The sequence below is a fragment of the Carcharodon carcharias genome, chromosome 8 (assembly GCF_017639515.1).
Source record: "Carcharodon carcharias isolate sCarCar2 chromosome 8, sCarCar2.pri, whole genome shotgun sequence".
In the NCBI taxonomy this organism is placed as follows: domain Eukaryota; kingdom Metazoa; phylum Chordata; class Chondrichthyes; order Lamniformes; family Lamnidae; genus Carcharodon; species Carcharodon carcharias.
Genome location: NC_054474.1, coordinates 159,543,137 through 159,600,195, shown reverse-complemented (window position 1 = coordinate 159,600,195; position 57,059 = coordinate 159,543,137). Strand labels below are relative to the sequence as shown.

Sequence of the window (57,059 nt, the reverse complement as noted above, 5' to 3'; positions counted from 1 at the left end):
AACCTATTAGTGGGAACACTTTTAAGTAAAATTCTATGTTGCAATCATGGGATATTTTTCCTGTATGTAATTTTTTAAAACATTCTTTCACTCTTGCTTATAAGAGTAGTTAAGTAAAATACTTTTCCATACTGGAAAATGGGACAACTAATTCAGCCTCCAGCAGTCTCTCATGAAAAGTGACTGAAGGTTATGAGTATTTAGTTTCCTGAATATTTTAATACATATTCATATTTTTTATGCTTGTTAAAAGCATATGAAGGATTTTAATGCTAGGAAATTAAAAATATTTCAGCTTTTGTCACCAATCTCATCATCAAACACTCCTTAGTTATAATATGGACCAGATGGAGAGGTAAGTTCCAACTAGTTTGATGTAACAACAGATCCTAATCCTTAATTAATTAGTGAGACATTCACCGTACTAGTTTTTCTAATGGTTTCTTATGTTTGCCATTCTAGTGACACCTAGTGTAAATTCTGAGTAGTTTGTGTTATGGTCTCACCCATTAGAAACTTGACTGAGAATTGACTTTTTTTCACATTGTAATCTCTTTTTGTTGAGTATAATACTATTTTTCTGGACTGAAAGCTAGGTTCTAGAGAAGAAATTACACTATTTCTTGGCTGCCTGTGCCATTTAAAAAATTGGAATGCAAGGCAATTGAGCCTGTCCTGCCTAACACAATTGGTCAGTGCACTCCCCCATTTAAACCTTCTGTCTGTCTTTCTGCTGCCAGTGAGGACATGCTGATGACGTATACTCTATCACTCAGTATACTTTCTAGTTTTATTGTCACCTTCTCCCACATAAAAAGCTGACTGTGACAAAGGGGAGTGTTGTGATACATACCAGGTTATGCTCATATAGAATGAAAAAGCATAGGAGGCCATTTGGCCTATCCTGCCTATCTTTGAAAGAGTTATGAAATACATTCCACTGGCCCACTCTTTCCTCATAGCCTGGCAAATCAAGTGACTGCAGGATATTGGAGGTCAGTCCTAACTTCATGTTGCTAAAAATGAAGATAATCAAAATCATCCTGCTTGATGCCATTAGTATTTTGGTTTTGCTCTCTGTGGGTAATCATTATTTCACCTAAGTAAATTGGTGTTGACATATTGACTTAAGAAAGTGAAAGTCAGCTGCTCTGAAAAGATAGATCCGAGAACTATACATCATAAGAATTAGGAGTAGGTCGTATGATCCTGGATCTGCTCACCCATTCAATAGGATCCTGGCTGACCTACTTTCCACCCAATTCCTATATCCTTGGGAGTCTAAATATCTATCGATCTCTGCCTTGACTATCATAAGGATAAAGACCAGATCACAACATATTAAATATTTTTAATTACTTGCTAAGTGACATGAGTCTAGGCAATTTCAATCCAAATCCTACAGAATAGATGATGACACCATAAAATTACACATTATTCCTGAAGTGGTAATTTCACAAATAGGCAGTACACTGCTAAACTCAGTTATGCTCATTTTGGGTTAAGGAACTTAAATCTAGAAATACAATATTTGGGATAAGTGGCTGACATATCAGTCCATGCTTGTGTCAAGCATATGCAAGTTTGTTAAAATCCAATGGTAATCTCTGGGCTATTGTCACATGTCTTTGTTAAGTCCATATCCACAATATCTGTTGGCATTCCCCTATCATGCTAGTGATTTCCTCAAAATATTCAACTAGATTACTCAATCCATCCACTTGTTAAATGTAGGCTTGTTGCAATTTTTAAACACCACCACTTGGAAGTTCCTGCCAAGCCTCTCATCACCCTGACTTGAAAATATATTGCTGTTTCTTCACTGTCGCTGGGTCAAAATTCAGGAACTCCCTAACAGCACTATGGGTGTACATACACCACATGGACTGCAGCAGTTCAAGAAGGCAATGCACAACCACCTCAAGAGCAATTGGGGAATAGGCAATAACTGCTGGCTTAGCCAGCAATGCCCACACCCCATGAATGAATAAAAAAATGCACAGGAACTAGTGTTTTAACTGTAATTAAACACAGGAAGGAAACTATTGATTTACTCTAAATAATATGTAAATGCAAAATCTCTTTTCAGTCAATAGAAAAAGATAGGATTTACATTTGTACAGCTACTTTCACAATGTCATAATGTTCCAAAGTGCTTCTTGAGCAACAATGTACTTTTGAAGTGCTGTCATTGTAATGAAGAGAAATAATTCATTTTGTTCACTTATTGGTACCTCTTGTTAAAGAAATAAATACAGGTACTAATTATTTGCATAATTTCAGCATATAAAATTGCAACTTCTGAATGGTTTCGTGGGCTGTTACTTGCAACTCTGTAACCTGGTAGATTGCTAAAGGAATAGAAGATTTGTAACTGGTTCCTTTGTACAATTTGGACTGTTAAACTGTGACATCCTCCACAGACTTTGGAGCTTACCAATATTGTCTATACAACAACAATTCATATTTATATAGCATCTTTAACATAATTAAACAAATAAAGGCACTTTACGAAATATCGCATCAAGCCACGTAAGGAGATATTGGGTCCACTGACCAAAAAATCTCTCTCTTTGATCAGGTTTAAGTAGTGACTTAAAGGAGGAAAGCAGAGTAGAGAGATGTGGGTTGGGTAATCCAGAACTTAGGGCCTAGGCAACTGAAGGTACAGCCATCAATGGTGGAGCTTCAAACTTCTGTGCATTAAATTTCATATGCCATTTGTCTGCCCATTCTACCAGCCTGTTTCCTTTTGAAGTCTATACTATCCACAGTTCACAATACTCCCAAGTCTTGTGTCACCTTTTTGAATTTGTGCCTTGCATACTCAAGCCTAGGTCATTAATATAGAGCAAGAAAACTTCACCAAATATCCATTATTTGGTGGAAAAAAAACATGGCAGTTCTGGTGAACATTTATAAAACACTGGCTCAGTCTCAACTAGAGTATTGTGTCCAATTCTGAGCACCACCCTTTAGGAATAGTGTGAAGGCATTAGAGAGGACACAGGAAAAATTTATGACAATGGTTCCAGGGATGAGGGACATAGATAGATTAGAGAAGCTGTGGTTATTCACCTTAGAGAAGAGAAGACAGAGAGGAGATTTGATAGAGGTATTCAAAATCATGAGGGGTCTGGACAGAGTTGATAGGGAGAAACTGTTCCCATTGGCAGAAGGGTCAAGAAACAGGAGACCCCAACTTAAGGTGAATGGCAAAGAACTAAAGGTGACATGAGGAAAAACTTTTTCACACAGCACTTAGTGGAATATATTGCCTAAGAGGGAGCCATTTGTGGCTTTCAACAGGAAACTCAATGCGTGGCCTTTATTAATTTTTAAGAATTAATTCTCAGGATGTGGGCATTTATTGCCCATTCTTTGTGGCCCTGACAAGGTGGTGGTGAGCCTTCTTAAACTGCAATTCACATGCTGAATGAACTCCTACAATTTTGTTCGGTAAGGAGTCCTAGGATCTTGACCCAATGACTATAAACGGTAATATTAGTCCAAGTCAGGGTGCTATGTGACTTGGAGGTAAGGGTATTTGCAGTCCTTGTCCTTCAAGGTGGGTGTGGTTGTGTTTGGGAAATGATGTTGAAGAATTGATGAGTTGTCGCATTACATCTTGTAGCCAGTATTCTTACAACATCCCCTTGGCAAAAATTTGTGCTGTTAAATTTTTTGCTATAAGTTTTGGTTAAAAATCAATGAAAAAATGGTGCTTAGGATTTGTTCTGCATAGTCAAACCTTGTTACTGTTACTCGACTAATGAAAATGAATATGCATTTAAATACTTAAAATTCTTAGCAAGATTTCAATTTTTCTGCTTCACAGAAGATTGGAAAGAAAATTGCCATTGTTTTGCTAATGGAGGGGATGGATATGTAGGCTAGAGGCTGAACAATGACTAATTAGACCGATTTGTCCTGGATGGCATCAACTTTCTTAAGCCTTGTTGCAGTTGCAGCCATCCAGGCAAGTGAGAACATCTAGGTTAAAGTGCATAAGACAGAAGGTGCGGTGGTGGAGGGTTGCGTGGGGAGGGTGTAGTTCAGGGCCCCAGCTGCAAAGGCAGCTAATAGAGCCTCCAATACCTCCATTGTACAGGATTAACAAATTGCTGTCATTGAAACTCCAGGCTACAACACACAATACAGTTCTCCTGAGGATAGTTCTTGAAATTAGTCCTTCAGATTTTTATCAAATATTTTAGGAAGTAACCAAATAAATTTTATTCAAAATGACGACTGACACATTGGCATAGTGGTAATGTCCCTAGACTAGTTCAGCTAATGGTCTGGGAACATGGATTCAAATCCCACCATGGCAGCTGGTGAATTTTGAATTCAATTAATAAATCTAGAATAAAAAGCTAGTCTATGGAATGGTGGCCATGACAACTATTATTGATTGTTGTTTAAAAAAAAATCTATCTGGTTCACTAATGCCCCTTTAGGGAAGGAAATCTGCCATCCTTCCCAGCCTGCATGTGACACCAGATCCACACCAAAATGTGGTTGACTCTTAATTGCCTTCTGAAATGGAAAGTTCAAGGACAATTAGAGATGGGCAACAAATGCTGGCCTTGCCAGCGATGCCCATGTCCCATGAAAGAGAAAAGAATGTCATCTGACTAGCTAAATGCTACTGAAGAAGTCACTGCACATGGTCAAATCATAGGATCCAACTTCAGTTAAATGAGGCATTGCAAGTCTAAGGCCAAGACAGCCTGAGGCCTTCATGTAAAAACTTTAATATGAAAAAGCAATTTAGTTGATAAATGTAAGCATGTAATTGTGAAATATGGATGCCAACTGAACTGAAGAGTATTTTCAGCTTTTTTTTGCTTCAGATTTCCAACATTTTCAGTTTTATGCTTTATGCAAGGGAAAAAAGAACTTGCATTTAAAAAGTGCCCTTCATTACCTTAGGACATCTGAAAGTGTATTACAACTAATTAAGTATTTTTGAAGTGAAGTCAAGGCTGTAATGAAATGAGCTGGTCATTTAGACACCATGATTGTTGGCAATGATGCTGCCAGTGGACTCAAGAAAGGAACAGGACAGAAAATGCACCAAGAAGGGGTAATATTATCCTCAACAATAATAACAAAAAAAAGTTCAACATTTTACCTTCATCTCTCTTGTAAGGAACAAGACTAATTTTCTTGGCACTGTTCTCTGGGAAGCAGGAAAATTGAAATTTTATTTAGAATTTTTTAAAATGTTAAGTGCAATATTCATTTTCATTGGTTAAGTAACTGTAACAAGATTTGACCACACAGAACAAATCTTAAGCACCGTTTTGTTCGTTGATGTTTAACCAATACTTTCAAGCAAATGCTACTCCAAGATAAAATCTAACGGTAGACTTATGTTTTGGGGTGTTGTAAGAATATTGGCTAACGATACTCTTAGAAATTTTACCATATATTTCTCAAACTTTTCTGGGCATTTGGTATGAATGTATTCCTAATGTATTGTTTGTTACTTTTTTTAATTCCAGTTACATATTTACATGCTTTCCAGGCTTTCACCCATACATTTTGGATCTTTTTCTAAAAGAATAAATTTGTATTTTTTTAGGTTCAACCAGAACCACAAAACAAAATACTGACAATACAAACATATTAGTAACAAGTTCAAATTGTGCATCATTAGTGTCACAGGCATTGGTACAAATATCGCAGTAAAATTGAGAATGGAAGCTACCCTTGTATCACTTTTTTCAAACTAAACAATCAGCAAGAGGGCAATGGTAATAAATAATAAAAATGTTAGTGTTTTGTCCACTCTGAATGGGCCTAGTATTGTTCCCTTTTGATCCCTTCACATCAAGGAAGAAAATCATGGCTTGCTCATGTACTAATAAAAGGCAGGACATCTTCCCTGCAAAGTTGGGAGCCTCCTTTGCCTAGTCCTGCACTCCAAGGTTCTTCCACAACTTTTCTCAAATTTCATGTTACAATCCTACCATCCCTGCACTAACCTGCTTCCAGATTCATATTTCTGAAGATTGTGGGTGTACAATGAGTGTTCTCTTGATGGATTATAAGCCTCTTCAACACAATGCTGGCAGAATCATTGTGTGGAGAGTTTTAACATTACACAGTAATCCCAATAATATATCTTAGATTTGTGATCAATGGCAGTTCCCATGGCTCATAACCTGAGTCCGTCGCTGTGTTATGAATATGTAATTTCATGATTCCTATGTTTTAGAAATATAACTTTAGTTAGGAATTGAATTTTTAAATGTAAGATGAATGGAAATATCTGATTGAGAAACTGGTAAATAACATGAAGTAAGGGCAATTCAAACAGACTTGGGTAGTTACAGTTCAAAGAGGGACTTTTATTGTGTTGCTGGAATGGTAGTAAAAGGTATTCACATCTAGAATTATAATAGATACTTTGGATCTATCTGGAGGAGCCAGTTTATCTCAAGACATCTCGGAAAATGCTTTGAAGTTGGAGTGTAAACCAGGGAGAATTCAATTGTTCATGTAGATTGCCCAGATTGAAAAAGCTAAAAACAACTTGTAAATGCTGGGGTTTTTTTTATGGAATCAGTGAGCCTAGTAAGAGAATCATTGTCTCCATTAGAGATATAAATTATTCAGGTGGATCTCAGAATCAAAGGGTAGTTTTGAAGGTAAAAGAAAATTAGTTTAAATTTCTGTTTGGGATCCCAAGTATGCCACATTGCTATGGAGATAGGCTATGCAGGGAAATTTTTGTGAGTAGTGTTTATGTGTGTTTTTCTCATAGAAGCAACTGAATCAGTTTGGAAGGCTGTGAGAAGGCATTTGTGTATCTGCCAATAGCCAGAACAAGAAACATAGAGGCCATTAGGAATCAGAAATCCTGATCTGGAGTCACTAAGCAGGAATTGCAAGTGGTGCACATGATCGGAATGAAAGGTTCATGAGGAATTAAAATTGGCAGATCTGCCTGGTAAGACTAATGGAAGAGATTGCCAGTGGAATCCTCACAGAGAGATCTTTGGAGGCCCAAGTGCCAGACTGGGAAACTGAGGAGAATTAGTGAATTCCTAAGAACTGTGACACAACTTGGTTTGGGCTCAAATGTAAAATTTGTGTGTTTGGTAACTTTGATTGGATATTTTCATCTGCCAATCCACACGCAAATCTGTTTCCTAATGTATGGTCTAAGAGTCAACCAAAGTTGCAATATAGTGATAAATTCTTCAGTGCTACAATGAACTCACCAACTGTTTTGCTACTTTTCTGGTTTCTGGTTCCAAACTTGTAGCTTTCTGTTATCTCAAGTGGCTTAGGACTGAAATGTTCCTCCAACTTGATGATGATTGTTTTGAATGGCAAATCTTTTGCCTTAATGACAGTGAGGAGATTTATTAGTGTGCCATCCATTTCCTGGCCAATATCTGTTAGCAAAATTGTCATGTGCTCAAGACACCTTATTCTGAATCTGGACCCCTTCAGTTTCACCTTCAAGCTCTGAAAAACCTGACCATTCTTTCAACTGATGAACTGAATTCTTTGCAAGCTCTAACATATGTTCCTAGCCTTCCAATGTACCCCATGGGGGCAGCCATATTCTGGCATTTCAAATGCAATACAGTACTTTCACCGTGGCGGTCCATAATAATGATACAGATGCTAAGTCAGCCTAGGTAAAACAAACTCACCCAAGCCAGTCTAGTCAATAGTTGAATAAGATGATACTAGGACCATGTAGCAGCCGATTTGACTGATAGTGGTCACACAATATCTGGAACAGTGAGGCTCAGTGCAATCCAATTGAAATCTCCGCCTTCTGAGCAGGTAGGTCACCAATAGCTAGCTGAACTTGTTCATCACAGCCCTTTACTGCCAACATTTTTGTACTTTGTTTCCATTTTGTAGTCAAAATCCATTACATAATAGGTGGCACTTGCATAGAAAGACATACACCCAGATAGCCAGTTCACATGTTTAATAATGTCAATGTGCATCGTGCATGCTTATAATGTATGAATATACTACATTGTACAACTTGGAGGCATCCAAGGAGGAGTACAAGATTAATATTTTTGCAGTGCAGTCTCAGCTGCAAACTACTATAGAGAGCGTGGCCACTTTGAGAAACTTTGCAGCAAAGGTGCTTAGCTCAGGGATAGGTTATTTAAAGAATGCTATGGCTTCTCATTAAGTTGAGAAACGTAGACCTTAATCTACAAAAGCCTGTCTGGTCTGCATGTACTAGGCTGGGAAATCAGATTAAGGTAATCTAACCCATGATTTCAGCAGCCTCAATGCTGTCCAGTGATCTGTTCTTACAAAAATCCTTCACTAAGCAGAAGCAATGTCAGGAGCTGCTATGGATCATGTCAATGTCTCTCAGGGCAAGGTCACATCTGTAATTTAAAAGGTGCAGAAAATAAGTTAAACATTAAAATAGTTGAAGCTCCATAGAAGCAGCAAGATTCTGTTTTCCATCAAATGTTCCATTCTCATTAACTTGAAAAACATTAATTTGTAACTTGATTTTTCTTAGTCACAGTTTATGATCCATGTTGTTTCTTGTGTTTGGGACCTGTAGCAGTCCATTCCTTATTTCCACGCAAGTACAAAGACTTTCTTAGGACTGATTTAGTGATTAATATATTGTAATGTGGCAAAAATGAGAAAGACAAAAGGCAACAAAAATAAAACAAGATTGCAATATTGGGTAACACCAACAATCTTGTTAAACTCGTGGTTAAAATGGCTCTTAGCCCATATGTTAGTGCAATCTCATTTTACAGATACCGCAGGCTAATGTAACCAAAGTATGCTCTTGCCCATTGTCCATGTCAATTGGTTTACTGATCTGAAGCAAGACATGGTGGCTTACTATAAATATTGGTCACATTTTGGAAAAAACCAACAACAGGTATTGAAAGAGTGTGGGGGGCAAGAAGCATCTCTGTTACGCAAGAGGGACCAACAGTGAAAGATTGTTGAAATAGGTAAGTAATGGAGTGGTTACTACAAACAGTGCAGGCTATATTGTACAATTATATGTTTATCTCCAACTATTTAGCCCAACTAAACACTTTAGTTCGGCCTTTCACAGTAATCAGAAATATATAAATCAAGCACAATTGAAATAATGATCATTGTCATTAAATGTTTTGTGGAAAGCTATATGATACTGATAATATAAGATGAATTCTATTGAAAGTCTCTGCTATGCAGAATTACTTTCCCTTCCAGTGTGATATGTACTTTGCGTATTAAATTTATGTGTTCCATGTAAAAAAAAGCAAAAACTTTCTAACTTTAAGAAGACCCTAATATTTCTTCCTTCAATAGTAGCGGATCAACTGAAATTGAGCTAGAGGAATAATTACCTGTGAAAATATTCTGAATGTGGATATTTGGTGTCAGAATGAGGTGCTGGTGCTGCATCACTAGAGCCTCCAGGTCTTCTGTTGAGATGGGTTTCCAATAATTTGCAGAGCATTGTAAAGTGGTTATTTTCTTATGATTAAGGCTTATCCTAAATACTATTCTCATTGTTTTACTGTCCAACCTGCATTAGAACAGCGCACTCATTGTAGTGCCTGGATATACAAAAAAAAGGGTGAACAAGAATTAAAAGGATATCACCAATGGAGACAGTTTTGTGGGTGATACTACTGATTGTCTTAGGATCACAGGCACAAGCAGGTAAGTCCATGTTTAATTCCAACAGTTCTTATTGACAAGTGACACACAAATTAAAATGTAACCCTTTTTTCATGACTCAAGCTCATGCTGAGGTAATTATCCAAACTCTGGAGGTAGCAAAATGTTAACAAGAAAAACCGGGCAAGATGCTTGAAATTACCGAAATTTAATGAGCAATCTGGATGTTTTAATTAGAGCCAGAGTTGCCAGAAGGCATATTGTATATCACAGAAGAAAAAAAACAACTAAGTATACATGATTACATTCAGAGGTAATAAAAAAAATCATTAAACTCTGTAAATTCCCTACTGATGGGATGAACCATGTTAACAATAGCACATGAACACACCACCAGAAAGGATGGAATAGTGTAATAATTGTGAGTCTAGCTGATATGATTGTAACTGTTTTTTGTTTGACAGGCTCTCTGCATACATCGGGAAATGAAATTGTGAAGGAAAATAGCTCTGAGTTTAAAAACACTGATATTCGAGAAATTTATGATAGTGTTGAAGGCACTGACAGTCATAAAGGAGTAAATGCACAAAATCATCAGGAAAAATCAAAAGGGGTAACTGCATAATCTTTAAAAGGAATGTATTTCCTTTCTTGAAAATAGATTATTTAAATTATTTTGACTGAGCAGATTCATTTAACAAATATTAAAACTAATTAAAAATGAAGTAATACACCATTGTGATTTACAGTTATATGTGGTCAAAGAACTAATTATCAATCTGATCTTTTGGAGCAGAATAGGATGTGGGCTTGTTGGAGCTCTAACAAGCTGATCAGTTGGGTTTATGTCCATAGTATCTTGTAAGGAGAGTTCCCAATCTCATCCATCCAGCCATCGCTTTGATTTTGACTGTATATTGGTTTAACTTCATGCCTGCCATGCTCTGGTTTATACACTACAGTTCATCTTACTAAACAGTACAGGTATAATTCTTCATTGGGACTTTCCTTCTGCCCTGCCTCATGATAGCCAACACTATAAATGGATCCCGCTCAAGCCCTGCACGCCTCCCTTTCAAACTTGTTATCATTGCTCACTCCCCACCAAAAAAAAATTCCTGACCATCTTTTCTTGCTAACTGCTGCCTCCTTTCTAATCTTAAGCTCTTTGAACATGTGAGTATTTTCTGATTCTCCATTAGCTCTATGTTTGAATCACTCCAATCTGTTTTGTGCCCTTCACTGGCATGGTGAAGTGTTAGAAATTGGTATTTTCTATTGTGAAATATGCACAGAGTGTACTAGTTTTGCAATGGCTTTTGACAAATGGCCTTACTGTGTCCTTGGTGCATTATTCCTCTTCAGCCTCTCTGCAGTCTTCAACATGTTAACCATTTGTATTGTACGTGCTTAGTATAATGTTCAATAAAAAGTAGAGTTTAACCAACAGCCTTGCCTCCAGCATTATCTGTAAGTCCAGACCAGCGCCTACTACATCTAAGACCCATAACAATAATAACAGAGATTTCATCTCCGAGTGACCTAATCCTAAATTTAATAACATCCATCCCAACCTTTATCTCAGCCCATCTATCACTGAAAACCTCATACACACTTTTACCAACTCTTGACTCAATTTCTCCTTGTCAGCCTTCAGTTTCCACTCACCACAAACTCTGAGTCATCAAAACTTTTTTTGCTGGCACCCTATCCCCCAACAGATTTTGCTCATCCATTCCCCCTGACTTCACTGACCTACATTGGCCTCGGTTTCCTTGTAGATTAAATTTTAATGTGTGTTCCTCTGTTTTGGTTCTCAATGGTTTTTGCTTTCTGCTACCTCCGTAACTACCTTCAATACAGTAGCTCTCCTTCTACAGATCTCCCTTCCTCCAATTACGGCTTCTTGTTCATCCATTCTCCTTTCATTCCATTACAGGTGGCTTTTGTCTTCAGCCACCTTGATCTCACTCTCTGGCATTCCCTCACTAAATACTCTGCCTCTCTACCTCCCCTCCACCATTTTTAAAGCACTCCTTAAAGCTCAGCTCTTCAACTACAAGCATTTGTTCATCCCTCCTAATCTCCTCTTATCCATTTCCCTCAAATCTCCTTGAAGTGCCTTGGGATAATTTCTACATATAAGGCATATATACTTGAACATTTTCGTTGTTGGTAGTGGTGGTGTTCATCCAGTTACACAACACAAACAGTCTACCTACGATAATTGCTGATTTCCAAAACATGCCATATGGCTTTCTTAATTAAGATTATATTAGTATTCAGGGCACATCATAAACTGGGAATGTATATAAACAAGTCTGTTAGCTTTGATATCTGTTTAGGTTTCTGCTCAGTTCTCACTGGCAAGGTAAGTTGTTAGAAATTGGTATTTTCTAGTGTGAAATGAGCACAGAGTGAACAAATTTTGCAGTGTGCCACTGTTCTATGTGTATTGGCAATGGTCTCACTGTTAAAAGTCATGTAGCCTATTTGTTTTTAGATGTATGCAACTTCCCACACTTTACAAATAATTCTCAATCATCCTTGAATCCCTCCATGGCCTTATCCCTCTCTACCTCTGTAATCTCCTCCAGCCCTACAATCGTCCAAGTACTCTGCACTCTTCCAACATCGGCATCCATTTCTCCCTTTGCCCAACCATTGATGGCGATTTGCTCATCCATCTAGGTCCTATGCTCAGAACTTCCTGCAATAAATGGTAGGATACTAAGAAGTATAGAAGGTCAGAGGAACGTCAAAGTGCAGGTCTACAGATCCCTGAGGTAACAGGACAGGAGATAAGACAGTTAAGAAGGCAAACGGGATACTATTCCTTATTAGCCAAGACATAGAATATAAGAGCAGGGTGGTTGTGCTTGAGCTGTAAAGGTACTAGTTAGGCCACAGCTAGAGTTCTGTGTACAGTCTGGTCACCAGAATAGAGGAAACTCTCTGGATTTCCACCTCTTTCTTCCTTAAAATCTATCTCTTTAATCAAGCTTTTAGTCAAAAATCTCAATCATTGAATCATAGAAGTTTAAGGCAGAGGCCAAAAAAGAACTTTCCAGCTCTTAGTCCACAACGTTGTAGGTTAATGCACTTAAAGTACATATGCAAATCCCTCTTAAATGCATTGAGGATTTCTGCCTCCAGCACTTTTCAGGCAGTGAGTTCTGGATTACCCCACCCTCAGGGTGAAAACACTTCTCCCCAGTTCTCCTCTAATCCTTCTACCAATTACATTAAATGTATGCCTCCTGGTTATTGACCTCTCTGCCAAAGAAAGTAAGTCCTTCCCATCTACTCTTTCTAGGCCCCTCATAATTTTATCCATCTTAATTAAATTTCCCTTTGTTTCTTCTGTTCCAAAGTAAACAATTCCAGTCTATCCAATTTTTCTTCATTGCTAAAATTTTCCAGTCCTGGCAACATTTGCTTCTTTCCTGCATTGTGGTGACCAGACTGTACGTTAGTACTCTAGCTGTGGCCTAACTAGTACCTTTACAGCTCAAGCATAACCTCCCTGCTCTTATATTCTATGCCTTAGCTGATAAAGAATAGTATCCCATATGCCTCCTTAACTGCCTTACCTACCTGTACTGCTGCTTCAGGGATCTATAGCCTGCACTTCAAGGTCCCTTTGCTCCTCTATACTTCTCAGTATCCTAACATTTATTGTGTATTCCCTTGCCTTGTTTGTCCTCCCATATGCATTACCTCATACTTCTATAGATTGAAATTCTATTTGCCACCTTTCTGCCCACATGACTAGTCCATTGATATTTTCCTGTAGTCCATAGCGTTCTTCTTCACTATCAACCGCACAGCAAATTTTTATATTACCTGCAAATATATCCTTCATTGGCTTAGAGCCAATATTTACCTGATTATGCTTTTCTGAGTGCCTTTGAGTGTTTCTCTACATTAAATGTGCTATCTAAATGCAACTTGTTGAGGAGTCAAAGGGAAGGCGATTTTTGTACTTGCTTATCTATGGATTTTATTTGTTCCATTATGTACAGGTAATAGTACAGACTGAATATGGACCTGTGAAGGGATATGTTGATTTAATTGCTACCAAGACAGTTAATATTTTCAAAGGGATTCCCTTTGCTGCACCGCCACAGCGATTTCAGAAACCGAAACCACACAAAAAATGGACCGGTAGGACTAGATGCAAACACTAAATAATAAATGAAAAGCTTTATTTTGACCAGATAGAAAAGTCATACATTGATGTGTCTTTTAACACAAGTGCAAATATTTTTTCATGATGTGGAGGCACTTTGCAAATCCTTCAGGATTAGACAGCTACTAATTAACAGCAATTCTCTTTTTTACTTGATTAGTCTGCTCTGGAAAATTATGTCTGTACATTTACAGTTCAAGAACAATAAACATTTTCCTATTTTTCTGTATGCAATATAATTCCAATTATAATATAGTTTTAATTTTGTCTTACTTTAAAATGCTATCATAAGTTTTGTTTATAAATGGTAAATAGTTGGTGCATAATCTTGGTAACATAATCAAGCACATGGTTGTGGTAGAGCTCTTCCCTGCAGCAATGTTTTAATTATTACAAACACCATTGTCAATTACTTCTTCATCTTGTGATAACCTCGATAACCTCCTTAATATACAATCATAGCAATTACACAGAAGGGAGCCATTTGCCTACCTGTTTCTTCAACCCAATTCAGTTTCACTCCCCTACTCTTTCTCTGTATTGATCCAATATTTTTTCAGTTCTCTTTTAAACTATGCTGTTAAGATCCCTGCCTCAGTAGCCACTTGTGGCAAAAAAGTCTTAAGTTCTATTAGTCTCATTTGTGAAAAAAATCTTTCCATCTTCTCCATTACTCATTCACTGATAACCCTCGGTCCGTGTGTCTTGGTACTAGATTGTTAACAAGTGAAAACAATATGTAACTAGTTACCCTACAAAAACATTCAGAATTAAAAGAAAAACTATTATATTTCTCCTTAGTATTCTCTATTCTAGTGTCTCCTATAATGAGGAACCCAAAACTACACACAAGGAGGGTGAAATTGGGCTGTACAAATGGAAAAAGCAATTGGGCATGGGGTATAAGGGAGTACTTGATTTGCTATTAGTTCATTTCACTCTACTAGCATAAATCAGTTGCACCCTCACTATTTCAACAATGGCTTAACCAAAATGTTGTACTAATTCAAATTGGGAGGAGGTGGGGGAAAGAGGGTGGGGGATGGGGGGAGAGGTTGAATCCTGCATCAGCCTCCAGTCACAATCCAGTGTAAATGTACCTGATCTTACCAGGCATTCCTCACTAATGGGGTGGATGTGAATCCCATTTGGATGTCCAAGTCATCCTTGTGGCCAAGACCTCCAAAAATCATAAACACAATGCTTTTTAAAATAATATTACATGGCCCTCATTTCCATGGGTCTGCTGGAGGCAACCTCTTCCCCTTCCTGGAGAATGGTCCAAACCTTGCTTATACCCACCTTCAGTTTGTGTTTTTGACCTCTTTGGTATGGGGGCACACTGACCTGCTAAAGCCCCAACACCAGATGGCCCTTTAATACTCTAGGACCTTTTCTGGGGTCAGTAGTAGGGTTGTGGTAGGGTATTTCCCTGTACATTAACATGGATTCACTCCCTTCCCAAGGACTTTCAGAATCTCTATGGTTTCCCCAAAAAGATTCAATCAGACTAGTTGTGCATATTTTGCTGTGTATAAATTCAAGCTAACTGCTCCTGTGTAGCCCATGCTTTTTGAGGTGCTCACTAATCTAATACCGCATTTTAAAGACAGAGCGGGCCAATTTTTTGAACAGACAGCGCCAATGGGTAGCCTCACTGGCTTTTTTGTAAAGTTACAGGAAGGTAGTTTGGAAAATTACAGGAACTCCATTCATTTTAACAGTTAATTTCTGGATAATAAATGTTGAGGTCTGAAGTGACACAAATTTAACTTTCACACTTAATTGTAGCAATTTATACAATGGGCAGAATATTATTACAATCAGGTTGTGCATTAGGAGGCACCTTCTACACTCTGCTTTAAACTGACATGGTTATGCCCATGATACACTGTTAATTGTACACACTTAGATAATTATCAGATGGTCCCATCATTGGATAAATAAGGAAAAGGAAGGAGGTGATAAGGGAGAAGTCAGATTGAAAGGAGCCACAGAATTAAATAAAGTAGTAAAGTTGGGCAATAAATGCTGGTCTTGACAATGACACTCACATCCCATGAAAGAATAAAAAAAAAGTAAGACACAGATGATGAAGACAAAATGAATCAAAGAGGGACTTGAATGAAATATATGTGTCTGCAATTCTTCTTGCCTACATTTATTCAAAGCTCTGTTCTCTCTGCAGGTATCTTGGAAACTACAAAATATAGAGAAGCATGCTTACAAATAGACCTCGGAGATGTAATTGGGAATGAAGACTGCCTCTATCTAAACATTTGGTCCCCACTAAGGAGTAAGTTAATGTATACTTGTTGAATACAGCAATTTTCTTTAGGTATATAAGCTTGTGATGTTAAATTCTTTCTGTTTTTTGTTTTATTATGCATGCAGGTTATTTTCAAAGTTGTTGGATGTAAAAAAAAACCTCTGATAAAAACTCGTGAATTCAGAAACCACACCAATACAACTTCGAAGTGTATCTGTTCTAACAATGTAACTAACCTCAGGCACTCACAATGATAGAGGTCTTTGGAGGACCCAGTGTGAATGCTAGGATATGCTTCCTGGGGCTGACCTTGCCACAGAATTGGGTGTGCAAATGAGCCACTATTGCTGCACCAGAGGAGCTGTCTGGAAATTCTGGCAGAGAGCGCTGGGCTCCCACCCAGGTGAAATGGCCAACATTTACCCGCTGGCCCTCTTTATAAGGGGACCAAAAATAGTTTAAAAGATTTACCAATCTTCAGAGATCCACGCCCCAACCCATGCTTGGACCCCACTTTGGCTGGCTGGCATGCTGAGATGCCTGGACTCAGTTGGCTTACTGGCCTGTCACTCTTCAGCCAAGTCAGAAACAAGGAAGGTTTATGAGCCCCTCCAACTATGCTTCTCTTATGCTGCTATCCTTGGTGGGTGGGATTGCAGTGGATAGGCTGCAAGTTTATGGCCCCATGGATCTAATGAAAGCAGCCAGAAAGTATTAAAAAAAATCAACTTCCTTTACTTGCCGGCCGGGGTTTCTCACTTTTGCACTTGCCAGTCTTTGAATTTTGGACACTGTTATGAATGTAGTTGGCAGTGGTAATTGTGAGTTGTAAGCTCACAAGCAGAAAGTTGTGGCATCAACTCCAAAATGAAAGAAAGAACAAACAAAGGATTCATGAACAATGTTAGAGACCCTCTGAGAAGCATCTTTTCTTCCCACATTATCACAGAAACAGTTATACAGCTAACCAAACAGATTAATGTATGAAGAAGAGTCAACTCAAAACTTTAACTGTTGCCCTCTTCATGGATGCTGCCAGACTTGCTCAGTATTTCCAGCACTTTGTTTTTATTATAGATGAATGTACAACTCCACCTTCACTGCCAATATACTGCTGCCTGTCACTATGCCATAAGAAGGCATTGTTTTAAAACTATAGTGACTATAAATGCTACAATTTGAAAGAGATACTTCCATTTAAGTGTTTATTCAGGTAAGGCAGTAAGAAGACTGAAGAAAAATCTCTTTTCTAACACCCCGTTTTATTTTCTGTATACACATAAAGGGTAATTTTCCAATTATACATTTCTGACAAGAAGCACAATTTTCTAATGATTAATTTAATAACAGAATTCATACCTCCACTTCTTTTTTGTGTTTAAAAGGGTGGAAAAATAATTTAAATTCAAACAAATATTTTTTAAAACATCTATTCAGAAAATAAACTATTACCAGTGATGGTTTGGATCTACGGAGGTGCTTTCATTCGTGGATCATCTTCATTTTCAATCTACGATGGATCTCAAATCGCTGCCCAAGGCAAAGTTGTTGTTGTGTCATTTAACTACCGCCTGGGACCTCTGGGTTTCTTAAGTACAGGAGATGCAAATGCACCAGGTCAGTTTCACTGTTGTTACTGGAATTAATGAAATGAATGAATAATGAATGAATTAATTAATCCTTTAATGAGAACTACCATATGAACAAAATTGCAGCATGCCACTTATAAGGCTGCAGCAGCAGAGAACACAATATTAAATAAAGTCAAATTTTTCATATGTCCCTCATTGTAAAATGTTCCCAGACAGGATGTGCGTTTGGGCTCATATTTCTAGATATGGTGAATTTTAAACCTTGGGCATGCTATCAGACCAGCATCTTACTTATAGTGCCTTCAGTGTAGAGAAATAACCAACTAAGCTTCACAGATACCAAGTGAAAGGAGGAGAGATTAGGAAGACTGATGAAAACAGGGGGAAAAGTAGGTGAAGAGACAGGAGTTTGGAGAGGGAATTCTAGAGAATGTGATTTGGGTGTTTGAAAGCATGGTGGCCAATGGCATGAGGCAGAAACCAAATTAACAGAGAGTTCAGCGGAAGGATTTGTAAGGCTAAAGGCATCAGAGATAGGGAGGGGCAAGGCCAATGAAAGGATTTAAAGACAATGGACTAAACCATCCCAGATTTGCACAAAGTGGAGTAGCAGGTGGGAAAAAGGACGTTTTACCAGCCTGCTGCAATGGCAGCTTTTCACGCCATATTGTCCGATTCCCAGCGTGTCCCAGTCATTAATAATTTATTCACATGAAACACGCCAGATCGCTGGTAGGTTGGCCTCAGTTTCGCTTGCCCCACCGTCACCTCAGGCCTTCAGTAATCTGGGTGCCATATATAAAGGGCGCCCCTGCACAGAGGTAGCACTCCCTAAGGCATTGAAAGCTGCTGCAAAGTCATGGCTGCCAAAGGGAGGAAACATGCTGCCCTCAAATTTAGTGACACCTCCCTTGGCCTGCTGTGAAGCCCTTTACCTCCAGCTCTGGGTGAAGACCAGCAAGCAAGGTAACAAATCCAGCATGGGAGGCAGTGGCAGCGGTGGTTAGTGCCAATGCCCTGCAAAAGAGAACAGCCACCCAGTGCCAAAAGAGGATGAATGATCTCCTCTGTTCCGCCAGGGTAAGTCACTCTTCTCATCACGCTTAACTCACATACTCACAAACCCATCACACATCCACAGGGATCTCACTCACTGCCAGTTCAAGGGACTTCACCACTCATTCTCTCGCACAAACCTTCATCTGCCCTGTGAATCAGGTCCTCATCTCGTCCATGGCACCACTCACCACCCACACATGCCAGGCGTCCTTATCATCTGATCTGTCAGGCGTCCTGCTTACACTCTCTCTATCTGTATTCAAGCAGGACAAGCTGGCACACAACAAAAGGGAGAGGTCGCAGAAGGTCTACAACCCTGTCGGCCAATTGCTCTGCTGCTCCTAAAATGCATTAATTTGCAGTCTGCACCCGAGGGGTAAAAAGTTCTGGAGCATTTGGTGGCACTTTCATGTTTTTTCATTACTTGAATGGGCAGAAAAGCTTCAGAGGCCCGACTCCAAACATGTCAATGGAGCTTCAGCTGAATGGTCTCAGCTGTGGAAGAATGCTCACTTTTGACAAGCTTTTCCAAGTGGCCACTTCAATCACTCATTTCCCCATACGCCTCCGGCATGTGCTTGAGTATTTTCTTCAGTCTGTCTGCGCTGCCTTGTCCCCACCCACCCCGGTGTGTGCGTATTTCCTTCAGTACGTCTGGGTTGCCTTGACCCCACCCCTGACATGCGTTCGAGTATTTCCTTCAGTCTGTCTGTGCTGCCTTGCCAACCCCACCACTCCCGGTCTGACCTGCACTGGAGCCCTTGACCCGGCACCATACTGAAAACAAGCCAGGAGAAAGCAACTTGCCTGTGCTCCCTACAAATGTGTGGGACCTCTTCCTTGGTATCCTACAGGCAATGCTCATGAGCATTGCACAAGGTTGTGTGCACTCACCTCTGAGTTCCCCTTGAAGTTCAGGTTGCCAGGTGCCGGCCTTTTACAGGCAGTCGTGAAGCACACTGTTCTGAAGTCACGCTGACGTGGGCAGTAAATTTGATGTATGGGGATGATTCTGGCAAGCAGGACTTATAATTAGATGCAAATGTATTAAAACGATATTCCCGAAGCGGTAGGAAAAACGGCCTGCCAGTGATGGGTGGAGTGGACAATCACAAACTGGTTTCACGATGGTGTAAAACTGATTTTTGGCCTTCCCGCCATATTGTTACATCTTTGCTCACCATGACACCTGCTGCCAATGGACTAGAAATTAGATCATGTTGCACCAGATTCAGAGGTATAAAATAGGTATCTATGAGTATATTATGATGGGTGTTTGTGTTCTTCCTGGAACTTGCTGGAAATGCTTCAGCATATTGGATAGGGCTGTTCAGTCAACCTTTGCCTCAAACTGGATATGCAAATCAGAGGCCTACCACCAATTTCACACTTCTTTGCCAAACTGGTATGCAAATAATCACAGACTATGTCTGGTATACTGGCTGTGGTCATTGTCTTCAGGCACTCAGTAGCCAAATGAACAGTCTTTAAAAGAACTATTGGACGTCACCACTTGAATGGTAGGTTCAATTTTTTTTATTATCTTATTGTGGTGCCAGGAGAAACAGGAGTGCAACTCCTGGTTCCACATGAAAACTGCGGGTCACGTACCGTTGCCAACCACCATGCCCCCCCTGCGCTTTCCTCTGGTCCTGATTTTGCTATCCCCTCCTTGAACTGACTCTGTGACTGCGAATAGCAGTCACAGCTCGATCGCCAGTAGTATCCTAAAGAGTCCGGCAAGCCAGTTTGCTGTCGTTTGCCACTGGCTTCATTAGGTATGTGTAGTGGGCATTTCACCAGGAATATTCCCGATTCAGGCACAATCCTTTTTCCTGTCCAATGACTGGAACTTATAAATTAGCAGTAGACCAGAAAGCAATGTTGGCTGGGGTGGGTTTAGTGGGCAAGCGGGATTTTGGTGTGAATTAGGATATGTTGGATGAAGTAGAATTTCTGGAAGGCAGGGTTGGAAGAACAGCAAGGAGAGTATTGCTGTAACCAAATCTGGGGATGACAAATACACATATGGCATTTATCAACAGCTAATGGACTAAGATAGGTTTGGAGGTAGGAGAAGTTACAGGGATGAACCTAAACAGTCTTTGAGCTAGAAAGGATTTTGGGCTGTGAAACTTAGCTCACCATGAACAGGATGCTGAGTTTCCAAATACCTGGTGTCGCCTGAGGCAGTGGCAAGGAAACAAGATGGAGTCAATTGTGAGGAAGTGGAGTTAGTGACAAGGACTGAAGACCACAGTTTCAGTCATCCATAGTTTAGCTGGAGGATATTATAACTCATCTAAGACTGAATGTTGAATAAGTATTTGATTGAAGGGGTAATGGAGTGGTTGAAAGATGTTGTGGAGTTAGTGATGGGTATCATTGGCATAATTGTGGAAACTGATCCCACATCAACGGACACCTCCTCCACCCAAAACCCCACCCCAGCAAAAGCAAAATGCCCAAAACCTGTATAATGGCAGAACATATCTTTGGGTTCAGAGAGCATTGATAAACTACTTGAGTTGTGTTTTCAACATTCAGTATGCCAATCAAACTCCTCTGTTGTGTTCTTACCTTGCATTACAAACCAACCTAATTATTACTCTGAACAGATTTAGAGTTGTGTAACTTTCATTTGTAGCATACTTTAAAGTCTGCATCTGTTGCAATGCATCTGCCCAAGTTGGTTCTTAAGTAGGTGACTAGAAAGTACAGGTAACTTGGAGTGACTTACTCTCCAATATTCTATTTTTGTCAGAGTCATGTTTCTTATTTTAGTCAGAAACATACATGTTCTGTTTTGCAATCAGAAACCATCTGCAGGAACCTCACATCTTTTATCTTATGTTGTTAGTGATGTTGGAAAGGCCCCACTTATTATTTAGCCCTTGTTGCCCTCAGAAGGCTTCCTCCTTCAACCACATCAGTCATTCTTGTTGGATAATTCTTTCCTCATGCTTCAAGTAGATTTGTATAAGTATTGGCAGAAATTTATTATCAACAAAACATTAATCTTAAACATTCTAAACAAGCTCACAGGGTAATGCATATTAGTCCTAAGTCAGAAACTCTTGTGCTTGAATTTGATGAGAAATCATGAAAATGGCTTCTCCAGGCTTATTCACAACCCAGAGTTTTGAAGGTAATCAGAGGTCTCTTTCTAATAATCATAAACATGGTATCTATCTTACACCCTTTCAGTTTGTCCTTCCTAATGCAACCCACCTCACGTTTCACAACCATCCATTTCCAATAGTTTGCCAAGGTCTCATACTCTTTTCATACTAGACAACTAGACAATATTGCACCCAAAATCAAAATGCCTCTGGTGTATGGACTCAAGGCACCCCTTACTGTGATAAAAGCCTGTGTGTCAAAAGCTTTTCCCATCAACTGTATTATGAAGGGTCTTTGAGAACATGACAGGGAAAAGATAGGTTTTAGGAGAACATCATTTAAATAGTTCATTCCATATTATAATTTTGTCTCTATCAAAAATAAATGCAGTGAAAAATATTATTGATACTCTTACACTTGTGTTGTTCCCATGATGGTCTAAAGTACAGAATTTAGAGGTGATTGTGGTTCTGGGACAATTTTGCAATATTGCCTTTCTCAATGGTAAAGGTTGCAGGAGAGGAATGAGTTATCAAACTAACCTTGATGAATTATTGCAATGAATCCTGTACATAGTACATACTGCAGCTACAGTGTAGCCTGATGGAAACTGAGTCCAGAGGCAGGGGGAAATGAACTGCTGTGTCTCCGATGATGCTGAACCTTTTGAGTGTAGGGGATGATTACATTGGGCAATACTTTTTATTGGTAGAATGCTTAATTTGTAAACAACCTATTTTTAACCACAAGAACATATAACTTCTAACTGACCTTTCTAACCACAGGTAATTATGGGCTCTGGGATCAGCATGAAGCCATAGTTTGGGTAAAAAGAAACATCAAAGCATTTGGTGGAGACCCAAATTATATCACTCTCTTTGGACAGTCGGCAGGTGCTGCAAGTGTCAATTTGCAGGTATAGCTCTGGTGGTATGGCTGGTAATTAACAAGTAGAAACAAATGTATTCTATAGCACTAAACGTGAAATATTCCACTTTCCAAAAGCTAGTGGATTCCATTCTGACAGGGAATAAAGATTTCAATAACATTTTGCGTTTGTATAGAAAGTTTAATGTAAGAAACAGTCCCAAGAAGCTTCAGAGGAATATCGTAAGATAAAAATTGACACTGAGCCAAAGATGGGGATAGTTGGAAAGATGGGTGACTAAAAGCTTAGTCAAAGAGCTCAGTTTCAATAAGGTTCTTAAGTGAGGAGAGTGAGGTGGAATTGGGGATATTTAGGGATGGAGTTCCAGGGTTAAGTGCTGCAAATAGTGGGACAAAGGGAGTGAGGAATGTAGAAAAGATCAGAGTTGGAAGAATACAAAGCTCTTGGAAGTTTAGAAGAGATAGGGAGGAGCAATGTCATGGAAAGATTTCAATGCGAGGATGAGAATTTTAAAATTGAGGCTCCTTTGGTGAACCAGGAACCAATGTAGGTCCCAATACAGGGGTGGTGGTGCATGGATTAGGATTTTAGCAGTGGAGTTTTGGATAAACTTAAGTTTATGGAGGGTGGAAGATAGGAGGCTGACCAGGAGAGCTAGAGCTCTACTTATATGGGGCTGCCCTTACTGTATATGTTGACTAGATTCCCTTAGTGTGGTAACAGACAGACCCATTTTAATTTCAAACTTGACCACCAGGTTTTCTATTCTTCCCATTTTCCTCAGGCTTTCAATTTTTATAGCTGTTCACATCTTTTAAAATGTATTTATTGCTTGATGAGCTGATCTGTAACATAATTCAACTTAGACAGACACTGAGGAGAAATAGCAGTGGTACATCTATACTTATTGTGTGCTGTTTCATGGAATATTATTTTGTCAAGAATGGAGGAAAAAGCAGCCAATCACAATAAATCTGTAATAGTGATCCTTCAGAAGCATATCTAAAGCAAGTGATGAGCTGGTTAACCAGTAAAAATACCAAGAAGTTGGGTTGTCTATGACTGAAAAAGCCAAGTAGCAAATTCAAAAATCTAACTGAAACTGAGCCAAAAATTATGCTTTGAATTTTTTTATTATATATTCATTATTAATGACTTGGATAAGGGAAATTAATATACTATCGCCAAGTTTTTGGATGACACAAAAAGGTGGGAAGGCAAGTGGTGAGGATGATGCAAAGAGTCTACAGAGGGATATAAAAGCAAAATACTGCAGATGCTGGAAATTTGAAACAAAAACAGAAAATGCAGGTCTAACAGCATCTGTGGAGAGAGAAACAGAGTTAACGTTTTGAGTATGTATGACTCTTCTTCAAATGAATATAGACAGGTAAAGTGAGTGGGCAAAAACTTGGCAGATGGAATATAATGTGGGAAAATGCGAGGTTATGCACTTTGGCAGGAAGAATAGATGGGCTGGATATTACTTAAATGGAGAAAGACTGAATAAAGCTGCAGCACAGAGGGATTTGGGGGTCCTCGTGCATGAATCCCAAAAAGCTAGCATACAAGTTCAGCATGTGATAGGTAAGGCAAATGGAACGTTGGCCTTTATTTCAAAGGGATTGAGTATAAAAATAGGGAAGTCTTGCTAAAACTGTACAAGGCATTAGTTAGATCACACCTAGAATACTGTGAACAGTTTTGGTTTCCTTATCTAAGGAAAGATATACTGGCATTGGAGGCAGTCCAGAGAAGATCCACAAGGCTGATCCCGGTATGGAGGGATTTTCTTATGAGGAGAGGTTGAGTAGGTTGGGCCTGTACTCACGGGAGTTAGAAGAATAAGAGGTGACTTTATTGAAACATACAAGATTCTTAGGGCTTGACAGGGTAGATGATGAGAGGTTGTTTCCCCTTGTGGGAGAGTCTAGGACCAGAGGGCATAAGCTCAGAGTAGGGGGTCACCCATTTAAAACAGAGATAAGGAGGAATTTCTTCTCTCAGAGGGTTGTCAACCTGTGGGATTCTTTTACCACAGAGGGCCGTAGAGGTTGGGTCGTTAAGTATATTCAAGGCTGAGATAGACAGATTTTTAATCAGTGAGGCAATTGAGGGGTCTGGGGAGATGGCAGGAAAGTGGAGTTGAGGATTAACAGATCAGCCATGATCTCATTGAAAGTGGAGCAGACTCAATGGTCCAAATGGATTACTTCTGCTCCTACGTCTTATGTTATTGGTTATTTTACTTCTATTGTGTCATCAGCACATCAGTGGAAAAAGTCCTGAAAATATAGTGCTTACAGCATAATTTGCTTATAGAATTAGCATTTTTAAAAATTGTGTCTTCATGCATATCATGCATGTAACAACAACTCTGGCTCAGAAGGCATACAAACCTCATTATAATTAGACACTTGACTAACTTGTTCCATCCAAAGTTGCATTCTAAAGTTGTACTTATCTGGATTTTTCTTCCTCCACAGATACTGAGCCCATACAACAAAGGTTTAATAAAGAGAGCCATTTCTGAGAGTGGAGTAGCGAATAGTCCATTTGCTTTAGTAAATGACTCTCTGAATTGGGCCCAAAAGGTAGGCTGAACAATTGAAAAGCACTGAAAATTGAAGCATTGAAATTGCCATTATTCTGCTAAACTTTCAACTGTTTAGAGCGGGGTTATAATTGAACTCTGAAGGGGAAGCATAAAGAAGGTAGAGCTTTTGATCAGCTAATTCCACACCCAAATGCTTAAGACATAAAAACATAAGAAATAGGAGCTGGAGGAGGCCATTCAGCCCATCGACCCTGCTCCGCCATTTCTACATTTCTGTGTGCATTATTTTCATGCAGATGTTCATCTAGATATTTTCAAGAGTTGGCAGTTCCATATTTGGGTGAGATTGACCGGCAGGATTTTAAGTGGAGGAGCATGAAATTGAAGGAATGGGATTCCCTCAGGTTCCTGCCCACCCGGCCACGCAGCGATTTTATGCTGGGGTGGGCAAGGCCTCGGACAGGAAGGCCGCCCTGGCCCCAGTTGAGGTCCTTAGGTGATGGAGGTCCTCGGGGAAAGCCCAAAAAAGAATGTGCCTAGATCTTAGGCAGGAAGTTGGGGGGTGGGGGTGCTCCAATCAGAAGTCTCCTTCTGTCTGCAGAACTCCCCCCTTAAGATTTAGTCACCGCTGGACCTCCCTCCCTTACCCAGCCTCTCCCTGACACCCCGATCACCCCCTTAGTGCCCTCCCCCCAGGCCTTCCCTACTGTCCCCGCTCTGGGGCCCTTAAACTTATTTTATCCTCCGATCCCAGGACTTAGCCTCAGGCATATTGGTGCATTTCCTCCTCAGTCCACTGCAGCTCTCATCATTGCTGGCTCTCTAAAGTGGGACTTCCTTCTGAAAGAGGGGCAGAAATCCCACCTGCAGCCACTTAACGCTCATTCTAACGTGAAATGGCTACGAGGCACTCGGAGTCAGTGGGAATGCGTTCCCTGCCAACTCTTCGGATAGTGGGAAGGGGGACACCTCCATCCGAAAAATTCAGGCCATTGTTGCTTTATCACAATGTTGTAAAATGCAAACAATACATTGAAGAATGCTAAAGAAAATCTGTTTGGCTGACAGTGAAGCATCATCCAATTGGGTAATCAGTCCTTTTGCTTTCCAATTGGTGAAGAAAGTCAATGCGTCACAAGGATGGATGTGTTGGCCAGAGAATGGCTGGAGCATGTGATGGAACCTCCAGGAATATATTTAATCACAGCTGGCAACCCCAATGGGAACACTGCTGTCCAGAACCAGAAAGGAATTCAGTCTAATTCAAAGGGAGAAATAACTGCTGAATTTGACAGGAACAGCTCTATGTCATGTGGTGGAGTAGTGGGGGGTGGGAACAGTGGGTGGGGAGGGGGAAATGGTACTTTAGATTCAAAGTACTGTCCTTACTGGGTTCTTTTTTAATAATATAACAATGAAATATTACAGTGCATTTACGAAAATGAGTGGTATACATACAGATTTTATTTTTTGTTTGTAGATTGCAAAGAAGGTGGACTGTTCATACAGTGACATTAAATGCATGATAAACTGTTTAAAAACAGTTGATGGAAAAAATCTGACCATGGCCATGCCTTTCAAGAACCCACTGCGTAAGTTAATATAACAAGAGCTAATTTAGTTTCATTTTTTTTTCAAATTTCTCTCTTTTTTTAAAAGATGTCAGGTGTTAAAATCAATTTGCAATTCTTCTACTTTGGACATATAACTGTTGATGACGATTAAAATGGGATTATCATCTTGGAAAGCACCTGCCAAAATTTCCTATTTAAGGAGTGAGGAAGGAGTCTTTGATCAAATTTTGCGATGCAATCAAGTGCAAATGATATAATGGTGCAAAGGGGGTAGAGTATAGAAGTAAGAAAATCTTGTCACAACTTTACAGGGCTTGGTGAGACCACACCTAGAGTAATACGTTCAATTTTGGTCTCTTTAAGCAGGTTCACTAGGCTGATTCCTGAGATGAAGGTGTTGTCTTATGAGGAAAGGCTGAGGAGGTAGGGCCTGTTCTTTTTGGAGTTTAGAAGAAGGAAAGGTGGTCTTATTGAAACATAGAAGATTCTGAAGGGGACTTGACAGGTTAGATGCTATGAGGATGTTTCACCTCATAGAGAATCTAGAACTAGGGGGACACAATTTCAAATTAAGAGGTCTCCCATTTAAGATGGGGGTGAGGAGGAATTTTTTCTCTCAGAGAGTCATTAATTTTTGGAAGTGTCTACTCCAGAGAGCAGTGAGGTCTAGGTCATTGAATTTATTCAAGGCTGAGTTAGGCAGATCTTTGATCTGCAAGAGAGTCAAGGGTTATGGGGAGCAGGCAGGAAAAGAGAAATTAAGGCTACAATCAGATCAGCCATGATGTTATTGAATGGCAAAGGAGGCTTGAGGGGCCAAATGACCTACTTCTGCTCCTATTTCTTATGTTTCACATGTTCTAGACTAAATGGCACATTTCTAAAGAGTTTGTATTGATGGACGGACCTGGGAGTTCAAGTGCATAGATCTTTGTACGTGGCAGAACATATTGAAAGAATAATTTGCAAGGCATATGGAATCTTGGGATTCATAAATAGAGGTATTAAGTGTAAGAGCAGCAAAGTAATGCTGAACCTTGATAAAGCTTTGGTTAGGCCAAAACTAGAGGGTGTCCTGTTCTGGTCATTACATTTTAAAAAGGATGAGTGGGTCCTTGAGACGGTGCAGAAAAGATTTACCAGAATGATTTCAGGGATGAGGACTTTTAACATACAAGGTTAGGTTAGGCAAGCTGGGGTTGTTTTCCTTGGAGCAAAGAATATTGAAGGGAGATTTGATAGAGGTGTACTAGATTACATTTGGATAAGGTAGTAAAGGAGGGGAAGGGAAAGTTGATACCATTAACTGATGGAACAAGGACTAGGGGACACAGAATTAAGATTTTGGGCAGAAGATGCAGGAGGGGTGTGAGGAAGAACTTTTTTATACAAATGGTGCTGAATTGGAACTCTGTTTATGAGGGTGGTGGAAGTGGAAATGATCAATGATTTCAGAAGGAAAATTTATGGGCAATTGAGGGAAATATACTAGCAGGACTATGGGGATAGAATGGGGGAATGGGACTGAGTGGATTGTTCTACAGAGGGCTGGCATGGACTCAAAGGGACAAATAGCCTCCTTCTGTGTTATAATAACTCTATGGGCTGGATTTTACCAGCCCTTTGGAGATATGTTGATTACAGCAAGGCCGGTAAAACAACATCCGAAGGTGTTGGGATGAAAGCCCAAAGTCATTCTGCTGCTACAGCATGTTATCAGTGGCAGGAACCTCAGTGGTAAAGCCACCCACTGGGCAGCCAATTGTGCCAATTAAGTGCCCAATTAACAGCAATCTCCTGCCCCGCGGCATTTTACTGGTTTGGGAGGGGCCACCCAACAGTAAACTCAGGAAGCCTCCCATCAGTTTCCTATGGGGTCTCTCCTGAATGGCTGTTCGTTGGCCCATGGAGGGGTTTCCCAATGGCTATAGCTGCCCCTGCAGCTACATTGCCACTGCTAGAAGCGCCCTGCTCTACTGAATTCCCAGGACTTGCTTGCCTGGTCCTGGAAAGGTAAGATAAACACTTGGATTGTCTTCAGCATGGAGGTGCCTCCCCTTCTTCCTCAGCCTCAGCAGTGGCCACCTCTGACAGTGGCACTGCCAAAGTTACAGTGCTGCTGACCCTCTGATGCTGGTCACTGTCCTCACTTGGATGGCAGTGGAGCCAGCTTCTTAACTGGCTGCTATCGGTAAAATGCTGTCCAGGGCCCATGCTCGTCAGCATGGAGTTTGCTCCTGCATTTGGTCCTGGCAATGGGACCTTTTAGCTTGCGCGAGAAAGCAGCCCTATAGCTCTAGAAGACGATATTAGGAGAGGTGTTGAAAAACTTGGTCAAAGTGGTAGGTTTTAAGAACAGTATTAAAGGAAGAAAGAGAGACTTGGTTGTGGAGTGGATATGTATTTGAAGCTCAGCTGAGGGTCAAATAGGAGACCAAGGTTGCAAGAAGATCTGATTCAGCCTCAAGGACCAGAGAGAGGCATCGGTTATTGGTTAGGGTACAGTATTTGCGGTGGAGTCTGAAGACAATGGCATAACCTTCCCAATAGTTATTTGACAGGAAGTTTATGCTCATCCGACCTGGATAAAGGAGAAGCAGCATGACAAATCAGAGGCTGTGGGCAGGTTGGGAGAGATGGTGGTGAGATAGAGCTGAGTGTGTCAGGAACCTGTGAAACCTGACATATTTTCAGATGTCACCAAGCAGCAATGTGTAGAATGTGAGAAATAGGAAGGGACCAAGCATATGCCCTTGGGAACTCCAGAGGTAATGGTGCAGAAGTGGGAAGGGAAGCCACTGTAGCTGACTCTCTGGCTATGGCTAGACAGATAAGAATGGAACCAGGTGACAACAGAACCCCAGGTAACCTGATCTAAGGAACATTCATCCTCACAGGATTACCAAAGTTGGAAGACATCCATTAACAGTTTCCAGATTATCATCAATCTTGGTAATACCCCTTACAGCTAAGTGTACTTTAAAAAGCTAACAATTAAACATTAATATTCAGTTTCCTTTCCAAGTGCTCAGTTCCAGATACTATCACTGCTTGGTGCTGTCCTCCAACAGAGGTGACACAAGTGACTCCTCTGACAGGCCTCCCAAATTTAGTTATACATGTACCCAGCTATAATGAGCATTAATACATTTACTAAATACTAAAACCATTAATTTTTACAACATTCTTCTAACATTTCTTCTATCTTATGCATTCGTCTGGTTTCCTTCTTTATTTCCCCTTCTCTCTACAGATAATTGGAAACGTTTAGTTCAAATAATTACTGTGACGCCTTCTGGTTGGGTCAACAATTTTCACTGGTCTCAGAAAACAGTGAAGATAGTTTAGGGAATTAAGTAAATCTTCCCTTTCTGTCATATAGGACCTACCATACAGGCAATAATCTGGGCTCCTGTGATTGATGGTGACTTTCTTCCTGATGATCTTGAGAATCTATTCTCAAATGCTGCTGATGTGGACTACATTGCTGGTGTTAATAATTGGGATGGTTTTATTTTTGCCATGGCTGATGTTGACACGTTGATCTCTCCTACAAGGTAAAATAGTTAAGAATAAAATTATGCATTTAGTGTTCAATTCTTTTACTGGAAAAGTTACTAATCAGTGCATAACCAAACAAGAAGTGTAATTATGCAAAGAAGCTGTTAACCAATAATAGAAAATATCTACATTAGTGGCAAATGAGTGGCAGTGGAGTTTGAATGTTGGGCCCAAGGCTACAGTGGAAATAGACAGTAAACCACAGACAGTAAACTTTTATTGTAGAGTAAACTTTAAAGAAATAATATACACTGTACTGAAAAATTCAGTTGCTTATCAAATTAATGTACTGTCAGTCAAAAATCCTAAAAGATGGTCCAAAGGGCTGCCACAAACTCCATACTCTTGGCACTGATTCCAACCCTTTCAGCAGCCATTGTCTCAAGCAGAACCAGACCATTTGCAATCAGTATCCTATTCGATGCAGGACTGAGCTACTGGCCTCATATCCCCTCCATCACAATACTACCACATCCCGAACATCACCCCTTCCAGTCCTAGCTCAGCCCATCCTCTCCTGAAACTCTCATCCATTCTTCTGTCACTTCCAGACTTGACTGAGCCAATTTTTGCTGGCCAGCCTCCCAATTTCCACCTTCAGTAAACTGATCTAAAAGCAAGTTCCATTCATTCATCACACATAGTGATTTAAACTGGCTCCCCATTCCCCAGTGCCTCTAACCTAAAATTCTCATTGCTTGTTTAACCCCCTAGCTTCATTCCCTCTCTATCTCTGTAACCCCCTCAAATCTTACAACATTCCTCTCCTGAACACTTTGCTCTTCTGACTGGGACTTTTTTGCTACCTCCAGACCCTCACCTTTCATTCTACCATCAGCCACAGTGTCATCAACAGCCCCCATATTTGGAATCCTTTCCCTGGATCCCTATATGTCTCACCCTGCTTTCCTCCTTTATGGTCTTCCTTAAAAGCCACCTCTTTGACTAAACTTCTGGTGACCCTTCCTGACAACTTCTTTGTCTTGTTGCCGATTTTGCTGATTACATACTTGAAACATTTTCCTACATTGAAGGTACAAGTAATTGCTGTTGTAAGATGGATGAACTTGTGGGATTGATCTCCACACCATAACATGTGACGAAACAAGAAGTTTCAAGATCCATATGTTTCAGAGGTGGCTGCCCCACAAGCATTTAGGTGCATGGAAGAGGAAAGTTTTGGGAGAAGATAGGATAATGATTGACCATCTGTGGAGAGAGGAAGATAAGAGAGGACATGCAGGAAACCACCAGGCTATATGGTTTGGATAGCCATGAGGAAGATAGCAGCAGTAACTTGAGAGGATAACCTTGATGTACAATGCATGCAAATAAGGCCTGATCACCAAGATGGTGCAATTGACATAATCGCCACAGCTGCTAAATGGCACACCAGACAAAAATTTCCCCCACAGGGTGGAGATTAAAGAATTCTTATGTGACAGAAGCAGGTTGAAGGAATTTATCTGCCAAGGCAGTGCTATTCATGCATCTTGAGAAAGGTTTCTGCTGGGGATTTTAGGCAGTGGGTTTTGGTCTAGAGAAGACAGGTGGAGTCAGATATTTGGTGTTCATTCTTGGCCACGTAGAGGTCCTTCCGTCCTACAATGCCACCTTTGACAGCAGTTTTGATGACAATATCAGGGTTGGAGCTATGGAAAAGGGGAGCTACAAGTTCAGAGTGAGATAGATTGAAATTGGCAAAGGGAGTAGAGAAACTTTACTCGGCTGAGATCAGAGGAAGGCAAGAGGCTAGAGAATGTGTTTTAGAAGGATCAACAAGATTGGAGACCGAAGAAGGGATGAGAAAGAGCATGTGGTAGACAAGAAGAAAGGGAACGATTTGGAGGTGATGAAAGAAGAGCTCAGCAGCAACATGCTGAAAGGCTTTTGAAACTGAGGTTTTTGCCAAGGACAGGTCACTCATGGCCAGAAAAGGGAAGCCAAAGAAAATGTTGAAAGTTTAACAAGAGTAAAGTTTGGAGAAATACAAGCTGAATAAAGGTGAAATACGAGTTGAATAAAGGTGAAAGAGGAATCACAGGATGGAATAGCATCCAAGAGTTGGTTGAGCCTTTGGTTCACACAAGTGCACAGATGATGTCAAATCACATGTAACTGGAGCCTGAGGGAAGAAGATTCTAATGGAGTCCTGCTAAAGTTTGTCTCTGTAATTAGTGTAACTAGTCAATAAATGTTTGCAACGGCCTGGTTTCCAGCTCTCTTCTATCAAAGGCTCCCAGAGCCCGGTCTTGATAATAATACATGGTGCCAGCTGTCTGCAAACCATTTACTAAGTATTGATAAAGGTGGGAAAAGTGAAGGCTATTGACCCAGCAGAGCACACTCAAGAAATGCCCGCAGCAACAATCGGAGTGACTAATTGCTACCAGAGCCCCTTAACAGCCGACTAGAAGCGCACAGAGCTCAGGGGAAAGTTTTACCTCTGCCTGAGCTCCTGGACCTCACAGAGGACCTCGACCAAGTTGCGTACTGGAGAAACTTGCATTGCTGATTCAGTCGATAATGGAATGCCTCCAGACTCACTTAGAAACCAACCAGACAAGGATCAGGTTAGCATTCTCCTTTATGCCATTGGCAGTTGTGCCAACGAAATTTTAAGAAGACAAGGGGTTGATGGAGAAACCACTAAATATGAAGAGGTTATCAAAGCCTTCGATTCCTCCTTTAGCCTACACCGCAATACTATAATAGACCGGGCAAAATTCAACTGGTGCAGCCAGGAACCTGGAGAGATTATTGATTATTTATTAAAGACCTGCATTACTCATCAGATAACTGTGAATATAGGACATTGAGAGATGAGCTCAGAGACTGCATCATAGTGGGAGTGATTGATGAAGCATTGTCAGGATTCTTGCAGTCAAGAGAAGATCTCACTTTGTCCAAAGCAGCACAGCTGGCCAGGCAGGTTGAACTTTGAAAACAAAACAAGTTAGTCATTCGGGGTGATAGGGAGCCTCCTGGGGGCAGACCGCTGACTCAGTCCAATTCGTGAACCATAGGGCTATCAGCATGCCTGTCAAGAAATGGAGCCTGTATTAAGAAGGGGGCCGCAAGAGTATTTTTGGTATGCAGATGTCATGGTTAAGGTGGAAGATGAATTTTAAATTGGACACAGGTGCAAGAGTGTCCATTCTTTCCAACACCACACTATATCTGCAGTCTGAATTTCTCCAGCCATGCACCATTCAACTTCACAGTGCAGGAGATATTCCACTCAAGGTGTGAGGAGAGTTGACTGTTACATTTTGTTATAATGGTATGGAGCTCACTGAATGTCATTCCTAATCAACATTGTTCTTTGTTGAGCAGAGAAGCTTGGATAGCCTTGTATCTTCTTTATTCATCTGTTGCAGAAGAAACTCAAGTTGTATCAGAATGCTGTGAATCAGTCTTCACAGACACAATTCCATCCCTATGACCAGGGCTGGGGAAAGAAATCATGGGCCCCAGTGTTTCTCTAGTTTCTGGGCCCCTTATTCCTCCTTCTACCACTTTAATCCACCCCCTCATTCATGCATGATAGTTTTTCCCCTTTAAAGATTCACCAATCAATTCACCAAACAATTACAGAAAGGCCCTAGTAAAATGGTAACGCCCATTGATGGCATCTGGTTAAAAATATCATCCAATATATATGCAGCATGGGTTATTAATATTAAAAGCAGCAACAATATAGTGCGGTGTTAGTTTGTGTGCACTCTATAGGTGATCCTACCGCGACAATTAAACAAACCAGAGAGTACAAATTTTACTTTAAGAGCATTATGCAATATTGTTAATTAGACAGGAAAGTATCCCTTTGGTTATTTAAAGCACTATTCAGATAACATTGATTTTGGTGATTGCCTCAGCCCTCATTAACATGTTCTGCATATTGCATCATATGGACATGGTGACAGTAAATTCATATCTGGGGGAAAGATCCAATACATGAAACCTAGATAAACTACACAAGATTTTTTCCATTCTTTAGAAGGAGAAGAAGACTTTCTTCTTCCTGGGTGCATGATATTATTCAATATAATTATTTCATACAAGTGGTGTAATTGGATTTTATTTTATCAGTAATCTCACAGGATAGAGAGGTCAAATGATTTTTGAGCAACAAAGTCTAATGATTGAACACCATAGGTCTTCACTGACAATGAGAAGTATTGGAGCCCTCAGATGTCTCTGTGCGACACAACTTTTAAGGGGCCAGTGGACAAAGACTGAATGGTTCACATTTGTATCTGTGTTTTCTTGATCAGCAAGTCTGAAGACTGCTGATTGCTATGTCTCACCACAATATATTTTCAATATCTAGAATGCAATGCAACTTTGTCACAATATTTCAATACTTCAAAAAACTAATATAAAGCATTAAGATAGAATGGGTAATAGGTAAGTAGACAAAAGGACAAGATTGAATTCAATGCAAAAGACTCAAGAATCATTGTGTAGTGTGAGACAAGTTACTGATTCACTATGAGCCTATTATGCACTCCTGTCCTGGCAATCTCACCCCGTAAATATCACTCACAGTAAACTTTCATTAGCAACAAAATATACAGAATTCCAGGCTTGATTCCACCCTCTGTTCACAGGATAATTATGGATGACAAAGGCCGTCAAGCCCAATTCATCTCATCCATCCCAGAATGACATATGAACAGGAGCAGGAGCCTGCTCTGCCATTTGATAACATTGCCTATATTATACCAGTGACTAGGACTCAAAATTACTTAACTGGCTGTAAAGCAATTTGGGACATGTGAAAGGTACTGTATGAATGTAGGTTTTGTCTTTCTTTCGTTACACCTGTATGTTGTAGGCAAAGTGACTGTAGCAGTGGTGAAATTAGAGGCCCAATGCTGATTCCCTAAGGATAATTAATCACAGGGCAATCAACTGATGTTAGGAAAGTGGCTACAAAAAAATCACTACACTTAAAAAAAACAATTCAACTTTGTAGCTAACCTCCCCCCAACCCCTGCCCCACTAACCTCCCCAACACTTCTCCAACCACCCCTCCAAACCCCATACTTCCCCACCCCACCACCCCTCCCGCCATCCCCGCCTCCCTACACACAGAGCATCCAATTGGTTCTAAAATTACAGGGATTTGACTTACTATTTTTCAAGCAAGAAGATGCTCTGTTGCTGCATTGCTACTGCTGACCTTCGGGCATTATCATGGTTTTCTGGCAGGCTTTCAAAAAAAAAATGGAATCATGAAACTGCCTGAATGTCGGGAGCAGCATAGCAACTCAGTGAAATTAACCTGACACTGAAGGACTGGCTTTCAGAAAATCGGAACTCTCAGCCTGACAGATCCATTTTTTTTAAGCTGGCCTTTCAGGCCTGCAGCTCTGGCTGCTCAGTCCGAACGACGAGAAACCCTGTTTACAACACCGAGCCTGGGCACCAACCCCCCCAGCCTGTTTACAATGTCTGCACCCCCCTCTCCCGGGCCCTGCCTATGACCACAGGAAGATATCGTAGATCTTTCATTTCTCTTTGAGGAGAGGCTAAATGAAGCGAGAGACAAGTGCACCAAGGTTTAAGGTGACCAGCCGCAAGCTGACATTCTAGACCTTAATTTTCATCTATCGGGAAAGCATGGAAGAGAATGATAACCAAGATTCCACTGACGTTTGTCACAGGAGGAGGTCCTGAAATTTGCTTTACTTTTTGAAGACAGCATAGAAAATGTCAATGAAAGCCCAGATACCTCTGCTGAGGGGGATTACCATATTATTGAAGGTGATAAAAATGCAAATTTGTCTGTCATTCTGCTGAAGACACCAATTACATACAATAACAACCTGAAGCAGCAACCCTTTTGTACAATGAAGAATCAAGACCAGAAGTTCTTACTGTGGCCACTGTAACCATTGTGGAACAAATCCCTGCTATCGTTCAATCTCAAATTAAATCTGGAGATTGAAAAACTACAGAGGTGCTTATTTATACATCTTACTAACACCATAGGTGTGCAGGAAAGTGTAATTTATCTGCCTCTGCATGTTTCTTTCACTGCTGATGCTGGTGACACTCACATTCTGATGAATTTCCAAAGATGGTAATGCCTGCTGAGCAGCAAACTCACACCAAAGAGTACACAAGTTGAGCCACTACTTACAAAAAAATAAATTCCTACAGTATTAACAGGACAATCATCGTTTTTTCTTCAGAATATTCTTCATCCTTTGTCCATCTAATTTGTTCATGGATAAGGCATTACATACTTTGTTTGTTGCAGCAGTAGAAGTTTGCACACCGTCTACAGCTGTACAAACCTTTACAGGAGCTGAACGAACTTCATTCTTTCAAGTAAGAGCAGCCGGTAGTTCAACCTTTCCCCAGAGTGTTAAGAAGAAGGGAAAGATAAAAGAGAAGAAAATTAACATCTTTGTTCATCACTTGTATACTGCAGACCAAAAATAGAAATCTTCATCTGAGGAAGTCGGTGCCTTCCAAGGAGGAAGTTATGTAGAGCATACATCCTACACATCCTCAAAGAAAGTTGAGAACATAGTCAGAGATTGACACCACTGGCGCAACAGACTGTTGTTGGGGAGGGGGGGGCGGGGTGGGGAGAAGTAGGATGTGTAAATAGTTAATGTTAATGAGAAGAATCAAAGACTCGGGGGAGGTGTAGTATAAAGTGTTAATAGCTATTATGCTAATAGCTCCGAGTGCATCATCAATGATGTCAGATCACACGTAACTGGAACCTGAAGGAAAAAGGTTCTAATGCAGTCCTGCTGAAGTCCATCTCTTTAAATAGTATAAATAGTCAATCAATGTTTACTGGTTTGCAACAGCATAGTTTCCAGTTCTCTTCTACCAAAACTCCCAGGGCCTAATTGTGGTGATAATGCATGAGGTATAGTCACTGTTGTAATGTAGGAAACATGGCAACCAAGTAGTGCACAGCAAGGAATGTGATAATGACCAGACAATCCGTTTTTGTGATGCTGATTTAGGGATAAATACTGGGCAGGACACCAGGGTATCTCCCCTGCTCTTCACAATAATGCTGTGGGATCTTTTATATCTACCTCAGAAGGCAGACAGGGCCTCGATTTAACACTTCAACTAAAAGACAGCACGTCTGACATTGCGGTGCTCTCTTGGGGTTAGTTCTTTGATGTTTGTGCTCAAATCTTGGTAGGACTTGAATCCACAACCTTCTGTTTCAGAGGCGAGAGTGCTACCAACAGTCACAGCTGACACTAGAGAAGAGATATAATGTTTGAAAGATCTGGTTTGATGGAAATAAAACAATTTTTTTCCCATAGGGAGGACTTTTACAACTTGATTGTGAGTGTATTCCCCGATAAAGATATGAAAGCTATAAATAGCACATACGAGATATACAGCCAGGCCAATGGAAATTTAATAAAAGATTCAGAAATAAAACAAGCAATTATTGATTTCGAAACAGATTTCATCTTCTTGGTTTCTACACAAGTAACTCTCAATTTACACCAAAAAAATGCCAGGTAAGTCACCAAAGGATATTTATTTATAATCAATTGTTAATTGCCTGTGTGGCCATAAGGATGGGAAGGTGTGGAAAAATTAATTTTGTGATGAATAGATTAAGACAACTTTAAAAATGGCAAATTATATTCTCTTGCTATAACTACTATGTAATAACTTACAAACAATCTTTTAGAAATATTGATTAACACTTACAATGATGTTTTGTAGCTCTAAAACCTGTTGCAGTATATTTGTAATAATTCACAAAATCTTCAGTACTGTGAAATAGTTTTAACCACTTTTCTAACATATACAAGCTGGGCTACCCATCTGGGAAATAAAAGGAAGAAAGTTAAAAAGGTTTAAAAAATAAGACAAAGAAAAGGTTTTATGAAGTAATAATCTGAGATGTTAGCTCTATGGGCATATGAATTGAATGAGATAGCTGCTAAAGCTGAAAGCCAGACCACGAAAATGCTTCTATGAAGTAATTTATTTGAAGCAGTTCTTAAATCCAACTGGTATTGTTCAACAATTCACTTAATTACCTCTTTCACATAATTGTCTTAGTAACAATTTTAATCCCCAAATCACAGAATAACACAGTGCAGAGGAGGCCCTTTGGCCCATTGATTCTGCACTGACTCGTAAGAAACATCTGACCTACCTACCTAATCCCATTTACAGTACTTGGCCCATAGCCTTGAATGTTATGATGTGCCAAGTGCTCATCCAGGTACTTTTTAAAGGATGTGAGGCAACCTGCCTCCACCACCCTCCCAGGCAGTGCATTCCAGACCGTCACCACCCTCTGGATAAAAAAGTTTTTCCTCACATCCCCCCTAAATCTCCTGCCTCTCAGCTTGAACAGTCACCCTCGTGACTGACCCTTCAACTAAGGGGGACAGCTGCTCCCTATCCACCCTGTCCATGCCCCTCATAATCTTGTACCCCTCGGTCAGGTCACCCCTCAGTCTTCCCTGCTCCAACGAAAACAACCCAAGTCTATCCAACCTCTCTTCATAACTTATATGTTTCATCCCAGGCAACAACCTGGTGAATCTCCTCTGCACCCCCTCCAGTGCAATCACATCCTTCCTATAATGTGGCGACCAGAACTGCACACAGTACTCCAGCTGTGGGTCTCACCAAGGTTTTATACAACTCCAACAAGACCTCCCTACTTTTGTAATCTATTCCTCAATTGATAAAGGCAAGTGTCCCAAATGCCTTTTTCACCATCCCACTAACATGCCCCTCCGCCTTCAGAGATCAATGGACATACATGCCAAGGTCCCTTTGTTCCTCAGAACTTCCTAGTGTCATGCCATGCATTGAATACTTCCTTGTCAAATTACTCCTTCCAAACTGTATCACATCAAACTTTTCAGGGTTAAATTCCCTCTGCCACTTATTTGCCCATTTGACCATCCCATCTATATCTTCCTGTAGCCCAAGACACTCAACCTCACTGTTAACCACCTGGCCAATCTTTGTGTCATCCACAAACTTACCAATCCTACCACCATCCCCCACCACCCCCCCCCCCCCCACACACACACACACACACACACACACACACACACATAGTCATCTACGTCGTTTATATAAATGACAAATAATAGGGGACCCAGCACAGATCTCTGTGGTACACCACTGGACACTGGCTTCCAGTCACTAAAGCATCCTTCTGTCATCACCCCCTGTCTCCTACAACTAAGCCAATTTTGAATCCACCTTATCAAATTACCCTGTATCCTATGTTCATTTGCCTTCTTTTTTAAAAGTTTCCCATGTGGGACTTTGTCAAAGGCTTTGCTGAAATCCATATAAACTGCATCAACTGCACTACCCTCATCTACACACCTCCTCAAAAAATTTAATCAAATTTGTTAGGCATGACCTCCCTGTGACAAAACCATGCTGACTATCCCTGATCAAACATTGCCTCTCCAAATGGAGATAGATTCTCTCCTTCAGAATTTTCTCCAATAGTTTCCCTACCACTGACATCAGACTCACTGGTCTGTAGTTCCCTGGCTTATCTCTACAACCTTTCTTAAATAGAGGAACCACATTAGCTGTTCTCCAGTCCTCTGACACCTCCCCCATGGCCAGAGAGGAATTAAACATTTGGGTCAGAGCCCCTGCGATCTTCTCCCTTGCCTCCCTCAGCAGTCTAGGACACAAATCATCCGGACCTGGAGATTTGTCCACTTTTAAGCCTGCCAACACCTCCAATACCTTGTCACTCCCTATACCAATTTGCTCAAGAACCTCACAGTCCCTCTCCCCGAGTTTCATACCTTCATCCTCATTCTTTTGGGTGAAGATGGATGTGAAGTATTCGTTCAACACTCTACCACTCTACTCTAGCAAAACACAAATACATAAATTCACACAAAATTATTACACTCAAAAACTTATTAGACAAAAATATTTATTTTCACAATGAATTTACTTTCTTGGCTCGACTCTAGTTTAATTAGATTTACAATTTTTACTATATGATTTATACTAATCATTCTTTACATGATTCACGTCGGTCACAAAATCCTCAGGATCAAAATCTATACCTACACACGTTTCCTGGATGTTTGTTAGTACTCTGAATACTTCATTATTAGTGTCAAGGCAACATCTGTCGCATCACTCTTTAGGTTTTCAGTCTCACTATCTGCATTTTCAGTGCTTTTGAAGCATTAAATATTTCACGATAGATCACTTTAGAAGTCATTCCATCTTGAGCCAAAAGAAAGAGATTTCTAGGTCATCTTATTCATCTGTTATATTTTCCGAAGTTTTTCAAGAAGTGTTTTGATTTTGCTGTTCCCATAAGACGAACATTCAGTGGGTCAGGTGGCTTTACTTAAGGCAGGCAATCGTAAAACTGAGAAACAAAACAACAGTGCCTCGTACAGCTGAACGCATGTTTAAGAGAGAATACTAACAGGTCCAGCAAAGTGTGAAATAGCAGGTCAGGCGCCAAGCCAACTTCTGGTGCACGCAAGATAGTGCTCAGCGTGAGACTCACTGGAAGTCTACAGGGGTTACAAAGTGTGTTTCCTGTCTGCATTACCTCTATTGGGAACGGGGTAATCAACGGTCACAATCCCCACACCCGCAATTGGGCCATACCCAATTTTTAGTCCAGCATGTTTAAGAATATGCAATCACTGAAGTTTTTCAGTTTTTAACATGGCTTGTATTTATGCCATAAAATGCATTCAACGAAACGGAAAACATTGTGCAGGTCTCAGTGAGTTATAGATATTAAATATTGCTCAAAAATGGCAATACAACATCAGAAAAATGACTGGCTACATGCTGTGCCTAAAAATCTGTGCTTAATTTTATACCCGTTTCAGAACAGGATAATTGCAGCAAATTCATGAGTACAGCTCTTTAGCTCGGGGTGGAGTTATGATAATGAGCTAAAGTTTGTTCAGGATCAGAGATCGATAGATAGGTGTATAGGAGTGTGGAAATTGGGAATGGTCTAATTGCGTGTGTTACACACTGGCACCCAAGTTTCCCTGATCTTTTACGTCGACTATTTGTTTTACACCCAGTTTACATGTATCTCAAGTATGTGGGGAACATTACTCCTCGAAGAAAAGGATGATGACAAGGTAGTGGAATTAGTTTGGATTACTCGAGTGAAAAACTACAGAAAGTTTGAGCTAGATGGCTTCTGCGTTGCAGAGAATGCTTTTGGTTCGATGTTACGTTAGTTTTTGAAATGTATTTTACTGTTATCCTTTCGCAGGAATGCAAATACATATAGCTATGTTTTCTCCTATGCAAAATTTGTAAAAGGAGCTGTACACAGTGAGGAGTTGTTCTATGTCTTTGGAATACCATTATTTTTCCCATGGATACAGCTTCCGAATATTCGTAAACTCTCCAAGTACATGATTGGATATTGGACTAACTTTGCTCATACTGGGTAAGTAATATTAATTGAATAATATTAAAAGAACATTCAGTATGGTTTGATTTAGATTGAAGGCTCCGATATTCTATCCCGAACCAAGTCCCGCTCACTCAAAACCACTTGTGTTCACTTACCTCTCTGGGTCCTTGGTTGCCCGGTTTCCCAATGAGTCAAATTTAAAATGCGCATCCTTGTGTTTAAACTCCAATGTGGCATTACCTCTCCCTATTTAATTTAACCTTCTCAAGCTCTACAGTCCGCTGAGATCTTTGCGTTCCTTCAACGTGCACTTCTTGTACATCTCTCATTCCCTTCCCCCCACCAATGTTGGTTTGCATTCAACTTGATCTTAGTCCTTGGCTGTGGAATTCTCCTCCTGAAGTTCCCTAACTCTTCACCACCCCATCTTCCTTTAAGCCCCTCCCTAAAACCCACCTCTGTGACCAAGCTTTTCGTTAGCTCTTCTAATATCTATCTTTTAGGCATGGTGTTGATTGTTGTCTGAGTACTCTTGTGAAGCACTTTTTTTTTCTACCTTACTAGGAAGCGAGATAAATATAAGCTGTGTTACAAGGAACTAAATATTTTTGCTTGTTACAGAAATCCTAATAAAGGAGGCTATGTAGTTCCATATCTCTGGCAACCTTACAATATTAAAGATGCATACTATTTGGAGATCAACGGACCTCTCAATAAAACATCTGTTAAGCAACATCTGCGTGAAGATTTCGTGTCATTCTGGGTGGACATGTTCCCAAACTTGTAAATTCATGAGTGGAAACCCAAATGCCCTTGCCATTTTTCTTAACCTGCTGAATGCTTAATGTCCTTTGCAACTTTTAAATCACTTGTGACAAAAATACAAATAAAGAAGCTTTTAGCCTGATCCTTCACTGTTCTAATCCAGTTTAACTGCGTTGTCTCCAATACAAATTTACTTTTTTCCCAGGACTTCAGGTCTGCAATTTGTTGATGCCAGAAAGGTCCTGAACTAACCCATATTTGAGGGTCCAAGACATTTCTCTAGCCCTTGACATTCACATGGCACAGAAAAACTTCTTTAAAAAGACTTGCACCTAAAGGATTAGAAGAAAGTGTGCTATGCCAAAGGCCTCTCAGGTTTGCAACAGCAATCAGAGCTATTGGCTTTTGTGTTTTCTGGTTGCTGTCCAAAACCAGTAACCAGAAGACCTTAAGTGATCTTCATGCTGTTCCTGAAATTCAAATCATTTAGTTTGTTGGAGGCAGAAAGAGGTTGCCGACAGCCTCTTTGCAGATCCTCCTGTTTATGAATATATGTGGCTTCCAGTACATGCAAATGCACCACACTGCAAGCCTGACTGACAATCTTAAATTGGCTGTCAGCTTAATTCTTAACGCACTGAGGATGATTTAGCAAATGTTGTCCAATTGCTGCACACAAAATGGGAAGTCTATTTGCATGGACCTCTGCCAGGTGGGGGAACCTGAAAAATGAGATGGGAGGCATTTCGATGTCACTTCAGCCTGATAGATATATGGTCTTTGAATGAGAGAACTCATGAAAGTGTGTGTGAACACAAAGTAGGCCAAGACAAGCCATGACGAGTCTAAATGAAGAGTCTAATCATCTTTCACATCTTCCTTCTTCCATTGATTTTTCAGACTTTTAAAACCCAAATTTGGCATCAATTAAACACTACTTCCAGATTTACCATGTTTGTTCTCCTGTTACTTTAAACTCTGGTGGTATCCTGCACAATTAACCTTGGTCCTTCACTTAAGTTTTCCATTAAGAAATTAGAAACAATCTTTTTAAGTTTAATATATCCTGCAATCGGTTACCAGGATCCTGAAATTAAGACATGTAAAGCTAACATACAAATGCTTAATGCTTTTCTGGAAGTCCCATTTCAGTTATATCAGTGGAAGCACAAGCCTAAGTAAAATAAGTGAATTAATGCCTCTGTTAAAATGGTGCAGAAGAATTTTCAACAAATAGATTAAGCATTCAATGCTCCTATCCTATATCATTATTTTGGGCCCTAGGTTAACAAGGTCTTAACATAAAATACAAGTTTGTTTCTCATGACAGATTTCTACTATATATTAGAAACAATGAATGGTCTCAGGATTGCCCTTCATATTAAGAATAATTTCCTGATAAATAGTCGTTTGGTAGTACAGAACTTGAGTATTGTTGAAAAAAGGGACGTGTCAAAGCTTCTCATCGTACACTCATTAGGACACTCACAAGAGTACCAATATAAGGGTGCAAAACAACAATTTATACTGTATGTGAAGAGAACGCAGATTGGTTGGCAAGTGGACTTTGGTAGAGGGGTTGCTATGGAGAATGCATCAGTGATGGGTGACTACCACTGTTTGAAATTTAAAGCAGGCAGCTTGACCCTGATTAGTCAAGGTGTTGCCCTAAGGAATGAGTCAGCGAATGGCTGTCACTTATTTTGTTTAGCTGAAACAGGCTCAATATGAGTACATGTTCTTTCTGTCTGCAAACAACAGGGCCCTGTGTATTAATATATGTAGCTTCCATTACATTGCAAATATGCCACACTATGAGCCTGACTGACAATCTTAAATTGGTTGTCAACGAATTACTTAGCACATTGAGGATTATTTAACAAGTATTGTCCAATTGCAGAATCACATCGAATGTTGGACATTGTTTTGAGTTTTGCAAGCACGGGCTGGTTGGGTATGGTCAGTATCTTGTCCGTTGCGAACAGCAGCAGGACACACTGTTTGATACAATCCGCCAGTCTTTGGGACATATGGTCTACATACCTACTATCACACTGGCACTGAAATTCATATACCACATTACTCATTTGTGTAATAGGTAGAACATCTTTTTGGCTTGATGGCAGCATCCTGTTAGTGGCAAATACCATTGGGTTGCTACTGCATTGTAGGATTGTGACACAGCTAGCTTCAACTGTTACTTAAATGTTTGAGGTACTTTGAGGGCTCAGTCCTACATCAACCCTGTATGTGCCAGACCCTTCTACTACACCTTCCTCCAAGTCTTTACCCCATGGGTATAGAGTTACTTCAGTTTACTTCAAGTCTTACATTGTTATAAGTATTATGTATTTACCTATTGTTACAACCTTAACGCTATTCCAACATTGTTGCTATTACAGTATTAGCATTAACAACATTCTCAGTATCCTATCTCCTCCCTTCAAGTCCTTGAAGTTAGAGGTTCAGGCGGTCTGGAAACCTTATAACCCTTCCACATCTCATTCGTCATTTTGTTGATATTCGCCGATGCAACGGAGGTGAAGGAACTGAGAGAATGGGATGGAGTCCTTACAGGAAGCGGGGTGTGAGGAGCTGTAGTCGAGGTGGCTGTGGGATTCGATGGGCTTGTAATGAATATTGGTGGACAGTCTATCACCAGAAATTGAGACAGGGAGGCCAAGGAAGGGAAGGGAAGTGTCAGAGATGGGCCATATGAAGGTGATGGAGGGGTGGAAATTGGAAGCAAAATTGATAAATTTTTCCAGGTCCAGATGAGAGCATGAAGTGGCACCGAAACAGTCATCAGTTACTGAAAAAGAGTTGTAGGAGGGAGCCTGAGTAGGACTGAAACAAAGAATGTTCCACATACCCCATAAAGAGACAGGCATAACTGGGGCTCCATGAGGGTACCCATAGCCACACCTTTTATTTGTAGGAAGTGAGACAAGTTTAAGGAGAAATTGTTCTGCCAGACGGAGGACAGTGGTGGTGGATGGGGATTGTTCGGGCCTCTATTCAAGGAAGAAGCGGAGAGCCCTCAGACCATCCTGGTGGGGGATGGAGGTGTAGAGGGATTGGATGTCCATGGTAGAGAGGAGGCGGTTAGGGCCAGGGAACTGGCAATTGTTGATGTGATGTAGGGCATCAGAGGAATTATGGATGTAGGTGGGAAGAGACTGGACTAGGGGAGAGAGAATGGAGTCATGATAGGAAGAAATGAGTTTCATGGGGCAGGAACAGACTGACACAATTGGTCTACTGGGACAGTCCTGTTTGTGAAGTTTGGGGAGGAGGTAGAAGCGGGCTGTCCAGGGTTGGGAGACTATAAGGTTGGAAGCTGTGGCGAGAAGACCTCCAGAGGAGATGAGGTCAGCACTGGAACAGGGTCATTCAAACCCTCATTAATTTTGGAGCCAGGTGCTGTTACTGTGCCACCTCAAACAGCAAGAGAATTGCTCATACAATGAGAACTGATATTATTCATCTGAATACATCTTCCATGAAAAACCTTGTATTGTTTCAACCAGCAGGAGCTGATCACATTTGACTGGACTTTGCGTGGAATCAACTGATGGACATTGGAAGAATAGGAAATATGTTTTGACGTGTCAGAGTTAAATTATTATAAAAGCAGAGCAGATCTGAGCATCTGCACTGCAGTCAAGAAGGAGGGTCAGGAAGGGTCAACCTGGCTTGCCAACCTACAGTTCTTACCAGGACCAACCGTGTGGTGGATTTTACATTTCAACCAAATTGTAGTGATATTGATCTGAGGATTTTGTGAAGGTTTATGGTGAAAACTTGATCTTTTTGCTGGTACCTTGTAACTTGTTTCAGCCATATCTTGGTGATATTGGTCTGAGGGTTTTTTCAAGGAATTTAGATTTTAATCTACATATAGACTGGAAAAATCAGGTGGGCAAAGGTAGCCTAGATGAGGAATTCATAGAATGTTTTCGGGATAGTTTCTTAGAACAGCACATTCTGGAGCCAACCATAAGAGCAGGATATACTAGACCTGGTATTGCACAATGAGATGGGATTAATGATAACCTCATAGTGAGGGCACCCCTAGGTAGCAGCAATCAAATATGACTGAATTTTACATTCATTTTGAGGGAGAGACAAGTGCGTCCAAGACTAGTATTTTAAACTTAAATAAGGGCAATTGGAAGTGAAATTTGAGTCTGGATACTCTTAACAGTTTGTGTACTCAGGATCATGCTGCTCTAACTGGCTAACGACAGTGGTAGTCTTTATATCCTATGCCATCTGGAAGAGATAAAGGTCTATGCAGGTATTCTTGCTCAGGAGAGAGAGAGAAAGGCTGGTTACAGATGACATATGTCAGCTCAAAGATTTGTTTGCTGCCATGCCTCAGTGGTTCCAGGATCATACTAATGATCGGGAGTTGGACAACCCCTGCTCCATAAAGTGGAGCGTCCATTGTTCAAAGCCAGAGGCCTTTGAGTTATAGCTCCTTGTCTGACAGGACTGTGATGCTGGCACCTGAATCTAATTTAAAATTTGTTACATGACCATTTACCAGATGTCAGCATTCCAAAATGAAGAACCACAATCTTTGATCTCACCCAAGAAGCATGGCTGTGTGTTTCTGGGTTATTAGTCTCACTGTTGTGGATTACCTTTGGGCTATCTATGTCGTGCTGGGGTTTTGACTTGCACAGTTTACCAAAGTATCCCTGTCTGTTGCAGTGAAAGCATTGGGCAGTACTTGCAGGACACTGATCTCTCCTGTGAGAGTGCTTCGCAATGCAGCATTGGCAAGATTGCTGGTAAGGACTAGCTGCAGCCTGGAAGTGAAAAGGATTTAGTTCATCCTTTGCAGGCTATGAACTCTTGTGTGCTGGACTTCCAAGGATGATTGTGTGGAGTCTTTTGCTGCAATAAAACTTCTGCATTTAGCTTCCAGGCTCTTCTCTCTGGAGTTTTTTATGGCAAATTTTCTCAATCTTAGTTGGGAGCTTCTTTCAGTTCAGAATCCATTGAAGATGTCCTTTCTCTTAGTCTTCCAGTCTTTGTGGAGGTGTGGGTTTGGATTCCACAGCTGAGACCATGTTGGGACGGTGTTGGTTACAGATCATGCCTGTTAAAGAAATCTTCATAGTCTTCTGAATGTTAACAGCAAGTCTTTATTAACTACTTGTAACTATATATAATTATACAATAAATGTATAGGCATGGCACTATCTCCATCCTAGATCTTAACACATCTCTGGCCAACACACTAACCCTAGGTCTAGGTCACGTGCCTTCTTATATCACTATGGAGGTGGTGCTGTACTTAGTAGCACATTAACCCAATAGGTGCCCCCAGAATCTGCTACTACATTGTCCATCTGGATGTACTGTCATTGTCTGGATCTATATTCATTGAATTTATGAACTCAGCAACTCATGCAGTTGAGTTCAGTTTTAACAACACCATGTATACCCAAATAGATGACGTTGCCATGGGATCCCCTCTAGGACCAGCTCTCGCAAACATCTGTGTCAGTTTCCACGAGAAACACACCTTCGATGGAATGACACCTAACCACCTACCCCTTGTATATTTCTGATACATAGATGATATGTTTGCTATATTTGAATCTGCAGCTGCATATAGGAACTTAGTTACACACCTTAATGGGCTGCATCCTGCGCTCAAATTTACCTTTGAACTGGAACAGTCAAATGAGCTCCCTTTCTTTGACATGTGAGTTGAGAAATCAGCCAATGGGTTCTCTATTACTGTCTACTGGAAGCCTATCTTCACTGATCAATATACACATTGGGATTCCTACAGTTGCACATGTTATACAATTAGCCTTATTGGCAACTCCCAAGCCATTTGCTCACCATGTAAACTCGATGCTGAAATAGGGCGCATAAAAGCCATCCTGTGGGATAAAGGCTACCCTGATCAGACCACTCTATATTGGGCAAACTGATGAATGGACCTAAGTCAACCACTTTTGATCCTGAAAAGTGCCCAGTCTACTTCAAATTACCCTAAAGGGTAAGGTGTCTTAAAAATTTGAGCAACAAGTGAAGCTACCTGTTTCATGCTGTTTCTATGCAGTAGCAATGAATGGTATTCTCCACTAATTGGATGCTGCCACCAATCCAAAAAGACATTCTGCCTATCACACAAATGAGTAACATGGTATATGAATTTCATTGACGGTGTAATGCCAGGTACGTAAGCTATACATCCCAGTGACTGGTGGATCGTATCAAACAGCATGTCCCTTTGGCTGTTTGCAACAGGCAAAGTACTGACTGTACTCAACCAGCCCATCCTTGCAAAAAAAACAAAAGTGTCCAACATTAGATGCAACTCCACAATTGGGCAACTCTTGCTAAATAATCCTAACTGTGGTAAGAATTACACTGAAAACCAATTTAAGATTATCAGTCAGGCTTGCAGTGTGGCATGGCTACCCATGTTAGAAGCTACAGATATTCACACACTGGGCACCATACCTTGCAGACAGCATTTATTGCCCATCCCTACTTGCCCTTGGGAAGGTGGTGGTTAGCTGCTTTCTTGAACTGCTGCAGTAGGTACACCCACAGTGCAGTTAGGGAGGGAGTTTCAGGATTTTGACCCAGCGACAGTGAAGGAACAGTAGTATTTCCAAGTCAGGATGGCAATTGGCTTGGAGGAGAACTTCCAGATGGTGATGTTCCCATGTATCTGCTGTCCTTGTCCTTCTAGATGGTAGCAGCTGTGGGTTTGGAAGACTTTGTCTAAGGAGGCTCAGTGAGTTCCTGCAGTGCCTTTTGTAGATGGTGCACACTGCTGCCACTATGCATTATTGATGGTCGAGAAAGTGAATGTTTGTGGATGGAGTGCCAATCAATGGACTGCTTTGTCCTGGATTGTGTCAAGCTTCTTGGAATGTTGTTGGAGCTGCACTCATTCAGGCAAGTGGAGAGTACTCCATCACACTCCTGACTTGTGCCTTGTAAATGGTGGACAGCTTTTGGGGAGTAAGAAGGTGAATTACAGGATTCTATGCCTCTGACCTGCTCTTGTAGCCACAATATTTAAATGGCAGGTCCAATTCAGTTTCTGGTCAATGGTAACCCCCAGGTTGTTGATAGTGGGGGATTCAGCGATGGAAATGCCATTGAATGTCAATGGGTGGTGGTTAGATTCTCTCTTGTTGGAGATGGGCATTGCTAGCCACTTGCGTGGCATGAATGTTACTTGCCACTTATCAGCCCAAGCCTGAATGTTGTCCAAGTCTTGCTGCATTTGGACATGGACTGCTTCAGTATCTGAGCAGTCCTGAATGGTGCTGAACATTGTACAATCATCAGTGAACATACCCACTTCTAACCTTATGATGGAAGGAAAGTCATTGATGAAGCAGCTGAAGATGGTTGGGCTGAGGACACTATCCTGAGAAACTCCTGCAGTGATGTCCTGGAACTAGGATGATTGATCTCCAACAACCACAACCATCTTCCTTTGTGCTAGGTGTGACTGCAATCACTGGAGAGTTTTCTCCCACTGATTCCAATTGACTCCAGTTTTGTTAGGGTTCCTAAATGCCAAACTTGATCAAATGCTGCCTTGATGTCAAGGACAGTCACACTCACCTCACCTCTGCAGTTCAGCTCTTTTGTCCATGCTTGGACCAAGGCTGTAATGAAGTCAGGAGCTGAGTAACTCTGGCGGAACCCAAACTGAGAATCAGTGAGCAGGTTATTGCTAAGCACGTGCTACTTAATAGCACCGTTGATGACACCTTCCATCAGTTTGCTGTTGATTGGAAGTAGACTAATGGGGCAGTAATTGACCAGAAACAAAAGTGGAAAATGCTGGAAAAACTCAGCAGGTCTAACAGCATCTGTGGAGAGAAAGACAGAGTTAATGTTTAAAATCCATATGACTCTTTTTCAGAGCTCTGTTAGACCTGCTGAGTTTTTCCAGCATCTTCTGTTTTGTTTCAGATTTCCAGCATCCACGATATTTTGCTTTTATCTTAGTAATTGGCCAGGTTGGCTTTGTCCTGCTTTTTGTGGATGGGACATACCTGGGCAATTTTCCACATTGCCAGAAGATTGTCAAGACCCATAGCCTTTGACACACAAGTGCCTTCAGCAGTTTCTTGATATCACATGGAGTGAATCGAATTGGCTGAAGGCTGGCATTTGTGATGCTGGGGACCTCCGAAGGAAGCCGAAGTGGATTATCCACCTGGCACTTCCAGCTGAAGATTGTTGCAAATCCTTCAGCCTTATCTGTTGCACCCATGCTGGGCTCCCCCCATCATTGAGGATGGGGCTATTTGTGGAGACTCCTTCTCCAGTGAATTGTTTAATTGTCCATCACCATTCATGACTGATGTGGCAGGAAGGCAGAGCGTATATTTAACCTGTTGGTTGTGGAATGGCTTAGCTTTATCGCTTGCTGCTTATGCTGTTTGGCACGCAAGTAGTCCTGTGTTGTAGCTTCACCTACATGATACCTCATTTTTAGGTATGCCTGGTGCTGTTCCCAGCATGCCCTCCTGCACTCTTCATTGAACCAGGGTTGATCCCCTGGATTGGAGGTAATGGTAGAGTGGGGGATATGCTGGGACATGAGGTTACAGATTGTGGCTGAGTACAATTCTGCCATTGCTGATAGTCCACAGTGCCTCATGGTTGCCGAGCCTTGAGTTGCTAGATCTGTTCAAAATCTATTGCACTTAGCACGGTGGTAGCGCCACACAATGTGATAGAAGGTATCCTCAATGTGAAAATGGTACTTTGTCCCCACAATAACTGTGCAGTGGTCACTCTTACCTATACTTTCATGAACAGATATATCTGCAGCAGGCAGAATGCTTGAGGTCAAGCATGTTCTTCCCTCTTGTTGGTTCCCTTACCATCTGCTGCTGACCCAGTCTAGCAGCTATGTCCTTTAGGACTTGGCCAGCTCAGTCTTGGTGCCACCGAGCCATTCTTGGTGATGGACATTGAAGTCCCCCATCCAGAGTACATTCTGCGCCCTTGCCACCCTCAGTGCTTCCTCAATTGGAGTTCAACATGGAGGAGTACTAATTCATCAGCTGAGGGGGGTCGGTACGTCGTAACCAGCAGGAGGTTTTCTTACCCATGTTTGACCTGATGCTATGAGACTTCATGGAGTCCAGAGTCGATACTGAGGATGCCCAGGGCAACTGCTTCCCAACTGTATACCACAATGCTGCCAGCTCTGCTGGGTCTGTCCTGGCAATGGGACAGGATATACTCAGGGATAGTAATGGTGGTGTCTGGGGCATTATCTGTTAGGTATGATTCCGTGAGTATGACTATGTCAGATTGTTGCTTGGCTAGTCTCTGAGACAGCTCTCCCAAATTTGGCACAAGTCCCCAGGTGTTAGTGAGGAGGACTTTGCAAGGTTGACAGGGCTGAGTTTGCTGTTGTCATTTCAAATGCCAAGGTCAATGCCAGTGGCCCGTCCAGTTTCATTCCTTATACAATTTTTGGTAGCAGTTTGACACAACTGAGTGGATTGCTAGGTCATTTCAGAGGGCATTTAAGAGTCAACTGCATTGCTATGGGTCTGGAGTCACATGTAGGCCAGACCAGGTAAGGATAGCAGATTTCTTTCCCTAAAGGGCCAGATGGAATTTTACGATGATGTTTCATGGTTATCATTTGACTTTTAATTCCAGATTATTATTGAATTCAAATTGCACCAACTGGATGTCTAGCCCATTGACAATACCACTATGCCACTGCATCCCCCTAATGTCTATGCATTATGCCTTTTTCAACTAAACAAAAGCTTGAAGGGCAGCCATTTCCTAGTGCATTCCCTGTGGCAATTCCTTGACCAAAGTCAAGCTACCTGGTTTGAATTTGAACAAAAGCTTGGCAGTTACCTCTCCCCTGGTGCATTCTCCATAGAAATGCCTCTCGCAATCAAGAGTCCATTTGCCAACCAAGCAGAACTCTCTTCTTATGCAATATAAACTGTTGTTCCCTTTAGTGTTGGTATTCTTGCGAGCTGTCCTGATAAGTGCAAGATGAAAAGCTTCAACAGGATGTCTCTTTTTTCACCAATACTTTGCAAATATATTTTATGTACTCATGTAGATTTCAATCAAACTCTTCATATTCCATGGTGACAGAAGACTCACTGAAGCCCCTCTTCCCCCACCTACATACACATTGTAATCAGTTACTTTCTCTTCAACTACCTCTGCACCACATGCACACACCCACACATATCTCTTCCCAAACTTCCTCACCCACACATTCACTCATCCCCTCCCTACTCAACCAGCCACTTATGCCTTCTGTCCCCACTCAATCAACCCTTCCCTCCCATTCCCACCCACTCCTCATTCACTCAACCCTTCCTTCCCTCCCCATGCAGATCCACTCACATCCCCTCCTCCATCTCCACCCTTCCTCCTCTCTGGATTTCTCCAGCATGCCCATACTTGGCCCCTCATTGTTGCCACTGTCAGTGGGCTGCCGCGGCTCCTGTTCAGCCAGCGACATTTAGATCTGCGCTGCCAGGGATGACCAAGTCACCTCCCCAGGGGAAAGGAACTCGGGACCTAGATTCTGGTGGATTGGGACTGCAGCCCCTTCTATCAATGAGCGCTTGGATAGTGGACGGGTGTTGGGACCCAAGTAGGCCAAGCCAGAGGCGGCGAAAAGCAGCAACTGCTACCCTCAGCACGAAATGCGTGAGACTGCTCCCTCCTTTCCCTCTAGTGCCAGAGTCGGAGCCTGATTGTAACTGAACCTTAGAATTATTGTGGTATCTTTGGTGAAGATGTGGTTCATGGTTCATGTGTTTTCGAATATAACTTTTAGTTTCAAGAATTAAAGTTTAACTGTAAAACTGGGTTAAATACAATTAAAGCAAATTTGGAGCTTAATACACTTAAAAGGTTGGAGCCATGTTGGTTTAAGAGATTAACAGCTGGGAAGGTAAGAACATAAAACTGCAACTTACTTAGCTAAAGAACTGGAGATGTGATGTCTGCAACCCTTGCAGTTAGGGCAGTCCAGAGAAATGTTTTTGTTTTGTGAGTTAGAGTTAAATTAGTTTAAATGCATTCAGTGAACTCTGAAGGGTTGTAAAAACTATTTGCTTCATCAGATCAAAGAAGAAACTGTAAATGGGGAATAGTGAGACCACACCTGGAGTATTGTGCACAGTTTTGGTCCCCTTACTTGAGGAAGGATGTAGTTGCATTGGAGGCGGTTTGGAGGAGATTCACTAAATTGATTCCAGAGGTGCGGGGCTTGTCTTATGAGGAGAGATTGAGCAGTTTAGGCCAATACTCGCTAGAGTTTAGAAGGATGAGAGGAGATCTAATTGAGGTATATAAGATGTTAAAGGGGATAGACAAAGTAGAACAGATGTTTCCTCTTGTGGGGCATTCCAGAACAAGAGGTCATAGTTTTAGGTCAAGGGGTGGTAGATTTAAATCAGAGATGAGGAGGAATTACTTTTCTCAAAGGATGGTGAATCTGTGGAACTCACTGCCTCAGAGTTCAGTGGATGCTGGGATGCTGAATAAATTTAAGGAGGAGATAGACAGATTTTTAATTAGAAATGGGTTAAAAGGTTATGGGAAGACGGCGGGAAATTGGAGTTGAGGCCGAAATGAGATCAGCCATGATCGTATTGAATGGCGGGGCAGGCTCAAGGGGCTAAATTGCCTACTCCTGCTCCTAGTTCTAGTTCTTATGTTCTTAACTTCATCATTTACTGTGTGGAATGACAATCTCAGTTTGAATTTTGTGAGGGAACAGAAGCTTGAAGATTGCCTAATTTAAAACTAGTGGGAGAATCTACAGTGGTCCCTACAGAGTCTTGTGGTAAAGAAAACAACAAACATAGTAGCTTGGAAGTATTACAAAAGTAACCAGAACAAGGGACTGAGGCATCCACAGTCAAGAGATGGTAAATGAAGATTTTATCTCTGAGAATATCTGGAGCCAAGGAGAATTCTCCAAAGGACAGTGGCATACTTATGAATGGTCCGTACAGAGGTAACATAACTTTAAGATTGATGTGTCTTATAAGAGAACTCTTAGGGGAAGTAAAAAGTAAACCTGAGTGCATAACATATATAATTATAAATCATATTCAGTTAATAATGTTTGTTTTGTCCAAGATTTTTGATAAAATTAGGTTTGTGTTTTGCTTAAAAAAATGAAGTATTGTGGTGTAGTTTTTTGGTTAAAGAAGATATTCAGATTTCTTTCTAAACCAGATTGTAACACACTCTTGGCATATGCTGGGTAGTTCTTTCTGTAGGCTCTGGGAGCTTAATGTTAAGTCGTGTGCATAAATAAATGTGTGAACAAAATTAAGTGCTGTATTTTTGTCTTCTTACTGGTAAAAATGACTTGCACCAGTCACTTCTTAACAGCTCTGAAACCAAGATGAAAATTCCTCCTGGGCATCAACAAAGGTTTTAATGTCTAACTACCCGCATTGAAAAAAAAATGTCTATTTTTCAAAATTGCAAACTTAAAATTGGACAATTTAAAATATAAATGGTCCACGATGAACTATGTTAAGGAAGAGTAATCTTTCTTATCGTTTTGCCATTCCAGGCAGTCCTTCTGTAGGACTGGGAGTGATTGCCTCTGGCTTACAAATGACTGATGTGGTGATTCCATCAATCCCCCCTCCTCTATCAACAGCCTGGCCCTCCCTCACAGCCATTGGTTCAAATGAGTGAAATGTCACCGGAATATAATTTGCTATCAGTTGGTCAGAATGTCACTCACAGAGCATGAGGCTGAAATTGAAGCCTGAAGTGGGCCCGAGCAGCAATATTTTGAAATACCAACAGACAGACAAAAACTCTGTAACAATTATAGAAACAAACATGGATTAAGCTTTGGGTCAGAAACATCATCAACAGTCTATCTCCCCCTTCCCCAATGTTTCTCACAAGTTTTGCTTTTGGCTGAAGGCAGAGACAGCTAGAGCGGTCATAGCTAGTTTTCAAACCGTCCATCCAGGAGCTGATGTATCAGACCTGCCGCCATGGGTCACTGACCAGTGGCAGGAGGGGTGAAAAAGTTTTCCTCCTCCATACCTTCAGCTTTGTTCCAGCCACCCAACAGCGGCTTCAAAATAGTAAAACATATCAGGGCTCCCACTGAGAGGGGGAAAGACAGGCAGGTAGACAGGAACGGTTTGTTGGAAAACTACAAAGTTGCTTGAAGGTTGGAAGCAGCAGCTCCTAGTTCAAATTTTTTTAAGGCTGGTCTTTCAGTTCTGAAAGTCGAAAATGAAGATGCCAATGGCAGATTTCTGAAACCCCAATGTCAGAAATTTGCCATTTGGCGGAACTTTCTCATCCCTGTATGAAGCTTTTGTGTAGCAGTGTGGTGTAACTGAGTGACTTGTTAAGCCATTTTAGAGGACGGTTAAGAGTCAACCACTTTACTGTGGGTCTAGAGTCACACATGGGTCAAACTGGGTAAGGATGGCAGATTTCCTTTCCTAATGGGCATTAAAGAACCAGCTGGGTTTTTTTATGGCCATCTGGTCATTTCATGGTCATCATTACTGATGCTAATTTTGTATTTCAGATTTACTAAATTAACTGAATTTACATTCCCCAGTTGCTGTCATGTCTCCAGATCATTATTCCAGGCCTCTAGTTTACTTGTCCACTAACATAATATCTATACTACTGTACTTCATTTAATTTTGGACTTGAATGTGCCCTATCCACCATTGGTGGCACCACCTTCTGTTGCCTAGGTCCTAGGTTCTGGAATTTTCTCCCAACACCTCTCTACCTCACTTCATTCCTTTAAACCTATCTCTTTGATCAAGCTTTTTGTCATCTGATCTAATATCTCACATGGTTCAGTGTCACATTGTTTTATATTTCTATGAAGCGCCTTGGGATGTTTTATTATATTAAACATGCTATACAAATATAAGTTGTTGTTCTGTATTGTAGACAATTTTCCCCTTCTCTAATTTCCTCAGATCAAGCTTATCTGTAAACCAAAACAAAAACAGAATTACCTGGAAAAACTCAGCAGGTCTGGCAGCATCGGCGGAGAAGAAAAGAGTTGACGTTTCGAGTCCTCATGACCCTTCGACAGAACTTGAGTTCGAGTCCAAGAAAGAGTTGAAATATAAGCTGGTTTAAGGTGTGTGTGTGTGTGTGTGTGTGTGTGTGTGTGTGTGTGTGGGGGGGGGGGGGGGGGGGGGGGGGGGGGGGGGGGAGAGAGAGAGAGAGAAGTGGAGGGGGGGTGTGGTTGTAGGGACAAACAAGCAGTGATAGAAGCAGATCATCAAAAGATGTCAACAACAATAGAACAAAAGAACACATAGGTGTTAAAGTTGGTGATATTATCTAAACGAATGTGCTAATTAAGAATGGATGGTAGGGCACTCAAGGTATAGCTC

The 57,059-nt window shown here is 40.9% G+C and overlaps 1 protein-coding gene across 1 annotated transcript; it reads left to right on the top strand.

Moving 5' to 3' along the window:
- Positions 1-9,623: 9,623 nt before the first annotated feature.
- Positions 9,624-42,658, top strand: LOC121281527 (bile salt-activated lipase-like). The gene is given in 12 exon segments (XM_041194474.1): positions 9,624-9,681; positions 10,104-10,252; positions 13,665-13,806; positions 16,020-16,145; positions 17,538-17,717; positions 22,660-22,790; positions 25,250-25,357; positions 26,801-26,912; positions 30,277-30,451; positions 37,769-37,972; positions 41,725-41,904; positions 42,493-42,658. Coding segments are annotated over 12 exon segments (1,731 nt in total).
- The last annotated feature ends 14,401 nt before the right edge of the window (positions 42,659-57,059 follow it).